Source organism: Cibotium barometz, chromosome 1 (genome assembly GCF_041138505.1).
Source record: "Cibotium barometz isolate CiBa-2024 chromosome 1, ASM4113850v1, whole genome shotgun sequence".
Lineage (NCBI taxonomy): Eukaryota > Viridiplantae > Streptophyta > Polypodiopsida > Cyatheales > Cibotiaceae > Cibotium > Cibotium barometz.
The window spans coordinates 7,070,630-7,142,718 of record NC_141046.1 but is presented as its reverse complement, the minus strand read 5'-3'; the positions used below and the strand labels follow the sequence as shown (position 1 = coordinate 7,142,718).

At 42.9% G+C, this 72,089-nt stretch overlaps 2 pseudogenes; both read left to right on the top strand.

The window, feature by feature from the left end:
• The first annotated feature begins 28,857 nt into the window (after positions 1-28,857).
• On the top strand, positions 28,858-29,430 carry LOC147641561 (uncharacterized; annotated as a pseudogene).
• Positions 29,431-33,205: 3,775 nt separating this feature from the next.
• Positions 33,206-39,445, top strand: LOC147641560 (pentatricopeptide repeat-containing protein At1g74600, chloroplastic-like; annotated as a pseudogene).
• Positions 39,446-72,089: the final 32,644 nt, after the last annotated feature.

Sequence of the window (72,089 nt, the reverse complement as noted above, 5' to 3'; positions counted from 1 at the left end):
ATGGTGGCGGCAAGCATTTAAATGGCCATCATGCACACTCACATTAATGATTTTAGGGCTGTTAATACTCACGTTTCTGGCACGAGTCTCTAACGCTTTGCGCAATACTGAGTGCTCCTTCACATCCTCTTTTGCTCTATCTGCGTGTTCATCTTCTGCTTCCCTTCCCTTCTCGCCATCTGTCCTAAGCTTGCAATCTACTGCTAACTCTTTGTCTCATCTGCGCACATCTATGGCTTCTTCTTCCATAGTGGCTGCCACTAAGATGAAAATAGCAGAACTTAACAGCAGTGAAAGGGCTGAGTTTGAGGCGGCAGGTCTTTCTAATTTGTACAGAATCATGCAAGCGAGGATAGACGATGCCATAGCCGAGGAAGCTGTGCAGAACTATGATAAAAATACAAATCAAACGCAGGTGAAAGGTGTTGTGCTTCAAAGCGACTAAGGATTCACTTCATCGATATCTGGGACTTTCAGACCAAACCAAGGGGTCAGCCTGGACACCTACAATGGTCGCTCAGCATTTGGGAGAGTCAGAGGAAGAAGTGGCTACTAAGAGGAAGAAAGGAGCCCAAGGTGTTCCTACAATGAATCTACGAGAGCACAAGTAGTTAATGAAATTTGTGGCTCAGGCTGTGTGTTTGAAGAAAGATGACAGGTATGTGTCAGAACAAGTGTTCATGGACGTAGCCAGAGTGTTTGCTGGGGGCCAATGTGACTGGGCCAAGATGTTGGAAAAGGCAATGAGCACTCAGATGACCAACATCACAGAAAAGGGGCAAAAGCTGTATACCTGTGCTCCGATTTGGCAGGAATTATACAAGCAGATGTCGAAAGAGTCAGGTAAACAGCCGCAAGAAAGTACAGCCAAAAGACCCAGGACAGACACAGGGGCTCTAGTAGCCAGCATGCTCTGCAGCAGCAGAAGAAGCCAAGGGCAAGTGCAAAAGAACCTGTGCCCAAAGTAATCCATGAGGAGGGCACCACTTCTCAGACCAGCTCTCAAAAAACCACCCCTTCTCAAACCAGTTCTCAAAAAGAGGCCTTGGCGTTATTACAAAGTTTGAAAAGTAGGGGTTCTGGTCAACGGCAAGGTCAAGATCAGGGATCAGCACAAGAAAGATTGAAAGGGTGCCTCACAAGACACCAGTGTCTGTGCCCATTACTGATACTGGAAAAAGGGAGGAGCTTACTAAGAAACTGGCAAAGGGTGTAAGGAAAAGGAACTGATTGAAGATTCACTATAAACAATGAGGGGAAAGAGCTGATGGAAAGGCCAGAAGATTCAGAATTAATGTTAATGAAAATGTGGGAGGAGCTTCATGATAGCCTGAAGGAGCCTCGAGGAGTACTTCGAATGAAGGATTTAGAAGAATCCCCAAAAGTGGTCCCTTTCCAAAGAGTGCCAATTCTCACCTTAAAAGAGGAGGTAGATCCAGCAATTCAGCTGGTAGCCAGAACAAGAGCAACGATGATAGCCCTGAATATGCTAACTCTCCAGACACAACATCTCTTAATGTTTGCACAAGGAGGGGAGGAATTAGCAGTATTAAAAAAGGAAAAAGCTGAACTAACAAGGGCTAATCAACAGTTGGCAGAAAAGGTTGAAGGTTAGGAGAGAATGGTAGAAGACCAGCAGAAGCAGCTGAAGCAATGGGACAACAAGAAAAAGAGTTGGGCGAAAAAGAAAAGGAAAATGAAATCACAAGTATCCAAAGCCCAGGAGGAGGCAAACCAGGCTAAGCAGGAAACCTGCCAGGAAAAATCCAAGGTCAAAGAATATTTGGATATTTTCAATATGGTGGTATTAATAAGAATCCTGGGAGACATGGTAGTGGAATCAGAGAAGGGAATCTGGCTAGAACCAGAGCAACTGAGAGACTTCATGCAGGACTCCCTAATTATTATTGATCAGCATAGTAGGGAGCTGTTGAAGCAGATGGCTGGAACCACAAAGGAATCACTTCCTAGTGACTAGGAAGAGAAAGAGCTTGAGGAGGAGCCTGAGGATACAAAGGAGGATGACGATGAGGACTCTGACTCTGGCTTGGATGATGATGACAATGCAGGAGGTCATGCAGGCACAAGCGGTCAGCCAGCTGACAAGGAAACATCTGGCCCAGATGAAGATGACAATGCGGGAGGCCAGGGAGGCACAAGCGGTCAGCCAGTTGACCAGGCAACACAGTCAGACAAGGCAGAAGGCCATCAAGAGGAAGGATCCCAGGCATTAGGACTTGTTTGGGGTCTTTTTGGGCCCTTTAATTTGCCCCAAGCCTAATGACAGTCATTAAAAGGAGTGGTGCAATGGGAGAAGGCCATGTGGAGAAAAATGTTGGGTTTCCCTGTCCCTAATATGTAGGGGTTAAACTTGAATCATACCATTTTCTTTTAAGAAATTGGACTGAAAAATGTAAAATCTTTCAATAAAATCAAAATTCACCTTTTTTTTATAAAGACAGCTCAAACTGGTATAAATGACCCCACCTCAAAAAGTGGGCTAGGGCCAAAAACGCCTCCCCATCATTATTCCTCATTTAAAGCTACTTTTTCCTCTCCCCACTCTCTTCCACTCTCTAAAACTAGCAAGCTCGGTTTTGAGTCTCTCTCTAACTAAAAGAGTCATTTTTTGGTCTCCTCCCTTTCCATTCAGCCTTCCCCTTCCTTCCTAAAGTTAGATCTATCTTTCTGTGCCTTCTTGGCTATGGAAAGCTTGGAAAACAGTCCACTTTTTTTCCCATCAAGTCCATCCTCTCTTGCTTGCACACATTCTTCACTCTCCTCTTGTTAGCTTATACACATTCGTGACTCCTCTTGTCAGCTTATATGCTCTGCTAGCATTAGGTTGCAGAGATTTTCTTACACACCTACAACTTCATAGCATTTAGCTTAATCGGTTAGCCAAGCACAATGAGTCGTCGACCTCGTTCAAGGGTGGAGTCCTTTAGCAGCAGCAACGAATAAGACGACACTGGCTTGTGGGTTACAAGCACCTTTGCAAAAGGAATGTGGGTGACGATGCGTCCAAGCACAAGGAGAGCCCACAAAGTCTCTCGCAGATACATAGGGTTAAATCGCACCATTGGAAGGGTCGCATAGTGGATCTCAAGCAGGGAGCTGACGAAAGCAAGCAGGTGATGATCCAACACGTCTACAAGGCATCGCAACTCCGTGTTGACAATGTCAATCACAAACGCTTTCTTATAAATTGTAAGTTTTATTTGTGCTTCTTGTTTTATGGGCTGCACTGAGAAATGCTAATATCATTTCATGTTACGGAAGCTTGATTTTTTCAAGTGTGTTCTTGTAATGTTCTGTGCAGACATCTTTCCGTCGACATTTGTGGAATGGGAGCCTTTAGAGGCCCTTTCTGGAACCTTTGAGGCGCACCACTTTGAAATCGGCAAGCTACTATATATTGATTGTTCGGCATCAGAGCTTTTAGAGCGCTTAGTTTTCTTCTTTCATGCAGAGTATATTGTACCCACGTCAAGAGATGGTTCTGGGACTCTATGGAGGCTCCCTACACCAAGTCTCACGGATCATGATTGGCCAAAGCCCGACAATACTTTGGTTGCACTAACCAGACGTCGGATTGAGATTGATGTGTGCAATGCAATGAAGTGCATCTATGGGTCACATCGTGCGACTCTCACGTTCTTCATGCCTTTACATTTGTTTGTGTTTTTGTTCAAGGAGGTTGATGTTTATCGGACTCCTACAATGTGGATTGCAAAGGGAGGCACAGCAATGAGTGCCTTTCTGTCACCTTCGTGGGATTTGAAGGTTATTCAACATCAGGGTGACAAGATAAAGTGCATGGTGGTGTCGGAGAAGATGGTCGTTCGGTACCAGCATGGAAAGCAACAACTCTCTATTATCTTTCCTTACAGACATTGGAAGCTGACTGGAGGCGAATGGCAAGCACTCGATTCGGACATCAACGATGCAGAACAGCTTGATGTACATGTTAGCACGCAAGCTGATGTGTGGGATATCGTAGTAAATGCTGATTGGAATATGGCGAACCTAAGGGAGTACTTAGGAGTTAGGTTTGCACTGAAAGGTGACTTTTCATTTGTGATTGATAACACACCTCTACGTAAGAGGAAAGAGGCATCTTACTTTTGTAAAAGCATTCCCTTCCCTAGATGTATCCATATCAAGCAAGCTATGTAACAGATTTTGAGAGATTAATTCAAAACAATTTTGGCTACTCGCAATTTGCGTTCAATTTTGTGCACTTTTAAGTTATGTCGCGTGTTTTTATTTTTTTGGAGGTTTTAAGTGAATTTTTAAACATAAAAAAAGTTTTAAAGATCTCTTTATAAGTCACTTTTGGCCACTGAGTTTATCTCCTCACTCTGCATCTTTGCGGTCCCCTCGCCTTCTTCGCTACTCAAGCATGGCCACCCCCGCCCAAGCTCTCCTATCTCAATTGCACAAGCTTGACCTCGATCACTTGATCAAGAAGCTTGCACCCATCTTTCAGACATCTATTGACATGGAAGGCACTGCCGAACTCCATAATGACGTGTTTGGGGCGTTCACTAGCTACATGGACACAGACAGGGCTGAATATTGTGTTAACTTTGAAGACGAGGAGGGGACTTGGGTGCCTGTGGATCTTATCAAGCATACCTACAAAGCGGACAAAAATTTCAGGTTCAGGCTTGCAAGATTTCTCAAACTTTAAGGCCTTAGTAGCATATATCTAAGGGAGGAGGAAGAAGATAACCTGGTAGATCTTGGAATGAGCAACATCGGCACAAGTTTTTTGAGGTGCGACATGACTCTTGCCCTCCTGATCTTGGAGGGAACAGAGAAAAGCAAGGGAAAGAGGAAGGCCACTCCTCCAAAGAAAGCCACACCTCATCTCTTGATCAAGGAAGCTGACCCAAAGGAGGAGATTGTCACCCCAGTGCAAGAAGCATCTCTTGCACTTGTGCCTCTGGCGGAAGAGTCGTAAGCTGAGGCTGTGAAACGGGACATCGAAGGGGACGATGTCATGGATGAAGTTCCAGAGCTCGAAGTGCGAACTCTACACCCCATCATAGTAGAAGGTGTAGAGTTCTTATTTTTGGATGACATCGCCCATGTCCTCGGGCTGCACCAGGATGAAACTCTCTCAGTCATTGCTATGTACGCGGGCATGTGAGACACACAACAGCCATCCAAAGATGATGACATCCGCATTGACTTCAGTTCCGCAGATGTCACAAAGGTGCTTGCGCTCCCGAAAAATCATGCCTCAATAGAGTCCCTTGTGGCAGAGACTCTTGTACAAATATCCCAGTGCAAGGATTTCTACGAGAGTGTGCCAGAAACTAGCTTTGCCCCTCACAAGCCGCTTGCCATTTCGGATTTCGTCAGCCTCGGGAGCATCAATATTAGTGATGCAGACCTTGCGGATCATGATGATGCCACTGAGATAGTACACCCAATTTCTTCCCTCTTAATTTGTAATTTTTTGAAGTCAACTCATTCTTCTATCTACTTTGTAGACCGCAAGAGAAATGGACTGGTTCGCAAGCCGAAAGGGTGGAGCACGAAAGGAGGTGGAGGGAAAAAATGCTGCGCTATGGCACTACATCCCGAGCTTCAATGCCGAGATGCTTCGCGTGATTCATAATGACTTTTCAAATGACGCGTAAGCTGAATTTTTGAAGTGCAGAGCCCTAAGCGCCATTCTGTCTGAAGTCCCTATAGCCCAAAATGCCCATAAATGTATTCTTGTAAATAGGGAAGCAGCCATCTATAGCTTTGGTGATAAAAGTGCGCGGTCTTTCCTAGGATTTTGTGGCCTTAGCCTTGGACAAGGCATCACTGATGCCAAAGAGATAGCCGAACGCATTGGTGACAAACCATCGGTAAAGACTCTCACCTACGAGGCTTTCACCAAGCTCATCAAGCGAGTTGGCTAGATCCAATGTACTCATTTGCCTTTTGTGAAAATCAAACAATTAATGACATCAAGATGTTTGTCGAGCTGATTTTAAGTTTTAATTATCTTCTTGATGTGTTTATATGTTGTTATCATGTCGTGTCATGATGTTTCAATCAATTTTTGTGATCGCTCGTCTGTCACCACCCATCCGACTTTGGCTCGACTCGACGGGCCGATTTCTCCTGCGTCGTATGGCCCCAAAAGGGTAGATCTGATGTGCGGGGTGCGCCGGGGCCGGTGGTCACGCCGTGGAGCTTGTGCGCCACGGAGCGACTGTAGCCTGTTTGACCAGGTCTGATGTGCGGGGTGCGCCGGGGCCGGAGGAGGGGGGCGGTGGTCGCGCCGTGGACCCTGTGCGCCACGGAGCGACTGTCGCCTGTTTGACCCGGGGTCGCGCCGTGGACCCTGTGCGCCACGGAGCGACTGTCGCCTGTTTGACCCGGGTCAAACAGGCGACAGTCGCTCCGTGGCGCACAGGGTCCACGGCGCGACCACCGCCCCCCCCCCCCCCCCCGGCCCCGATGCACCCCGCACATCAGATCTACCTTTTTGGGGCCATACGCAGGAGAAATCGACCCGTCGAGTCGAGCCAAAGTCGGACGGGTGGTGGCAGACGAGCGTTCACATGAGGTCGAATGTACGTAGCGACAACAATTACATGCAAAAGACTACAATTACCTTGACAAGACGACAATCACTTGCAATAGAAAACATAACTTTTTTAAATAGACATGGTTTTTCATTAATCAAATTGAGATTACAAAACACGGATTTGTTGCATTACAAAGGCTTCTTCTATCTAGTGAAAGAGAGCGTCGTCTCCACGGATACGCCTAGCTAGACGAAGATCAGATGGCTTCATTAGTGACATGTTTTGCATGCACCATGCACAAAACCGCGTCTTGAAAAAGCGAAACCAAAATATCCTCAGTACCTTGTTGCAGAGCGCCTAGTGCCGCCGCTTGCACACGATTGACATCCAGGTGCGCTGGTCGAGGATAATCTCTTTGACGAGACGTGCAAAAGGTGCCTTTGGAATAATTGGTGTGGAGCTCTTCTGATATTTGCGAATTTTTGATATTTGCCTTTGGAATAATTGGTGTGGAGCTCTTTTGATATTTGCGAATTTCTCTAAGGGCAACCGTCCCTGGTCTCCACCTTTGCTTCTTCTGCGTTGTCGGGGGCGGTGGTGCTTGCACGTGGCAAGTCCAAGCTGACGTGTCATTTTTGAACTTTTGTCGCCGCTCTTGGAAGTTATCGGAAGGGGGTTCTGTGCGTTTAGGAATGGTTTTTCCCTTCTTAGCCTTTGCAGGTGTTGGAGTTATTCTTTGCCTTTGCAGATGGAGTCTTCTGAGCTACTCTCTGCTCTACCTCCTTCCTTACTCGCTCCTCTTCATCTTTCCTTTCTTTTTCCTCTCACGAAGCCTCCGTGCGTTTGCTGCCCTGGCTTCTCGTTCAAGCTTCTGTCTCTTATTTTCTACTTCTTGAGCTGAGAGTTTTCTTTCCTTTACCAAGTGCACGAGCCAAGACTCTGTCTAACATTGCATTGAGAATCCTACTACTCGGCAGGTACTCCCTTTCTACTGTGTCTTCATTTCTCCTCTTTGTATATTCTGCTCGAAGACCTTGTATAGCCGCTTCCAAAATCGTGTCATCTTTGTATCCGGCCATTCGCAGGTCAGCAACAAAGAGCTTGTCTGTTAAGCCAATCCTCCTCCGCAGCAAAGAATGCAAATCTTCTCTCGTTGCTTGCCACGGCCTGAGCTTCTTCTGCAGCCTTCTTATCTGTCTCCGCCTTCCTAACTGCCTCGTCTTCTTCCGCCTTCTTGGCAGCCTCATCCTCCTGTGCTTTCTTTGGTGCCTCATCCTCCTGTGCTTTCTTTGCTGCCTCATCCTCCTTGTTGAGATATCGAGCTCGTCTAGTAAGGCGGTGGACACTGATGACCCGCCTGGGGGATAGGCCCCACACTTACACCACTGGCATGGTTGGTGAGATCATGGGTGATATGAGGCCAGTGGGATGACAGGCTGTGTGACAGCCATTCTAGAGACTGGCATAGTTATAGCGCCAGCTTATTTAGTTGGGTTCACACTATAGAGAACCCGTGTATGTATTGGTTGAGTACCTTTCATATTATGTGTACTCTTATCTTGTATATGGAGTGTTGAGTGTTGAGTGAAGAAGAAGAAGATTTTCAGCCTCTCACCTTGTGTGTTCTCTATTAGGGTTTTGTGAGTGTGTGTGTGCTTGCAATAGCTTAAGCTCTCTTCCCCCTTGCATCTTTTCATGGTATCAGAGCCTGGTTCGTGCTAAGGGCTGAGCTGCAAGCAAGAGAACCACAGGAAGCGGTACGAGGGTAAGAGCTTCAACTACTCTTCCCTATTTGTGTTGGTGACTACACCCTTGTCGGGAGCTCTACGGGAGGCACCGGCAAACGATCTCTGATTGAGGAGCTTTCTTCGTGGGAGTAAAGCTATAGGGCAACTATACTGTCCTATCGGACATCATTTTACTGGGCCGAAAACGCGTTACGGGCTCGTCTGGACCTCCATTTTTCAAAAAGCAGGCGATTTCGAGCACTGTGGGTAAGTCATCGATTCTCTGTAGCACTGTGGGTAAGTCATCGATTCTCTGCAGAACTCTGTTTTAAGAACTGCAGGAAAACAGATTGGCTGTGCAGACACTGTGGGTGCTGCAAAGAGGTCAACAGTTGCCATTGGGTGTATGTATGCATATTGAAGTCACTGGTTGTGACATTTGAGAGTACTACAATACCGCTGCAGAAAATACAGCAGTTTGTGCAGGACAAACCAGAGTGCTGTTTCTGGTAAAATTGTGTGTTTAGCAAGATGTCAAATGATGGGATAGCCCAGATTGTGGCTGAGAAGCTTGATAAGAATAACTTCCATGCTTGGAGATTCAGGTTGACGAATTTTCTGATGGGAAAGGGCTATTGGGACTACATAGAAGGTGAGCATGAAGAGGCACTAGAGATACCGGACGTAAATCCAACTGCTGCAGATGTGAAAGAGTTTAAAGACTGGAACCAAGGAGCCAGGAAAGTTATGTATTGGCTTTCCATTAGTATACAGGACACCATGATTGGGCACATTCAGGATGCCAAGTCTCCCAAGGAGGCGTGGGACACCTTGGTAAAGCTCTATGAAACAAATACCAAGGCACGTAAGATACAGTTGAAGAATGAACTTCATACTGTGGAGAAAAAGAGCATGTCTGTGAATGACTATGCACTGAAGATAAAGGGCATTGTGGAATTCCTTGCATCTATTGCTGTGTCAGTAGATGATGATGACAAGGTGAAAGTCTGTCTACGCGGTCTCGGGCCACAATACAAGGCGTTCAAGACGTCTATTCAGACTCGGGAAAACATTTCCAACTTTACAGATTTGGTGTCTATGCTAATTATAGAAGAGAAGAGCTTGGGTGAAGACCAACAGTCTTCACAAACCAAAAACAGTTCGGAGCAACAGGCCTTCTACACAAGTTCAAGAAGAGGACGAGGTAGAGGAGGCTGTGGACACGGTCAAGGAGGTGGCCGAACAGGTAATCAGAATTATGGTCAGCAGCAACAACAACAACAGTCCCAAAATACACAACAACAACAACAACACGCAAGTGGAAGAGGCAGATTCAGAGGCAGGGGGAGTCAAAGAGGCCGTGGAAATTGGCAAAGGCAGTATAATGATGCACGTGAATGCTATTACTGTGGTAAGCCTGGACATGTGCAGGCAGAATGTTATAAGAAGCAGGCTGACATGCAAAATGGAAAAGTGCAGCAAAACAACTATGCATCCTCAAGCAGAAATAATGAGGACAATGAAAGGTTGTTTGTTATGCAGCATGTCATGAATGCCATGTCTGAAAATGTAGAAGCAGCACAAAAAGATGATGTGTGGTATGTGGATTCAGGTGCTTCGAACCACATGACAAGTCATGGGGAGTGGTTCAAGGAGATGAAAAACCCGGAAAGACCAGGTTTTGTGGAAACAGGGGGGATGACACTGCTCATCCAATTGCTCATGTTGGAGATGTGCCATTGTCTATGCAGGATGGCAAAGTGAAGTACCTTGCAGATGTACTTCACGTTCCAAACATAACAAAGAATCTGGTTTCAGTTGGCCAGATGATTGAGCAGGGTTTGCAGGTTAGGTTTAACCCTGATGGTTGTTATATTGAAGACTTTAAAGATAAGTGCAGGTTGGTTGCAAAAGGCAACGAAGTGGGCAAAATGTTTACGTTGAATGTAGACATGCCTGAGATGAGTGCTGCGATGTTTGCAAATGGTTCAGGAATTGTTGCAGACATAGACATTTGGCATAAAAGGATTGGACATGTGAATGTGCAGAGATTGGAGTCTATGCAGACTAAAGGAATTATGACAGGGCTGCCAAAATTTAAAGTGGAAGGTATGCAGAAAATATGTGAAGCATGCCAATTTGGGAAGCAAACAAAGCATGTGTTTCCACGTAACAGATATGTGAGCAGAAATGCACTAGATGTTGTGCATTCAGATATATGGGGTCCTACGAAGACCATGTCTATGGGAAGCTGTAGATATTATGTGACATTTATTGATGACCACACAAGGAAAGTGTGGGTATATTTCATGAAGAAGAAGAGTGAGGTGTTCACTCACTTTCAGAATTTCAAAGTTTTGGTTGAAAAGCAAACAGGGAAATATGTAAAGTACCTAAGGTCAGATGGAGGGGGAGAGTACTTCTCCAATGAGTTTTCTGAATTTTTGTAAAAGAATGGCATTCGGAGACAGTTTACATGCAGATACACTCCGCAGCAAAATGGACTTGCTGAGCGGAAAAACAGGCACATTGCTGAGATTGCGCGAGCATTGATGGAAGAGAAGAATATGCCACATAGCTATTGGGCTGAGGCTGTTTCTGTCAGAATATGCAGCGGAGATGATGACCAAATCTGGGAACACAAGAGCAAAAACACAGGCAGAAAAAACAGCACAAAAAGAGAGAGATGTAGGCGTGTAACTCTGCTCTGATATACACAAGAAGATCCCGAATATGATACAAATGAGGTATGGGGGCTAAGGACCTATATATACTCCCCTAGAGGGCAGTCGGCCAGCATCAGGAAAGCCCACGACTGAGGAATATGTCCACGACTGCTGAAAATAGCAGTCGGCCAGCTACAGATGCCTCCGCCTAGACAGAACAAGTCGGCCAGCACTCTGATAGACCACGACTGATGTAGATCCAGTCGGCCAGCTTCAGAGTGCTCCTGGCATCACCTGGCAGCCCTCCCAAGCCTCAGAAAAATGGGAAAAAATAGGGGAAAAATGCGGAGAGTGGGGAAAAATGGGAAAACACCTCATAAGGGCGGGCACACCCACAACAAAGGCCCTGGTGTATAAAACTAGACAGGAGATGACTTCTAACACCCCCTCTCAGCTCCTGGCTGTGTAACCAACCACTGGGAGCTGGGGTGCCGCCTGAGCAAATCCTGAGAGCGACTTCGTGAAGAGGTCCACCGTACTGTCCTCCGTCGAACAGAACTCCAGCAAGATGTCATCAGCAACAATCTGTTCACGAACAAAGTGCCTCTGGATGACCAAGGGTTCCTCCAGTGGAAGCCCAAACCTGCAATGTAACCTCCTCATGCTCCGTAAAACTGCTCCTGGGCCTAGATCCCCTCGTGTCCGGATCTCCTCCCCAAACCGAGTCACTCCAACCATGGAGTCGAACTCCATCCAACAATCCCCCTCCTGTGTACAAGAGTCCATGATCCTTCGCATGCCGCAGAAACCACAGGAAACGCGATCCTGCCTCACAAAGAGACATCTGCAACCAAGAGCTCAACTGCCTCATCAGGAAGCTCCCGTCCAATCCGTCGGTGTCCATCAACCAGATCAATGAACCATACAGCTTCTAAGTCACAGAGACATCACACTGCTCACAAGGATCAACACCTGTTTACGGTGCACAAGCAAGTCCTGGAAACCTTTGTGAAGACCACGCAAGGCCTTCTGAAACCTGTCAACCACCCCCTCTGAATCCGGAACCACAAAGCCTGGAGAAACCACCTCCTTCTGCAAGTAAGCACCTGTCACCTGCCTGGCTTTCCGAAAGGTCCCCGTGGAAAGAACATCCTCAACTACTGGAAGTTCTATGTCCCGAACACGACGAGACATCAGAGCATAAGTGACCTGTTCAGCTTCCTCTGACTTACGAACACAAGAACTACCAACCTCAGTACTGGAAAGTTCCTGCCAACTGCTGCCATCTACTGGTAAGCTATCCACCACCTGGTCTCGGAAAGCCTGTACCTGCAGCGTATCCACACCTGAGTAGCTATTACCACACTGCCACTCATCACAATCTTGAGGACCTGGGAGAGAGAGTGCTGAAAGCCTGTAGACTCCATTCTCCACTCCACCTTCCCAAACCACTTGGCCTGTTGCTTTGTCCCGGAGAGCAACAAAATGCTCATCAAACTCCACCCGTACGCCAGTCTTGCAAACCTGATGCACCGACAAACAGATGAAAACCAAGTGCCAGAACATACAACACCTGGGAGGAATGCTTCCCCCCTCTGCCATCGGGAACTATCTCCATCCTGCCCTCACTGTGAACTGGGATAGTGGACGTATCCCCAGTAAGAATATGACCAGAACACCTGCAGAGATCCTGTAAACCGGAACGGGAAGGAGTCATGTGCCTGGAAGCACCACTATCGAGAATCCACTCCCGAGTATCCGTTGCGGAGAGTCCTCCAATCTCCTCCCTGCCTGAAGAAAATGAAGCATCGGTGTCCATCACCTCCAGGTGCACAAAAGCCGGAGTCTTCATGATTGCTGAGGAGTCTTCACCCTTCTCGGTCTTCCGCTTGGGACACTGCCTCCAGTAGTGGCCTTTCTCGCCACAATCATTACAGGTCCTCTCTGCCTTCAGTTTCTCGCGGTCAGCGTCGGACTTCTTCTCAGAAGACTTCTCCGATGAAGCCTTCCCTTTGCCCGAGTTACGGCCTTTCGACCGTTGGCCAGTAAAGGCATCCGAACCTCCACCCTGAGGAGGGTTCGTAAATCGTTCCTCCTGGTCCAAGACCATGGGCACAAGCTCCTCCCACGTGATGGTGCTGAGCCTGCCACTGGTAATCAAAGAGGAGTAAAATGCTGAGTATGAAGAGGGCAAATGTGACAGCAACGTTATGGCCATGTCCTCTGACGATATCTCCTTCCCAGCCTGAAGCCTGCTGAAGAGCCTGCAGCTTGTTAATATGCTCCCGCATCGTCGACGACTTTACAGGGCTCATAACCCGCATCTGTACTTCCAAGGAAATCCTCTTCATGGGCGATACCCTGTTATAGGCCAAATGCTGCCATATACCTCTGGCCAGCGTCATGTGCTTTACATGATTGATTACCTGTGGTGTGCAGTTGAGGAAAATAAACGAACGGACCCTGGCGTTGACGCGATCCCACATCTGCGTCTGGGTCTCCCGGTCCTTTCGGGTTGACGGTAACTCCCCTTCCTCTACTTCCGGCCGTGGAACACCAACAACGACGAAATCGGCGAGATCGTAGGACTCCAGAACGGATTCCATCATCACCTTCCATATGGCGTAGTTGCTCCCGTCCAACTGACGGTCCACCGGGAACGTGGGGAGTGTCGGGATCTTCACATGTCTCTCGGCCATCTCAAACAGATCTGCCATAGCGGGGATGTCCTTTGAAAAGGGTGGGTGGGTGGGAACAAAGAAGAATTGATACCTGCAAGTGGCTGTCCAGCAAATCAGCCCGCCTTCCTCTTGCTTCTCCTCTTCCCGATCAGCCCAAAACAGTCCACCAATCAGCCACAAAACAGCCCCCTCTTGCTCACACAAATCCCAAGACCTATCTAGAGCCTAGGCTCTGATACCATGTCAGAATATGCAGCGGAGATGATGACCAAATCTGGGAACACAAGAGCAAAAACGCAGGTAGAAAAAACAGCACAAAAAGAGAGAGATGTAGGCGTGTAACTCTGCTCTGATATACACAAGAAGATCCCGAATATGATACAAATGAGGTATGGGGGCTAAGGACCTATATATACTCCCCTAGAGGGCAGTCGGCCAGCATCAGGAAAGCCCACGACTGAGGAATATGTCCACGACTGCTGAAAATAGCAGTCGGCCAGCTACAGATGCCTCCGCCTAGACAGAACAAGTCGGCCAGCACTCTGATAGCCCACGACTGATGTAGATCCAGTCGGCCAGCTTCAGAGTGCTCCTGGCATCACCTGGCAGCCCTCCCAAGCCTCAGAAAAATGGAAAAAAATAGGGGAAAAATGCGGAGAGTGGGAAAAAATGGGAAAACACCTCATAAGGGCGGGCACACCCACAACAAAGGCCCTGGTGTATAAAACTAGACAGGAGATGACTTCTAACAGTTTCTACAGCAGTATACATCATGAATAGGACTCCAACTGCAGCCATACATGATGTAACTCCAGAGGAGAGGTTTGCTGGCAGAAAACCAGATTTGTCTCATTTGAAAGTCTTTGGATGCATTGCATATGTGCATGTGCCAGATGAGCTGAGAACTAAGCTGGATCCGAAAGCTGAAAAATGTGTGTTTATTGGATATTCCCTTGAGCAAAAGGGATACAGGTGTTATAACCCTGCTACACGTGAGTTGAGGGTAAGCAGGGATGTTGTCTTTGATGAGATGAGCAGCTGGTATGCTGCTGAAAAAGAAGCTGTTGGGACTGATGTGAGTGGAAGTGTGGTTGCACAGAATGCAGGTCAGCAATCACAGTCTTTGAGTGGACCAGGAGAGTCCTCATCTAGTGGGTCTGTTGATAGACCATGGAGTGGCAGGCTGCGTCGTAATACCAGTCCTGCAAATGTGATTGGTACATCACGTAAAGGAAAAGAGAAAGTGGTTGAGCCCCTTGGTATGCCTGACATTTCTGCAGGGCATTCTCATGTTGATGGAGAGTCTAGTGGTTCAGATATGAGCCTTGATGAGGAGCTTGGGATCCCAGCTATGAGAACACCGGGTGTAAAGAAGGCTATGGAAGCCATGAATGAAAAGCTGCGAAGATCTGGGAGAGTGAAAAATCCTGTGTAGAGATTTACCTATGATGGTTATGTGGCACATCACTATGCATATAGGGCAAAGGTTGTGTAGGTTGTTGAGGCTGTTGGAAATGTGTGTTGGGAGAAAGCTATGGATGAGGAGATGAATGCACTATATGGAAATGAAACTTGGGACTTAGTGCAATTGCCTGAAGGCAAGAAAGCCATTGGATGCAAGTGGGTGTACAAAGTAAAACATAACAGTGATGGAAGCATAAACAAGTATAAGGCTAGGTTGGTAGCCAAAGGGTATGCGCAGACATATGGCATTGATTATGAGGAAACTTTCAGCCCAGTTGCCAAGATGGCAACAGTGAGAGTTGTGATAGCAGTGGCTGCGTCAAAGCAATGGTCTTTACATCAGATGGATGTAAAGAATGCATTCTTGCATGGGGATTTGCAAGAAGAGGTGCATATGTTGCAGCCACCTGGTTATGAGGATGTGGGTCACCCCGAGCATGTTTGCAGGTCGAAGAAAGCCTTGTATGGCTTAAAACAAGCACCAAGAGCATGGTCTGACAAGATTTTTGAATATCTTGTCACTATTGGCTTTCATGTAGCCAATGCAGATTTCTCGCTGTATGTGAGACATGGTGATAGAGGGGTTGTGCTTGTTGTCATCTATGTAGATGACTTGATCATTACGGGGGACCATGATGCAGAGATCTTTGATGTAAAGATCTTGCTTAGACAGAAGTTCGAGATGGAGGATCTGGGGGAGCTCAGATATTTCTTAGGCATTGAGATGATTAGGTCACCACATGGTATTGGATTACTGCAGAGACAGTATGGCTTGGACATGTTGTCCAAGTATGGTATGACAGGCTGTAAGCCTATCTCAGTGCCATTGGATCAGAATGGCAAATTGAGTGCAGATTCTGGAGAGATCTTGGAGGATCCTACTATGTATAGGCGCATAGTAGGAAGCTTGATCTACATGACAATCACCAGACCAGATTTGAGCTATGCTGTTGGGTTGGTGAGTCAGTTTATGCAGGTTCCACGGAAACCGCATTTGGATGCATTGAGACGCATACTGAGGTATGTGAGGTCTACTTTGCATTGTAGACTATTCTATGAGACTGGGACAGGGATATGTGTACATGGGTACACAGATGCTGATTGGGCTGGTAGTATCTCATATAGAAGATCTACCAGTGGATTCATGTTTTCTTTGGGGAGTGCTGCTGTGACTTGGAGCAGCAAGAAGCAGCCTACGGTTGCTCTATCCAGTACAGAGGCCGAGTACAGAGGAGCTGCTATGGCAGCATGTGAGGTAGCTTGGTTGAGGAAGCTACTTGGATATTTGGGTCTATCAGTTGGATAGACAAGTTGTCATTTTCTGTGACAACATTAGCAGTATACAGTTGGCTAGGAACCCAGTCTTTCATGCTCGCACGAAGCATATAGAGGTCCACTACCACTTCGTCAGAGAGAAGGTCTTGGCAGGAGACCTTGACCTTGTTTATGTCAGCACAGAGGATCAGGTAGCTGACATCTTCACCAAAGCATTGGGTACAGAGAAGCTCCACAGATTCAGGGCTTTACTTGGTGTACATGAGATGGAGTTGAGCTCGAGGGGGAGTGTTGAGATATCGAGCTCGTCTAGTGAGGCGGTGGACACTGATGACCCGCCTGGGGGATAGGCCCCACACTTACACCACTAGCATGGTTGGTGAGATCATGGGTGATATGCGGCCAGTGGGATGACAGGCTGTGTGACAGCCATTCTAGAGACTGGCATAGTTATAGCGTCAGCTCATTTAGTTGGGTTCACACTATAGAGAACCCGTGTATGTATTGGTTGAGTACCTTTCATATTATGTGTACTCTTATCTTGTATATGGAGTGTTGAGTGTTAAGTGAAGAAGAAGAAGATTTTTAGCCTCTCACCTTGTGTGTTCTCTATTAGGGTTTTGTGAGTGTGTGTGTGCTTGCAATAGCTCAAGCTCTCTTCCCCCTTGCATCTTTTCACTCCTCCTGTGTTCTGACGGTCTCTTCGGCTTCTTTTCTTGCTCTCTCAGCTGCCTCCATGTCCTCTGCTTCTTTCTGTAATCTCTCCGCTTCTTGGCGTTCTTGGGCTTCTTGGGCCTCTCGCTCAAGCCTCACACGCTCAGCTTCCAGATCCATTTGGGCTTGTGGGTAAATGTTTGGGATTTCAGTTCTATGTGCGGTGGGTAGTAAGGGCCCAAGGTCTTTGAAAATGTCATCCTGCGTATTGGAGGGAGGATCATTTGGGGGCTCCATGTGCGTGAGATATTAGTGCACGAGCAAGAGAAAGAGAGAGAGAGAGAGAGAGAGAGAGAGAGAGAGCGCGAGAGGGAGAGTCAAGGGGAGAGGAAGAGAGAGAGAGAGCTCACAAGTCAAGACTTTAAAAAATGACAATAAAACTCACTTTGATATTTATAGGGGGCCAAAATTACAAAAAAGTCAATTTACAATGAACGCGCCAAAAAGTGGCGAACAAGAATTATTGGGTGGGTAACCACACGGAGATGGAGAGCTTCAGCTTGCAAGGATGTGTAGATCTGTACCTTCACAGGAGGGGATGGTGAGCTCTTCCATGAGAGCTGGTGGAGAGGATGATGGAGTAGGAGGTCCAGATCTGCAGGCCATGGCTCCTAGAGAGAGAAAAAGAAGCCCTTACCCAAGTAAAACACCCTAAACTCATTTTAGAGAGAGAGTGTAGAGAGAGTGGGATCTGCAGCACCTCCAAAAAGGGAGGGAACAAAGTGACGAAAATTTTCAAACATTCTTCGTGAAAGGTACTTCACTACAAGACAAAAAGGCAGTTAGGTCCATATTCCTTCCCAAGGACAGAAGATCTAATGATTAGATCACCTTTTGGCCTATTTTCTTTTTTGTAGAAAAGGAAAAATGCATTTCAGGCCTAGGCCACTAGCTTGGTCAAAGCTTGATTAGCATTTTAAGCATTTCACTAAGTGTCCAAATAAAAGGGTCGAAGAAGACCCCAAACAAGTCCTAATGATAAGGAACACACTGAAATGGAAAAAGAGGGAAGTGCTGATCACTTGGAAGGCAAAGAAAAACTGAAAGTGTTGATGGACTAGTACGAAAAGAAACCATTTGTGGTGAATCTAATCAGCAAGTTAGCATCCAAGTACCAAGAGTTAAAATACCTCAAGACGAACTTGAAGCACTTCAAGACAAACGGGAAGCTTAATCAAGGAGTTGCCATATGAAAATCGGCTAAGGGAATTAAAGATGATGCTCAAGAAATTTTTCAAGAAATGGCCAGGGCAATACCCTCATAATGCAAAAAAATGCCAGCTACCAGCACATCCTGCATGTATACAAGTTTTGGAGGGCCCGCCTAAAGTAGTGCCAACTCCAGAGATGGGGTGAGAAGCAAGAGCAAGGGCCAACATATACAGTCTGGAAAGTCTGAAGCTGGACGTGGAGCTGCTTTTGGGGAACAAACCAAAGTATGAGTGGATGGCGGATTGTCGGCGGGCCATAAGGGAATGTATGAGGTTAGCAAATATGAGGAGGAATGAGCTGGAGCAATAGTTACAAGAATTGAAGGTACCTCCAGAAACTGGGAATCCTGAATACTGGGAAGCAGTGTTCGAAAAAAACCCGGGTATAGTGTAATTTGCACTTGTAGATTTTTAAAATTACCTTCAAATTTGAAACTTACGGGTACAAAAACCTGCAGATTTTGAGGGGTTGTAGAACAAAAACCTTCAAAATTTGAAAATTTTCTTTATAAATAATTTCACAATTTTTAGATGAAGGTTTTGTACTTTTTGAGAAAATAGTTTTTTTCGAACACTGCTGGGAAGAGTGTCTGATGAACATTGTCAAGATGTTAAGACACTGGTACCAAATGGCCAGGGAAGAGGTGCGATTTATGGAAACATGCATAGAAGAGCTTCCGGATAGCCCAGTATTGTTGTACGTCATAGCCCCACCTCCTGAGGCTCTGCCTAAGTTTTACCCAGTGGTATAACCCGGAGGTGTTAGAGCCAGCAGATGCAGAGGAATACATAGCCTTGGTAGAAAGATTCATGCAACGGAGGGTCCAGATGGAGGAAAATTACAAGTTCATGGAAGAGATGTTGCAAGGAAACCCTGATAAGGAGGTGTTTAAGGATCTGTTTGCACAATGGGCTGACCACCAGAAAAGTCTGATAACACTGTGTAACAACTTGCTGCTCTGCAGCACTATATTGTGACTCAAAAATTCCCCCCAGAGAAGCAGGAAATAGTCAGCATGGATCAGGATATTCAGTGGTGGCTGGCTGAGCGGCTGTTGAAAGCAAGGATTGAAGTCAACCGGCTAGCCTATGGTTCCTGGCTAGCAATCGCTTACTGGTGTACACAATTGGCTAAGGCCAGAATCAGATCTGAAGCTGGAGTAATGGAATACAGAGTGAAAGGGAAGCGACGAAGTAAAAGGCTTCACTTGTTTGAAAGGACACATGCCTCAATGGTATGCAATCAGGCTGGGGGTAGTTCTGTTGAAGTGTGGGAACAAGCTGTGCTTGAAAAAGGGGAGCCATTTGATTTGCAAGTAAAACAAGGCCTTCATTCCAGAGTATGAGCAGGACCTTCTTAAGGTCATTTCTAGGCATCAGGAAAAGCTGGATCAGGAGGAAAAGAAAAGAAAAGCCAAAGCTGTAGCCAAGTGGGGGGATTAGGAATGCCTGTCTTCTACAGAGGAAGATTAAACAAATCAAATCTTCAGTTCAGGAGGAGAATCAGAGAGTATCCTGAAAAGCTGAGGAGCAGTTCTGGTGCCATATCAGCACTAGAGACTGAAGATCACATGGAGAGCTGAAGACTCAGTTCAGAAAAAGGGAGGAGAATGTTAAGGCCTAAGGTTGAATTGCTCGGATACCAGAAATGGTTACAAGCCAAGAATGAGATTCAAGAAACGACCAACGGCGGCGGGCAAAAGGCACGAGAGTATTTAAAGTCAGAGATAGCCGTGTAGCGGAGGAGTTTTTGGAAGCTGACAGGCTAAGAACATGAGTGGGTATTGTGTGGGTGAGTTCAGAGATTGCGTGTGTGCATACATGGCTGCAGCTCGTGCCATTGTAAGGTGAAAACAACAATTGCTATCATACACTGTATCACTTCATCATGATTATTACATATATGTTGTTATGGGTCCACGTCTATGGTTTATTTCTGGTATCTTTTATGTATCCTGTGTGTCAGGTAATGGCAAAGTCATGGACTTTAGCCAAGGTTGACTAACCCAGCATCTTAGTTGTAACTATTTAAAGAGAATTTAAGCATCCAACATGGCTCTAGGGCCATTCTTCCTTCTTTTTTGGAGTGTCTTTATGAGGTGGAAGGAAGAATGGCCCTAGGGCCATTCTTGGTTTCTAGAGAGTCTCCATGTAGGTGCAAGCAAGAATGTCCCTAGGGCCATTCTTGGTTTCTAGAGAGTCTCCATGTAGGTGCAAGCAAGAATGTCCCTAGGGCCATTCCTCCATGTCCACACACACACACCAAGACACTCTGAGAAAAATTGGTCTTGATTTAAGGCTTGTGTGAAGGCAATTCTAGTGTGATAGGAAGAATTCTCAGTTTTTTGAAGAGTCTTTCTGTTTGTGCAAGCAAGAATGGCCCTAGGGCCATTGTTCGGAGCAAGGAAGAATGAGTCCATAGAGATTTTTAGTTTTTGGTGAGTCTTTATGTACGTCCAAGCAATAATGGCCATTCCTTTTTTTTACAAGAGTCTATGTTTAGGACCTAGGCCCATTCTTCGAAGCAAGGAAGAATGGACCTAGGGCCAAGGAAGAATGGCCCTAGGGCCATTCTTCAGTGCAAAGGAAGAATGGCCATAGGGCCATTCTTAGTTTCTAGAGAGTCTCCGTGTAGGTACAAGCAAGAATGGCCCTAGGGCCATTCCTCCAGGCCCACACACACACCAAGACACTGTGAAAGAAATTGGTCTTGATTTAATGCTTGTGTGAAGGCAATTTGGTGTGCTAGAAAGAATTCTTAGTTTTTGGAGAGTCTTTGTATATGTGCAAGAAAGAATGACCCTAGGGCCATTCTTCCAAGCAAGGAAGAATAATTCTAGGAAGATTCTTAGTTTTTGGTTAGTCTTTATGTACGTCCAAGCAAGAATGGCCATTCTTTTTTAAAAAGGAGATTCTATGTTTATGAGCAAGCAAGAATGGCCCTAGGACCATTCTTGAGTGCAAAGGAAGAATGTCCATAGGGCCATTCTTCGTTTCTAGAGAGTCTACATGTGGGTGCAAGCAAGAATGTCCCTAGGAATGTCCCTAGGTCCATTCCTCCATGCCCGCACACACACCAAGACACTGTGAAAAAAATTGGTCTTGATTTAATGCTTGTGTGAAGGCAATTTTGGTGTGCTAGGAAGAATTCTTAGTTTTTGGAGTCTTTGTATATGTGCAAGAAAGAATGGTCCTAGGGCCATTCTTCGCACCAAGAGGAATGATTCTAGGGAGATTATAAGTTTTTTGTGAGCTTTTATGTACGTCCAAGCAAGAATGGCCATTCCTTTTTTTTAGGAGAGTCTATGTTTATATGCAAGCAAGAATGGCCTTAGGGCCATTCTTCGGAGCAAGGAAGAATGGCCCTAGGGCCATTCTTCGATTTTTCTAGAGTGTCTCTATGTAGGTGCAAGGAAGAATGGCCCTAGGGCCATTCTTCAATGCAAAGAAAGAATGGCCCTATGGCCATTCTTAGTTTTTGGAGAGTCTCCAACAAGAAAGAATGTCCCTAGGGCCATTCCTCCATGCCCACACACACACCAAGACACTGTGAAAAAATTTGGTCTTGATTTAATGCTTGTGTGAAGGCAATTCTTCGGTGCTAGGAAGAATTCTTAGTTTTTGGAGAGTCTTTGTGTACGTGCAAGCAGGAATCACCCTAGGGCTATTCTTCAAAGCAAGGAAGAATGGCTCTAGGGAGATTCTTTGTTTTTGGTGACTCTTTATGTATGCCCAAGTAAGAATGGCCTTTCTTCTTTTTAGGAGAGTCTATGTTTATGTGTAAGCAAGAATGGCCCATGGAGTGTCTCTACGTAGGTGCAAGGTAGGATGGCCCTAGGACCATTCTGCAATGCAAAGGAAGAATGGCCCTCGGGCCATTCTTAGTTTCTGTGGAGAGTCTCCATGTAGGTGCAAGCAAAATGTCCCTAGGGCCATTCCTCCATGCCCACACACACACCAAGACACTGTGAAAAAAATTGGTCTTGATTTAATTCTGGTGTGCTAGGAAGAATTCTGGTGTGCTAGGAAGAATTCTGGTGTGCTAGGAAGAATTCTTAGTTTTTGGAGAGTCTTTGTGTACATGCAAGCAAGAATGGCCCTAGGACATACATAAAGACTCGCCAAAAACTAAGGATCTCCCTAGGGCCATTCTTCGGAGAGCAAGGAAGAATGACTCTAGGGAGATTCTTAGTTTTGGGTGAGTCTTTATGTATGTCCAAGTAAGAATGGCGATTTCTTTTTTTTAGGAGAGTTTATGTTTATGTGCAAGCAAGAATGGACCTACTCTGAAGAATGGCCCTAGGGCCATTCTTCCATTTTTTTTGGAGTGTCTCTATGAAGGTACAAGGAAGAATAGACCTAGGGCCATTCTTCAGTGCTGCAAAGGAAGAATGGCCATAGGGCCATTCTTAGTTTCTAGAGAGTCTCCGTGTGTAGGTGCAAGCAAGAATGTTCCTAGGGCCATTCCTCCATGCCCACACACACCAAGACTCTGTGAAAAAAATTGGTCTTGATTTAATGCTTGTGTGAAGGAAATTTTGGTGTGCTAGGAAGAATTCTTAGTTTTTAGAGAGTCTTTGTATATATGCAAGTAAGAATGCCCCTAGGGCCATTCTTCAGAGCAAGGAAGAATGACTCTAGGGAGATTCTTAGTTTTTGGTGAGTCTTTATGTACATCCAAGAAAGAATGGCCATTCTTTTTTTTTAAGAAGAGTCTATGTTTATGTTCAAGCAAGAATGACCCTAAGGCCATTGTTCGAAGCAAGGAGGAATGGCCCTAGGGCCATTCTTCCATTTTTTTGGAGTGTCTCTATGTAGATGCATGGAAGAATGGCCCTAGGGCTATGTAGATGCATGGAAGAATGGCCCTAGGGCCATTCTTCCATTTTTTTGGAGTGTCTCTATGTAGATGCATGGAAGAATGGCCCTAGGGCCATTCTTAGTTTCTGGAGAGTGTCCGTGTAGGTGCAAGCAAGAATGTCCCTAGGGCGATTCCTCCATACCCACACACACACCAAGACACTGTGAAAAAAATTGGTCTTGATTTAATACTTGTGTGAAGGCAATTCTAGTGTGCTAGTAGGAAGAATTCTTAGTTTTTAGAGAGTCTTTGTGTACATGCAAGCAAGAATGGCCCTAGGGACATTCTTTGGAGCAAATACGAATGACTCTAGGGAGATTCTTTGTTTTTTGGTGAGTCTTTATGTACACCCAAGCAAGAATGGCCTTTCTTTTTTCTATTCTTGCATGTTGTAGAAATTACCCTTAGCAACAAGGAAGAATGACCTTAGTGCCATTGTTGTGTACTACAATAATGGCCCTAGGGACATTTTAAATCGATAAGTAAACTTTTGAATTTGTTTGACATCTTTCCACCACTGATGACAAAATGATTTTTTTTGTTTTTTAAAAGGGCTTTATTTCAATAGAGCAGAGACAGTAATGGGTGTGCATTTTGCTCAAAAGCAATCACACATGGTAGCATGTGATGATGATATATTTAAAAAATGGATTTTTATTGTCAAAGCTACTAAGAATGGAAAACTAGAGGGAAAACATCCTATTCTCTCACATTTTAGATGCTTGTGTGGATTAGAGTTTTAGATGCTTGTGTGGATTAGAGTTTTCAGAGCCTTTAGGTTGATTCAAGACCAAATTTTAAGTGATCATATTCTTATTTCAAAGAGTTCTACAGACAAGGTGGATATGTCCGAGTATATATTACAAAAAAAAAGGACGATCATTACAGAGACATTAGTTCAAGAATTTTCTAAAGCGAATCCTTTGAACTTGGAGTTCAAGGAATGGGAGGACATATCCACCTTCTATAACATTAATAAGAGGATATATGCAATGATACGAAAAAAATGCGCCATTTGGGTGAGTTCCAAGTTGTTGTAGGTTGGTAAGCCCAATGTGGAAATTTTCAAAAGATGTTCAAGCATATATACAATAAGTTGTTGATGGTAAAGCATTGGAGGACATTACAAAAGATCATCCTTGGAAACTAGAGATAGTTAGCTTAGAGATGGAAGGCGAGCATTTTTTAGCTTATTTCTTCCAAAATCCAATGCCGATATCATTATGTGTCATGGATAGCATAGAAGGTAGTGCAAGATATATGCAGTGGAGTGTTGAAAGATTTGCTCAGTTACTAAATGGGATTATGCATATGACTGGTGGCACGTCATTCACAATTTGTATTCCTAGCTTTTTGAAGATTGCAGATGTTGTGCGATTGCAAGATGATGCAATGCAAATCTTATCTTGTTGGAACAAGATTTTCATAAGGGCAATATATTTTGTGACAAAAGCACCTTGTATGGGTGCAATTCAACTGCTTTGTGTAGATAGTTTCATGTAGATAGTTTCGAAGGGTATAATAGACTTCTTACATCCGAGAGGCCTATCTTAGATTGTGCTCTTATGGACTTTGATTATGAAGCTGTGAAAAATTTGGAGCCCAAGGATTATTTACATGCAAAAAAGGATATCATAATCAACAAATGTATCAATATTTATTGTTAGCAAGATCAGATGCATTTAGCAATGGTTATGTATCAAAGAGTGTACTAAGACAGAGAAGGGAAGTAATTTGTTTTGTTGAGCATCCCAAGGAGCGTGATGATGCACATGTAGATCTTGTTTCATTTGCCAAAGCTGATAAAGATATTAGAGTGTGCGCAAAGATTCCTGAAGATGCTCAACCATCTATTGAGGGATCATAACCAAATGTTGAAGACCCAGTGTTGTCTACTCAAGCTGCTTCTACATCCCAATAACCTAGCGATCTACATTTAGGAAAAGAAAGTGCTAAAGGTGTGATCTCTAAGTTTTTTCTAATTGATAAAAAGAGTAAATAAATGTTTTGAGATATTTTTTATGTAATAAGATGGTCACATAGTCAAATTTTTTATGTCAATATTGTAGTGTTTTTGTTTCTTTGTAAATTGTATGTTTTTAAGTACTTTTCCTATTAATAGTTTACTCTAAAATCAAATTTGGACAATTATGGATGCTTGCAAGTATGGCCCCAGGGCCACTCATACCTTGCTTGAGTATAAAAGCAAGACTTATTGTGTATTCAAGAATTTTCTAGGGCCATTGTTAGTGCTTTTAGTATGGCACTCGGTATTTCTTGCAAGCATATATAACTTTTAAATTCATGTGTTGTACAATATGTTATAATGGTTCCTCCTTATTGGGACTATGATATATTAGAATTAACTTAGTGCTTGTGTGCAAGAGAGAATGGCTCTTAAATATCATTCATTACATTGACTTTGATATATATGTGTTAAAGAATTGGAAGGTGAAATGAATGAGGATGGACAACATATTCCTAATGAATTGGAAGGCAACCAAAATGACAAAGAACACCCCTCTCAAGATTCTACATATAATCAAGAAACACTACCTACATGTGATGTTGAACTTGCTACTAAATACCAGTCACATCAAAAGGATTATTAAATGATGACACACAAGTACAAGATAATACTGTTGCACATCAACCAACACCAATATTACAAGGTACATGTTCTTGATAATACTAATACTAAGGTACATGTTCTTGATAATACTAATTTACAAAGCATTAAGGCCACTTAAAGTTATGTTAATTGTTGTTATAAATAACAATATTTTGCATCTTCAAACAAGAACGGTAGGGCGGCCTAGGGCGGCCCTAGGGCCATTCTTCCATAATTGCACATACATTGAAAATGAAAAAGAAATAAAAGAATAGTCCTAGAGAAATGAAAATAACACCCATATGTGTGTGTGTGTATCTTCAAGTAAGAATGGCCTTAGGGCTATTCTTCCACTTTTGCTTATACAAACATATTATGAAAAAAATAATAGAAAATTGGACCAAGGTCCATTCTTACATGCTAATCTGTATGTAAGAATGTCCCTAGGGCCATTATTTTTTTTCAAGTATCTTGGTGTGTAGAGATCTCCAAGCAAGAATGGCCCTAGGGCCATTCATCGATGCTTGCACACACTTTAGTAGGGAAAAAGTCACAAAAGTATGGCCCTAAGGCCATTTGCCCATGCTTTTATGCATTCAAGAATGACCATTATTGGATTCTTTAGTGCATGCAAGAATGGACCTAGGGCCATTCTTAATTTTCAGAACAAAGTGTATATGCATGTGTGTGTATTTGCAAGTAAGAATGGTCAAAGGGCCATGCAAGAATGGCCATAGCGATATATGCATGTGTGTGTATTTGCAAGTAAGAATGGTCAAAGGGCCATGCCAGAATGGCCATAGCGATATATGAGTGGTCTATCATACACAAAACCATGTGAGAATGGCCCTAGGACAATGTTTGAACATAAAAAGAGGCTATGAGGAAAAAAACCTTGATTCCTAAGGGCCGTTCATTCTGTTTTAGCAAGTGTGTGTGTATGGGTCGATCTTGCTATCTTGCATATTGAGAAGGTCCAAGAATGGCCCTAGGGCCATTCTTGCCTTCACACAAGCACTAAACCAAGATCATTCTCAATTCTCAATGGGTACATGTGTGCAAGCAATAATGGCCATTTCTTGTATATGAAAAGAATAGCCATAAAATTATTTTTTCTTATATATCAACATATGCAATAATGGCCCTTGTATTATGCAAGTACAAAGGCAAATTCAAAATAATATACTTTATTTTTAGATTTGAGGAGTTTTATGATATTAAAAGTGCTAAAGTTTTTAATTGAGCGGGCACATTTGATAAGAGCTACACCCATAGTCTTCCAAGACAATTGGCAAATGAAAATCAGAAGGAGGCTATTAGAGATGATAATGAGAAAGTGCTAAGTCACGTCATATTTAAGCAAGAAATTGTATGAGAGTTCAACAACTCAAGTCAAATCACAGAAGTCAATGTTTACTATGGTGTTGGACTTGAATGGATTATGTGTAATGCATTCCCAAAAGCCTTCACAAGTTTATCCCTCTTTTTAGGTATCTAAAATATCCATTATATATTGTGACCAAGATGTTCAGAATTCTTAAAGATGGTACTCGAAAGATTTAATGTTGGAATATGGTCAACTGCAATGGAGAAAATTCTTTTGCAAATGGTGGAATGTTTGCAAGAGAAGGTTGGGCAAGTTTTACCTTTTTTTGCTATTTGGGGCCAAGAAGGTTGTCTTATTTATAGTAAGCATAAGATTTTTAGGCCAAATAAACCAAATGTTGAGGCAATGTTCAAGCCACTAGAAAAAATGGAAAGATGTTTCAATCTAGATCCTATGAGGACAATCCTTATAGATGACTCTCCATATAAAGGTTGTGTGTCTACATCTAGTAATTGTATATTCCCTACTTCTTTTGATTTAAGTAATAAGGAGGACCACATTCTATTAGGGTACCTATTACCTTAACTCGCCTTGATGAAGCTAATGATGTACAAAATGTCATAGAGCTAGATTGCTTTAGGAGGAAAACTTCCAGATGCACATGACCATGAGATTTTTAGCAAATTTTATGATGTTATTGAAACCTGTAAGGAGAAGAACATGATTTGGTCACAAACAAGGATCACCACAGGTAGGCTACCTATAGCCACTCAATTATCAAAAAGTACTTCTACAACTACCACCAAAGCATTCAGGAGTACAGAAGGCCAAGAAGGTGATAAAGAAGCTTCAAGTAGCAAAAAGGGATATAAGCTCACAGATCATGAGATGCGCAATATATTGACAAATGCAATTCCACAAAATTCGAATATGAAAGGAAAAAAGTTGAGTGATTTGGCAAGACAATTGGGTTATGGAGCAGGCGGTTCTTTATAACCAATTCAAGTAAGGGCATTCATAAATAGATTGGGTCAAGCCCATGGTCTTCTTTGATTTAGTCCTCCAAATTTTTGATATTGGATGTAATGCCATGTCTTGAACAATGAAAGCTTCACGTACTTCATTTGTAAAGATTATTGGATGTAATGCCATGTCTTGAACAATGAAAGCTTCATGTACTTCATTTGTAAAGATTATTTGTTTTGTATAATTTTTGATAAACCATTTAGTTTAAACACAAACTTATAATGTTCAATATAATGACATCATTATTTAAGTTGTTGGAGTGCACCCTATTCCAAGGGGACTCTTGAAATGGAGTGCATCCTACTCTAAGGAGACTCCTTTGATATGGATTTTACATTTTGAAGAAGTTTAAGTCAAATTTCATCACTAACATGTCATGTTATGTGGAGTCTCTTAAAAAAGACTTGTTAAAATAGAAAAATTTATTTGATCGTACATAAAGGATTCCTTTTGGATTCAGAAGCTTTTTCCAATCTAGATGATCACAATAGGTATTTATTGCAATAGTAGATTTATAATGATCATTTTTGTCTTTTTTTTATATTACAGATCCAAACGAAGAAAAAGTTTTGCATATAATTAAGTGGATTTCCTCTTTTGAATATGAATGACCTCCCCCACAACCTCATAAATGGCCACATCATAGGAAACCACAATTTCCACCACCACCTTCAATACAAAAAGAAAGGAAAGTACTTATGTTGGATATAGAGGGTTTACTACTAAAGACAATTGAAGTGTAGCATGGCTATCTTATGCCATCATGGGCTGAATGGATGAGAATTGTACATTGTCAAGATAAAGATCAAGTCTATTACTTGGTGCGCCCATACATAGAGAATTTCTTGGAGTTTTGTTTGGAATACTTTGAGCTATGGATATGGAGTTATTACAACCTAAGAAAAGCTCAAAATATAATGAAGACGTGCTTTCCTAGACATTGGAGAAAAATTAAGGTAATTTTGAGCAATAAGGAATGTCAAAATACAGATATCATGATAGGGTACAATCGAGTTTATCACAAAAATTTGTCAGTGGTTTGGAAGGTGTTTGAGGACTTAGATGCAAGCAACACTTTGATATTTGATGACACTCCATATAGAGTTATGTGGAATATGCCAAGGACTTATCTCATTTTTTAAAAGATATGGAGACAATCACAAGAACATGTTCAACGCTTCTTGGAAGAAACAGTCCTTCCATGGCTTTGTGGGTGGTTGTATGCAAAAAGTAAGAGGACTAATACATGTAATACAATTGTGAACCAACAATACGATTCTGAGACAAAGTATATAATGGAAGTTTACTTGTTGAGACGAAAATATTGACTCGACTATAGACTTTGAAACTTAACATCATATTTACGCTATCATTTAATAGATTTTTTTTTAGTGTCTCTATGAGTCAATCATGTAAATTTTTTTTTTTTGCATTATTGAAAATCAGTACGGATTGTAATTGTTTCATAATATGGATATCTTAGAGATTAGTATATTGTTGGAGTGCATCCTAATCTAAGGGGACTCCTAGAATTAACTTTATCAATGTAGAAAATGTCCAATATTGCTTTTGTATGCCATGCTAGATTAGCCTTACGACCAAATTTCTTTGTACATTTGAATGTGTACGTGTGTGTGTGTGTGTGTGTGTGTGTGTGTACATCAAGAGAGGTCATTCCAAAGAATGATATTGTTATTCATATTGTCTCATTATATGGATGTCTAAAAGATTGGTATATTGTTGGAGTGCATCCTAATCTAAGGGGACTCCTATAATTATCTTTGCCAATGTAGTAATGTCCAATACTCAAATTGCTTTTGTGCATGCAAATTGGTCTTAGTACGTTTGTTCTTTGCATGTAATAGTTTGAATGTGACTCTGTGTGTGTGCGAGTGTGTGTGTACATGAAAAAATGTCCATTCCAAAGAAATTATGGTCTTTCTATTGTCTCATTTATAATAATGGGTGATGTCTTAGAGATAATCATTGACAAGTTGTTAGAGTGCATGCTAATCTAAGGGGACTCCTAGAATTATCTTTAGCAATGTAGTAATGCCCGATATAGCTTCCATGTATGAAAGATTGGCCTTACAGCCATTCTTTGCATGTAAGTGTGTGTGTGTGTGTGTGACATGTACATGAATAGACCGAATGGTCTTTGTATTGTCTCATAATATGGATATCCTAGATATTGGTACATTGTTGGAGTGCATCCTATTAATCTAAGGGCACTCCTAGAATTATCTTTGCCAATGGAGTAATGTCCAATATTAAATTGGACATATTGATTTTGTGCATGCAAGATTGACCTTACTACCATTCTTTGCATGTTTGTGTGTGTGTGTGTGTGTGTGTGTGTGTGTACACCTAGAAAGGGTCATTCCAAAGAATGGTCTTACAATTGTCTCATTATATGTATGTCTTAGAGATTGGTATAATACTTTTGTGATTCATGAGAGATTGGCCTTGCGACCATTTATGAAAGATTGGCCTTACGACCGAGGTGGGAATGAGATTTTTCCCACTTTACCTAATATGGTGTTACTTCCTCCCAAAATTGGCTGAGCCCAAATAGCGTGTTGTACCACTCCATTGCCACCAACCATGGGCTAATTTTGTCCTTCTCTTCTATTGCCTTATTTGGAGAATGGTTACTCAAATATGGACAGTTGTAGCAAACCTGCGTCTACCCAAAATTGATTGGACAACAACATGCTTCATACTTTTTCTTGCATTGTACGATTCATCCTCTCAACCACACAATTTTGTGGAGCGTTATATGGAGTAGTCAACTCTCTTATAATACCTTTAGAATCACAAAATTCTTGAAAGGCTTTGAGACATACTCCCCAAACCTTCTTGCTAGGTCTATTGATTCTCCACTAGTGCCACAAATTTCTAAACACAGAAAGAATATCATCCTTTCTCTTGAGAGGATACACCCACACTTTCCATGAGTGGTCATCTATGAAAGTCACAAAATAGCTAGCACCACCCAAAGACAATGTAGGCATAGCCCCACACACATCACTATGTAATAGTCAAAGTGGCTCACTTTTATGATAAGTACAGCATGAGCATAATTGTAGACCTGGCAAGTTCTCATCCATCTCCATCCATTCAAGATCAATCATACCCTCTAGCTTAACACCTTGTCGCTTTATAGGTCTGACCTGCTTTTTCTGCACCAACACATTGAAGATCACCTCCTTCTAAAAGGGAAAGTTAGTACCATCTAACTTCTCGTCGATATTGAATGTTCTCTCTGGTAAAGACGCCATGCTTCACAGATCGCAGAAAACAACAACTTTGACTACCTGGTAGAGTCTCCCCTGTAACAGGAGTAATCTGTGAAAACCAAAAAACTGATCTCAACACAAAAAATTGCTCACTCTGAATGGCTAACTCTATCACCATCTGTCAACCAATGTGTTAAACTTTGACTATGGCATAAAATGGCATGTGCATATGGAGAAGAAACAATGGTACAGTATCTAGAAAGCAATATGCAATCCAATCATCATCACTAATCTAGCCACATAACCATACATCCTATTATTGATGTAGACAATGGGGATGTCAAGGAATCGCTCCACCACACTGATGTGCACCTCGACAACCAGGCAGCTTCAAAAAACCTCACAAAACAACCCTCACAAAAAGGCTAAGCAACTGCCAAATACATCCACTATATTCAATATACATCCACAATAAAAGTCTCTCAAACTGCTGTTGCTGCTGCAGTTTATCCGAACTAAGAGGACCCGCACTATCTCATACATACACTGTGAATACGCATAAGATAACATTGCCTACACATCAAAAGGCTATCTCTAACAGCAAATGTCTGCAATACGTAGAGCATCTATGAGCACTGAGAAGCTCACAATAATCGGTACCTTCATCAATCACAACCTACAAATACGCTTGAATATTGAAAAGTGCACCACGAACTCTACAATTTGTAAGAATGTTGATCTAAAGCTGTAGATCTACCACTTGCAGACCGTTTAGATATGCCCTTGGCACAGTGGGTAAAGACCACCAAATGCCAAAAATGTAAAAAAATTCAAAACTCGGCCTATTGTAGAAAATGACGAAAATGCCTGCATAGGCCTTGAGGAGCCCAAACAGAGGACTCCTTGACACAATGTTATGGCTAGGGTTTGTGAGTCATTATTATATAGTACAAAGAATAAATCGGTGTTAGCGTCCGCTTTACACCCCAATGGCAAATACCTTAAACTTGCTCAATGCCTCCTTTTTTAGGTTGGTTTTTCCTCCTTGTTTAACAGATATGTCATTATGGCCATCATTTGCAACGGGGGTTGAGGACTTTGGCATTTCCTTTCTTAGAGTAACTACCTGCCATTCACCACCACCTCCTTTATTAATTTGATGAGCCACTATTGGAAGCTTCAAGATCTTTATTAGAGTCCAACTTATCTAGAATTCTTGTGGCTTCAATGCTTCCCTTACTCTTGTCTTTAATTTTAACATGATCTCCCTCTTTGGCTAGACTATTCTCTCTTTGTATCTTACCTTCGACATTCTTATTCTCCTACATATATGCTAGACAATCTTTGGCAAAGTGTCCCAAACCCTTACACTTATAGCAAGAGTTAGGGAAGGAATGAAAGTGCACTTCCAAATCCACAGTACAACCTACCATCTCAAATTGTATAAAATTAGGAATGTCATTTCTTCTATCCTATACTTGCCTTTCTTGCAACTCTTCCCTTGTGTACTCCAACTCTAGGAGCATAAAGTAGTCTCCTAAAAAAAGCTCCTAGAATCTCCCAAAGTTGAACCTAGAAGCCATAGGGTAAACCTCAAACCCCCCCCCCCCCCCTACTCGACATTGATGCAGAAGGACTTCTTTTGGTTTAAACGTGGGAGACCAAGGAAAGGCATAAAGAACATTCCATTTGAGCCTCATTATCTTTTGGTAGAATCCTTTTCCTACAAAATGGTATCTACACAACCTAGCAGCCAGGTTTTTTTTTGAAATGCAGCGGCACTATCATACACTGCTTGGGAGTCTGTCGTCGCTTTGAGAAACAGGCGATACTACGCCACATATTCACCCATGCTAACCGTTTGCTCCACCACCCAGTCGTTACTCATTCCCCCGTCTCACTGTGGGGCAAGTCTTGCTCTAACGTGAACACGCCCAGATATAATGTAAAGAACAGGGTATTCGCTCATAATGTTTTTTGGAATAATGGATTTTAGTAGGACATGAAAGCAGAGGATACTGCCATTGTGGCCTTACTCAGAGCTTATGCTAAGAAGAAGAATTTGCACAGAGGCGGCGCTAGAGTGCATGCTGATATTTTGAAAAGGGGGCTGCTCGAGAAAAGCTCTCATATAGCGGAGTCTTAGTCACCTTGTATGCAAAATGTGGTGTGCTTGCAAAAGCACAAGAACTGCTTGATGGGTTCCATGTTAGAGATGTTTTCTCTTGGACTATATTGATCTCTGCATATGCCCAACATGGGCAGGGTCATGATGCTCTAAAATGCTATGCACTCATGCAGCACCATGGCATCTCTGCAGATGTCATCACCTTCACTTGCATCTTGAAAGCCTGTGGCAACATAGGAGCTCTTGCAAAGGGAGAAAAAATTCATGATGAGATCGCCAAACAGGGTCTTCTCGGATACGATGTTGTGCTTGGCACTGCTTTGGTGGATATGTATGCAAAATGTGGTGCTCTTGCAAAAGCGCAGCAAGCTAGATCATAGTAGCAGGGGAACCCCGTTTCCCCCCATTGGGAACGGTGGAACGCGTTCCCCCATCGCGTGGACCAGTGGAACGCTGGAAACGAATGGTGGAACGTTGAGGTGGTCGAAATGAGGTGGAGCGGCAGGGAACGGCGGTCGAACGGGAGATGGAACGGGCGAGGGAACGTGAGCCCGCCGTTCCTCCACGTGGGAACGTGCTGATGACGTGGATTTTTTTTAAAAAAAATAGAAGCCCGTAAGCCTTGCGCCAGGCACTTTTCAGAAATTCGCACCGGTCCCGTACGCCTTTCGCCCATCGCTTTTCGGAGTTCACGCCTGTACCAGTGTAGTCGCCGTTACTGTCCACGACTCCACGAGTTCACTGCCCGTACTGTCCTGCCCGTACGGCAGCTGTTCTGACATTCTGTACTACATAGTACAGTCGCCCCAGCCACTGGCAACCAGGCCCCCAGCCCTTGCACTGTGCAGACTTGCAGTGTACACTGTACACTGTAAACACAGCGACTACATTCATCTAAAAGGCAAGGCAGCAAGAAGCTTTTCTCTTTCTTCTCTCTCTCTTTTTTTGTTTGAACTTTGAACTTTTGGTGTTTTAAAAATTACGTATGGTGAATCATAATCTGGACTGCACACTGCACAGTGCACAGTCTCTTCCCATTAAACAGAAGAAAAAAAAAGGACTCATTTCTTTGTAATGGTTAACTTTGAAAGCCTATTCAACTTTTTGCCCGAATTTACAGACATCATGGCTTACTCGGGTTCAAAGCGATCGGCTTCGAATGCTACTTGGTGGGACGAGGTTGAAAGGCTAGAAAGGTATTCATCTAAGGGAGGTGCAACACGATGGAAATGCAAGCAATGTAACAAAGAGAAGTCAGGAGGAGCAAACCGTGTGAGAGCACATCTATGCCATGTGAACAATGAAAAAGCACAAGTGAACAAATGCCCAGGGACAACACCTGAAATGCGTAGAGAGCTTTTGGCAAAGTACCCAAGTGAAGAGGAGAAAGCATGTGCACGAAAGAAACCGGCAATTGATGTATCTTACTTCAGTAGACAAGGGGAAGATGTACACTTGGGAGATGGACAACAGTATGGAGGACTTGGGAGCTTTGCATTTTCCCAAGATTCGCAGTCTATGGGTGCAAGTTCCAGTAAGCAGCAAACCTTGGGAGCAGCTTGGGATCCCCGCAAGAAAGAGAGGGTAGATGCAGCTGTTGCAAGGTTCTTTTATCATGATCATGTAGCATTCAATGTTGCCAGGTCTCCATATTTCATTGAAATGGTCCAGGAGATTGCACGGTATGGCCCAACATACAAGCCTCCTTCATATGAGACACTACGCACCACCTTGTTGCAAAAGGAGAAAGCTGCAATTGAATGTGCTTTAGAGTCTGTGCATGAAAGTTGGGCAAAGAATGGTGTGTCACTTATTGCAGATGGTTGGAGTGGCACTCGAAAAAGGTCCATTCATGGCATGGTTGCTTATTCTCGAGGAAGAATGCAATTCATTTCCTCACATGATGCTTCTGGGACTGGAAAAACTGCAGATCAGCTTGTGGAAGAGTGGACCGAAGGTATTGAGAAAGTTGGACCAGAGAATGTTATTCAGCTGATGGTGAGGCAACAAATAGAGCAGTTGGTCTTAAGCTTGAAGACAGGTATCCGCATATCACATTCAGTCCATGCTTTGCTCATTGTTTGAGCAACTTATTGAAGGATGTTGGCAGCTTGCCATGGGTTGATCCACACATTCAAAAAGGCAAGGAGATAATAAGCTTCATTCAAAACCATCAGTTTATTTTGAATGAATTCCACAAGAGATCGGCCAAAAAGGATCTCTTGAAGTACTCAGAGACACGCTTTGGTTATAACTTTCTCATGATGAAGAGGTTATCCAAAGTGCAATTGCCTTTGAAGCAGTTGGTTGTATGCAATGAGTGGATGGGATGGGCACTTTCTCGCTCAAGAGCCGGCATAGAGGTTGCAAGAACCATACAAGACTTCACATTTTGGGATGAAGTCAATACTATCAATGCTATGATGAAGCCGATCATGCGCTTGATGTGGATTGCAGATGGACGGGAGCCATGCATTGGCAAGGTTTATGAGGGGGATGACCGAATGATCGAGAAAATAGGAGAAATGGGCTTGTCTGATGAGAAATATGCAGAGGTTCGAGAATTATGTGAAGCACGATGGAATGGTTATCATTCTCCTATGCATGCTGCAGCGTATGTCTTGGATCCCGAGTTCCAAGGATGTGGACAAGAGGTCGATGATGAGGTGATGGATGGTTGGGAGACAGTGCTTTCTAGGCAGGTTCGTGATGCAGATAAACGAAGGTTGGTGAAAGACCAACTTGGATTTTATCGCAGCAAGTTGGGAAGGTTTGGATCGGCTGATGCACAGAGAGATAGGTTTAAGATAGGGGTTGCTTTATGGTGGGAGGATTATGGGGCTCGTACACCACAGCTTCAATCATTGGCAGTAAGGATCTTGTCTCAAGGTGCAAGCTCCTCTCCGATTGAGCAGCTATGGAGTGTGTTCGGCCATGTTGCATCCAAGAAGAGGAACAAATTTGGGACAAAACAAGTCAATGACTTGATTTTTGTAAGTGCTAATTTGCGCTTGCTTGGTGATATGGCATCTCCCAAACCAGAGAAGTTTATATTGCTTGATGAGGAGTCCTCGGATGATGAGGAGACACATGGACTTGCAGATCCTGGTCAGGATGGGATTGAAGATTTGGATGCTGCAGATGTTGGTCTTGATGATATGGCTTTCTTGGATGACATAGATGATAGTCTCCTTGATGGCATCACTGGCAGTAGCCATGCATGATATCTCCTTACTATTTGCATGTCACCTTGAGGCTTGGACTTTGGACTTGGATTGTTTCTTTTGCCATGTGGGCCACATTTTGTACTTTTTGTCACTTATGTCATGTATGATGTGGGCTAATTTATTTTGACTTGTGAGATCTATTCAGTGTTAGTATCTAGCCATGCAAATTATGGTGCACTAGACTTTAGTGTGTCTCTGATTTGGTTATATAAATGAGCATTGTATGTTAAGATTTATCGTCATTTCTAGGAATTATCTAGGTCGTTCCCTGTTTCCGTTCCCCCTCGTTCCCGTTCCCCCTTTTTCTCGTTCCCGTTCCCCTGGTGGTGCTTTCGTTCCGTTCCCGTTCCCGTTCCCGTTCCGTTGCTACTATGAGCTAGATTGTTTCGTACGTATGCAGCATGAAGGTCTCTCCCCAAATGCAGTGAGCAGTGTAGGAGCAGTTGAAAGGGGGGGTGAAATTCACGATGAAATTGCTAAGGAGGGCTTGCTGAAGAAGGAAATTGTGCTTGGCAATGCTTTGCTGGATATGTATATTAAGTGTGGTGCACTTGCAAGAGCACGGCAAGTGCTAGAGGAGCTTCCGATTCGGGATGTTGTCTCATGGTCTGCACTAATCGCAGGATATGCCCAACAGGGCCAAGGTCAAGATGCTTTGAATTGTTTCCAACAGATGCAGTTCGAGGGCCTCTCACCAAATGCGGTGACATTAACATGCATTTTGAAGGCCTGTAGCAGCCTAGGAGCAGCTGACACTTGGCAATGCTTTGGTAGATATGTATGTCAAATGCGGTGCACTTGGAAAAGCACGCCAAGTTCTCGATGAACTTCCCATGCGAAATGTTGTGTCGTGGTCCGCATTGATCGCAGGGTATGCCAAGCAGGGGCTGGGTCAAGATGCCTTGAGTTGTTTGGAAAAGATGCAGCAGGAGGGCCTTTCTCCGAATGCCGTGACTTTTACTTGCATCTTGAAAGTGTGGCAGTATAGGAGCAGCTAAGAAGGGGCAACAAATTCATGACGACATTGCAAGGCAGGGGTTGCTGAAAAATAACTTTGTGCTTGGCACGGCTTTGGTGGATATGTATGCGAAATGTGGTGAACTTGCAAAAGCACAGAGAGTACGTTGTCTCTTGGTCTGCACTAATTGCAGGATATGCCGAACAGGGCCACGGTGAAAAAGCCATGAACTGCTTCAAATTGATGCAACGCAAAGGCATATCTCCAGATAGAATCACATTTTCTAGCTTGCTCAATGCATGCAGTCATGCAGGTTTGGTAGATGAGGGAGAAATGTTCTTTGAGAGAATGAGCACAAAATTTGGCATTGAGCCAGACTTGGAGCACTACACTTCCATGGTTGCTCTTCTTGGGCAAGCAGGGCATCTTGACAAGGCCCTCTCCGTGATCGAAAGGATGCCATCTTCTGACCATTCTGCAGTTTGGTTTGCCCTCTTGGGTGCTTGTAAAAATTGGGGTGACGTATATGTTGCGAAATGGGCCTGGACATGCAATAGAGGTAGGCAAGAGCATTGCCGCACCTCATGCTCATAGGGATGATATTTACACAGCTGGCATGCAAAAGGATGCAAATAATCGAGAAGCCATGAGAGTAGAGAGGCTAGTTTACGGAAACCCATCAATGCCTTGTAAAATATTAGGGGACAGATAGCCCCTCAGCGTTGTTTGGGGCTCACAAAATTACAGGATGATCCAAACAAAGAGGTGTTCTTTGGTCCCTCTTTCATAAACCACACGGAGAAAGGGCATAAATGATATTCATGATACATCATGTGTATGATTATGTGGGAAGCATCGAGTAGTTGGCAGTGGTGTGCAGTTGCAACATATTATAAGGTAGAAAGCCTGAAGTGGTACCCATGCTTCATTCAAAAGAGGCATCACCATCGCTTAAATGTTGGAGGATGAAGCTTGTGCCACTGCTCTGTGGACAAGCAAGGTTGAAAGATGTTGCATCACATGACAAACATGAGCATCAAGAGGACAGGGCCAGAATATGGAGCATCTTACAAACACGGCCATATCGATGTTAACACATTGGTGGAATGTAGAACAAGATGTGAGTCATCTTCATCAAAAATTAATCTAGAATGTGCCATAGTTGCAAGTTACAATGCTTTTACGCTCATCAAATATGACTCGTGTGTTGTTTCATGAGGTAAGAAAGACTCTCTAAGTATTATGATTCATGAAAATGGGGTTGATATAACTGTTAAAGCATTTGAGGGGTTTGGGATAAGCTTTAGCGGTGCATTTGCCCTATCAAGTATTTATTTGTTCTATCTGCTACTTCCCTTAGTGCTAGGCTTCATTATGGCTGAGTCTGCCCTGCACCTTCGGAGGTTTGACAGAAACTCAGTACAAAGGCCTTTGTGTGAACATATGCTCTCATGTGTGTGTGTGTGCACGCACGTGCATGTGCGCGCGCACGCCATAGAACGTGCCATCAAAAATTAACCTAGAATGTGCCATAGCTGCAAGATACAACGCTCTTACATTCATCAAATATGACTCGTGTGTTGTTTTGTGAGGTAAGAAAGACTCTCCAAGGATGGCCTAAACAGTGGTAGCTTGTGTCAAGATATTGAGGAGCAACAATTCTTTTTTCTTTGTAGCCAAATAATAAATTTGAGATGTATTATGATTCATGAAAATGGGGTTGATATAAGTGTTGAAGCAATTGAGGGGTTTGGGATAAGCTTAAGCGGTGCATTTTCCCTATCAACTACTTATTTGTTCTATCTTCTACTTCCCTTAGTGCTAGGCCTGATTATGGCTGAGCGGCCCTGCATCTCCGGAGGTTTGATAGAAACGGCATGAAGGTCTCTGTGTGAATATATGCTCTTATGTGTGTGTGTGTGTGTGTGTGTGTGTGTGTGGGGTGCATGTGTGAGAGCATATCTTGATGCAGAGTTCTACACCCACTATTGGGCACTCATGACGTGTTATTGGGGATGGCGAAGTATCTAGTCCATGCTACGCATAATGGAGTTCATAGTTATATAGTCTTGTGGTTGACTACCATGAGTATATAACACGCACATTCCTAAAAGTTGAATTTGGGCTTGTTCTTGGATTCATCTAGGTATACATAAGCTTTAGATGAGAAGTCTGATACAATGATAGTAGAGGTGGAGAATTTATAGTGATGATGCAGTTGTTGGTGAGGTGCAGAAAGTACTCCTTTGCAAAAGCTCACGCGAGGTTGAATCCTATCAAGGTAAAATGTCCAAACTATTAGGGCAATTGATGGGAAATGGTCTCTTTCCCTTGAGGAAATTTCCAAAAGTTCTTGTGTATATATATGTTAGAAGCTCCATTCTAGAAACGCTCTTAAAATGTGTAAGGGATTACATTTAGCTCATTATTCATGTGTGTAATGCTAACAATAAAAGATGGAAATCTTGAATGTCATAAAAGATGTGAGGGGTGATTTCAAGGGTTGTTGCCCTAAATTTTTCTTTTCTTGAAAAAGATTCTATCATCAGTTATTAAAAAACTACATGTAGGCTACAAGCATGTCATGCTTGGGATAGAATAAAAGGAGGGGAAGAAATGCCCCATACACTCTCTAGGCTATCTCAAATAATAGGAGAGGGGAGAAGATAGACGCATTAATCTCTTGACTGCTCGCACCCCCTTGCGCACGCTTGCACCCTCCTCGCCCTCCCCTCCAACTCCCCTTCGCGCGCCTTGCCCCCCTCAGCTCGCCCTCCCCCCCCCCCCCCCAGCCTCCGTCTCTCCCCCGTGTCGGCCCACCCCCCCCCCCCCCCCACCCCGATTTCGCTCCTTGCCCCCTATCCCCCCCCCCCCCCCCCATCAGCTTTCCCCCTTTGCCTCCGGCTCGGATTTTCTGCACGTGTGTAGTGTTTCATCTCCGACCCTGCTTGGCTTTTGACTTCAGACACGGATGGAGGATTCTCCCACTTTGCCTCAGAGGGACTCCAGTGCCGCCCTCTCGCCCGATCCCGAGGTCCCACCCATCCGACTTTCTCGTTTGCCAGAAGAGGAAGCGAGCCTTGCAGTAGAGGTAGTGTACTTGCAGGGTATCTCCACCATATGCAGGATTGTTGGCACCTGCTCTAGTAGAGGCCAGATTCGGGACATGTTATAGGCCCTCCTCCTTGCTGATGTGGATAAGATTCAAGATGTTTTTGGGCCATGGATTCTAACAGATCGAGTTTGAGGCAGCCGAGAGCACTACACGCATCATTGCCATGAGCCCTCTGGATATTAGGGGAGCTCGGGCATACTTCGGACTGTGGACACACGACTTCGACCCAGCTGCAGCAGCAGAGACGGGAGCATTTTGGGGGAGCATTTATTCACTATCACATTGTGCTTTCTCGGGTTCCATCGAGAGTACTATCACCTTCTTTCCACGATCGGCTGTTTATTGTGAGAGGTTACGGAGTTTGGGCCTACAACACCGGTAGTAGCTCGGGCCACTGGCATGCCCTCAGTTCAGATTGTCAGTTCTTGCTGAAGGAGGCAGTTTAGCTCTGCCCAAGGTAGGCGAGGACTTTATCACACAGTGGGTAGAGTATTCAGGGCTCCCGAACCAGTGCTTCCTTTGTAGACAAACTGGCCACTTGGCCACAAAACCTGTCCTTGTCGTCGTCAGCAGCAGCAGCCCGCTCTAGTGGCCGATGCTGGTCAGAGGACTACAGTTGGCGAGGGCTCCCCCCAGGCACAGAAGGCAACCACTGAGGATGCCCCACCAGCTGGTGCCCCACTCTAGGATGATGCAGAGATCACCGGTGCCCCCCCAGGGGTAGTAGCAGCCCCACAACAGCAGTGGGTTCTGCTGTGGAACCAGTTTTCACCTCTACAGGAGGAGTCTTCTACTCTCGTTGACCATGAGATGGATGCACGGCCTCCACCCCCCCCCCTCCCCCTCCGGTAACCCAGCAGTAGCAGCAGCCCCCCTCACTTGCGGAGGAGGTGGTTGCTTCACCACCAGCTCACACCACTTTCTCTCCCCCCTCTGTCGCCTCCTCCCCTCCCCTCCTCCTCCGCCTCGCCCTGCTCCTCCCCCTCCACCTTCTTCCACCACCATCCCCTCTCCTCCCCGTTTGGTGGTGTAGCCTCCCTTTTGGCGCTCACCTGCTAGGCGCTCTCGCTGAGTAGTGCGCTGGGCAAAGGGACTCCCTCCAAGGCAGGGATCCCCATTAGGGCTTCTCGCTTCTCCTCAATCCCCAGGAGGATTGTCAACTTTGAATCTAGGGAGGAGAATTGAGGCCTTTGATTACTCGTTCCCGAGGCTTTTGGACATTATGAACCAGCACGATCCAGCGACGACGGATCAGGGTTCATGTAGTCCTAATCCTAGCAAGAGGAGAGGAGGCTCTGGATGCAGCCTTGGGCTTCTCCTTTCCATTGTGTGGCTCCAATGACTGGGAGTGGACCATGGACTGGACCATGGACTTGGCAATGGAGTTCTCTCACCACATGGGGAATCTACGAGTGATAGATGTTTTGGCTAGATTCTGGGACCTCGCTCACTATTTTGTCACGGATGCTGTGGATGAGCAAGGGGTTCAAAACCTAGTGGTGCATATTGTGGCGAACCTCTCAGCTCTATAGCTAATTATGTATGCATTCATGAGGATTCTTTGTTAGAGAGCTCGATAGTGGAGATGGCACAACGCCACTGGGTGTTGATCAGGAGCTTTGTGGTAGTGTAGGAGGTGGGCTGACCTCTCAGCTCTATAGCTACTTATATATGCATTCATGAGGATTCTTTGTCGAAGAGCTCGACAGTGGAGATGCCAAAATGCCACTGGGTGTTGATCATGAGCTTTGTGGTAGTGTGGGAGGTGGGCCGACTGACTCATAGTCGCTCCTCGGATGTGGACTATTCCCCATCCAAGCCACTTGCGAAGGCTCGTTGGACGGCTGAGGGCTTAGCCTCACTATATATATTCCATGAAGATAATCTCGTGGAATGTGCAGGGCTTGGGGGGGCTACAATTCCTTTACTATAGAGGATGCCTACGAAGACAGGAGCTGCATAGACATCTGGTTGGAGGTATTGATCTGCTCGTGCTTCATGAGCATCACTTGAGTGCGAGTAGGATATGCTGCATTGGGCACTTGCTATCACAGCAGGCAGCTATGAGACCTTATGTTCAGCTGGTTTTGGCCCCATGGGGGGTAGGGAGGTGTGTATGCTGATTGCAGAGGCCTGGTGGTAGGCTATTATGGATCATGCTGTGATTGTGCCAGGCACGGTTCAATATGTTATCTTGAGGATGTATGGTGAGCATGTTGGGGTGCTCAATGTCTATGTGCCAAATCAGGCAAGTGCGAGAGCTAAGTTGTGGGCTCAGTTTGTGGATGGTTTGCCTACTATTGACCACTAGTGTGTTGGAGGAGACTTCAACATGTTTGAGGATCCCTCTGATAGGACGAGAGGTAGCCATATGACGATTCATGGTAGGGAGCTTGCGGCTTGGGAGAGGCTATGTATGTCTTTGAGGATTGTTGATGTATGGCAGCATGAGACTTATACTCGTCTACCTAGCAGATTGAGTTTCTCTCGGTCAGACCACCGGTATGGAGGAACTAACCGAGGATTGATCGATTTTATGTCGGCGGAGACCTGCTTGGAGAGCGAGGTGGCTTGACTAGGATTCTTGACCCGTCATACTTGTGCTTAAGGAGCAGGTCAAGGAGACTAGACATCAGCTTAGGATTCCGAAGAGTGTGCTTTTGGTTGCCACTTTGAGTGAGACAGTGGCGCATACATGGAGCGTAGCCATGGCAAGAGAGGGGGATGCAGCAGAGCAGTGTGCTCGTGGGATTTCAGAGGTCAACACCTTTTTCCATGAGATTGCGCTTGCTCGGTTGTGTGAGGTATGGGAGAGAGAGTGCAGACTGCATCAAGGACTGTATTGTAGCACTTGCAAGAGCAATAGCCTGGATTGAGGCATAGATGGGAAAGGCTCGTCAAATGATTCACGATGTTGAGGAGCACAGACATGAGTTTTTTTTTCATCTCACAGACATGCCTCTCAAAGGACTCAGGTCGGAGACTGAGTGACAAGAGAGTTTTTCGAGGTCACTAGACTGCGGCATTTGTGTGCAAGCATGCGACAAGAGTTGATGGGTGCCACTGATTTTTACAGAGAGTTTCTTTCTGTTGAGGCCCCTTTAGAGGCTAGGGATGCCTGCAGATAGATAGTTTGGGCTCATGTTCAGAGGTGGCTCACGGATGGTATGCACAATGCCCTGGTGAGGCCTCTTACAGAGCTGGAGCTGCATGAGGTGCTACTGGTCTTGCCTCGCAACAGCTGTCCACCAGGAGAGGATGGTCTTACTTAGTCTTACTCCCAATTTCTTTATGTACTATTGGGATGTCCTTGGGCTTTACCTCTGCGGGCTGTCAGCATGTGCTTGACACCACTAGAGTTATGCCATAGTGTTTTTCATAGAGGGAACGATTTTTCTTATCCCCAAGGGGAAAGGAGTGTGATGATATTCGGTAGTGGAGGCCTATCACAATCCTCAACACTATGTACAAAGTCTTAGCAAAGGCTTTGAGTTTGAGGATTTAGCCTTTCCTTAGAGATCTGATTCATGCCACATAGACACGGTTTGTCAAGGAGCGAAGCATCCTTGACAACATCTTCACCTTTTGGGAGGCAACGCCACTAGCACGCCTACTAGGGGTGGATCTGGTGATTTTGCTTCTTGATTTCGAGAAGGCATATGATTGGGTTGATTGGGGCTTTCTTGAGGGCACAGTGCTTCGGTTAGGCTTGGAGATACTTCCTATCATCCATTTGCATGGCTTCTTTATAGCAGGAGGGCTCTCCAACAATCTGTCAACATTAAGAGACATCTGGTTTGCTACCAAAATAGCCTTCAAACGGAGTCTACCAAAAATAGCTATTGTAGGAGACTGATTGAGAATATGCAGCACTACCATCAGGGATTAAGTTTACATAATGAAAAAATAGTATAAACACATGAATAGAATACAATTTCCACTCCTGTGGTGAACATTAATAACATTAAAATTCATGATGACCTAGAGAAATTGGTCATCCTGGAGGGACCCTGTTAGGGCCTGATGAGTATCAAAATAAACCTCAATGGGGACCTGCAAGGAAAAGATGATGCTTGGGGGGGGATTCTCTACATATAGAAAAGATGATGCTTGGGGGGGGATTCTCTACATATAGAAAGGGGAAATGTTTTCCTAAGTGCCAGGTCCAGCATATGTGCACCATGCCACAACACCTTAATTGAAGGTCGTTGGCTCTGCCCCTATAGTCATCAGCTGCAACAATCTACCCTAGATCTATCGTATCGCTATTAAATCTCATATGCAGTTTTGTTATATCTCTCGTGCATGTCCACAACTTGTGCAAGGGTCAATGGTAATCCATTGTATCCTAGTCACACACCCACTGCCACTTGTTGGTGTATAAGGGGCCACATGTTGAGGTGGTAAAGCCCATTGTGCTAGCCCTAAGTATGTGGGCGGTAGACCATAGAACACCATTCTTTGTAGTCTAGCTAATAAGGACTCTCTCAAACCCTAGTCACTCATTGTGATAAGGATTCCACATCTTGTGTCTTCTTCTTCTCCATCTCTGTGCTACTACACACACACGCACACATGCTCCCGCATGCACTCTTCAACTAGTATCAACAACTAGTATCAGAGTGGATTCGAGCTCTAGGGTACTGTTGGGGTAAAGGCATTATGCCCACCCTTATAGTGTGTACTAGCCCATAAGTTATAGTACATAGTACACTTAGTACTTTTAATGTACTAAGTGCACTATGTGTACTAGTGCAATATACATGTGTGATAGGGGAGTCACACACTCAATCTTTTTGAGTTGACTTATCCCCACAACTCTCTCTCTCTCTTCTTTCTCTCTGTGTATGTCTCCCACATGAAACCCTAATTATCTCTCCCATTCAACTGGTATCAGAGCATTGTGTATGGTCTTGAGACAGCATGGTCTGGCACAGGCAAGTAGCTTGCAGGTGTGTGTCCAAGCAAGCATGGCTGAAGGCCGATAGCCTGTGCGTGTGAGCATTGGTATGCGCAGCGCTGGACTTGGGCGTGAGAAAATCACAGGGCAGATGTGCGCATGTAGGCAGAGCCGATAGCAAGGAGTAGAAGCGCAAGGAGTAGGCGTGTGCTGTCTGTGTGAGCGTTGAGACGCCTGGCCACAAGGCGTAAAGCCACTAAGCGGAGGCCTTTAGGTGGACTCCGTGGGGAAGCGTGTAGCGCTACTAGGCGAAGGCGAGCGGCGCTCAGCAACGAGCGAACACAGGCGAACACGCCTACGAGCGAGCTGTCAAAGCCTCTATAGCCGCCAGCTTCGGTGAAGAGCAGGGTCCCCGCGCGTGGTGGTGGTGCGCGTGAGTAGGCGAGGTGGAGAAAGACAACATCTTCAACTGCCCGTCGCCTGTCATTCGCCTGTTATTCGCCAGCAACACGTGTCCCTGGCGTCGTCTACTGTGTTGCACACAACGAGGGCTGCCCAGCCAGCAGCGTAGGCTGCTCAGCTGCTGCCCAGCAGCAGCCACGCTGCCCAACCAGGCAGCGCAGCCATCCGTACCTGCACAGCAGCAGGCATATCCATACAACTGCAGCAGCGAGCATCAGCATCAGCATCAGCATCAGACGTGCCCCCCTCCCCCCTTTCTCCTGCAACAACAAAATTCAATCTGCAATTTTCAGAGAAATTTAAAAATTAAGAGGTATTTGCTTCAATTCTTTGGGAATTTCTTATCAATTCAATCAATTGAGCAGGTACAGGTCCTAAAATTGCTCAAATTTTGAGCAAAATTGGCAAAATTGGGTGACATTGGTCACAATTAGGATCAATTTGCAGGAAATTGGATGTCAAAATTTGGGGCTTTTGATGTAATTGTGTAATTAAGCATTCATACATGCTGTATGATGTGAGAAATCGCACATTTGGGCAAAATTGCAGCAAATTGCAGTGCAAATCAAGGGGCTTTTGTGCCGATTGGATTGATTTGCATGCAGGTACTCGCATTTGATGCTTTGGGCAACGTGTTGATGCCTGTCAAGCACTCAATGTGCCTGTAAATCAAGGGGCTTTCATGTATTGGATGTATATGTGGCCAGGGGAAAGCATTGCGAAGACTCTGGATGCCTTCATGTGCGTTAATGTACCATGTACGATCAGAAATTGATCTTAAATCAAGGGGCTTTTCAAGATTTTATGCTTGTTGAGCTTGGCAAAGCAGCAGGCAAGACTTTTATGCTTTGAATCCTCAAAAATCCACTTGTAGTCAAGGGGCTTTTGCTCAATTTCAGTCCGGGACTGTTGTATGCAGTGGTGGGGATTGTAAAAGTCTGATTTTCACTCATTTGGACAGCTAGGAGAGCATTTATTGCTACTGTACCTGTTGGTACAGATTTGGTACAACTTTGTACAAGTTTTGGCATGGCTGCACATTGATTTGAGTGAGGAAAAGGTTCATTTTCAGCTGCTGTACTTGCCGGTACAGGTTTGGTACATCATTGGTGAGCACTTGGTACTGTTGTACAATACTTTGGAAGGGGAAGATAGCACATTTAAGGTGCTGTCCTAAATCTGCAGCAACCAGATTTTGGTGATTTCATCACATACAGTGGGAGTAGAGTTGCATTTGTGCTTCCGTAGTGGGAGATAAACTTTGGGAGAACAACTGTGAGCACTCTGTGTGCTTTTGGTGCAGTGTTTGCACATTTTGCAGGGAGTCAGGCATTGACAGGTTGCATATTGCTATGGCAACCACAGATGAGAGCTCTTCATTGCTTCACATCAAGAAGCTTGAAGGCTCACATAACTATGATATTTGGCAAACCCAGTGCTATAATGTGTTGCTCCAGAAGAAGCAGCACAAGCCTATCAAAGAAAGGGGTGTAATGCCCGCTTCTCTTACTGCTGAAGAGTGGGAAGATATGGATGAGCTGGCAAGATCCACCATCATGTTGTCTGTGTTAGACACTTTACTTTTCAGCATTCGTGAAGAGAAGACAGCTTGGGAAATGTGGCAGAGATTGCAGGACTTGTATGCCCAGCAAAGTGCCTCAAGCAAAGTGTATTGGTTGAAGAAACTCATAGGTCTTCAGATGAAGGAAGGGGCGTCTATGGCAGCCCATCTAAATGAGTTTAATGGTATTGTCAGCCAAGTTATAAATCAATGGACGATGAGTTCAAAGCCACTTTTCTCTTATGCACTTTGCCAGAGAGTTGGGACACATTCAGGACAGCCACTAGCAATTCGAATGCTATGCTGTCATATGCAGATGTTGAGGGTGCTTTTCTTCAAGAAGAGATGAACAGGAAGAACAATTCTGTTGGAAAGTCCAATGCAATGAATGTACGTGGGAGATCCCAGCAAAGGGGAAAAAGCCAAGAACGGGGAAGGAGCAAGTCTCGCTCCAAAAAGGACTTGGAATGCCATTATTGTGGCAAGAAGGGACACATCAAAAAAGCAATGCTACAAATGGAAAAATGATCAAAAGGAAAAGGGAAAAGGCAAAGACAAAGACAAAGATGTAAAGCCAAAGGGCAAAAGTGGAGTCAAGATTGAAGAAATCAATGTGTCACATGCAAGTGACAGTGAGGATGAGGTCCTATTCACGTCTTCACTTGATGCCCATTCACTTCTTACAGGAGATGGTCATGGTATGCACTCATGGATCATTGATTCAGGTGCCTCCTTTCATGTCACAGGTTGCAGAGACTTGTTTGTCAGGTATACTGCTGGCAATGAAGGAGTGGTTTATTTGGGTGACAACCATGCATGCAAGATTCTTGGCAGAGGTGATGTGAGGCTTGTGTTTTCAGATGGCTCACAGCTTATGCTCCATGATGTCAGGCATGTGCCTGAGATCAAGAAGAACCTGCTTTCTACTGGACAGCTTGATGATGCTGATTATGTTACCACATTTGGTCGTGGAAAGTGGAAGATTAGTAAGGGCTCACTGGTTGTTGCCAGAGGCTCTAAGGTGGACACTCTTTACTTCATGCATGCAGGTGTTTGTCACCATGCTAATGTAAATGCAACTGAGCTGCCGGAAATCTCTATGTGGCATAGCCGGTTGGGACACATGAGTGTCAAAGGAATGGAGCAATTGTCTCGTTTTGGTTACTTGCCTTCTCTAAAGTTTTCAAGTTTTCAGTTTTGTGAGCATTGTATATATGGCAGGCAACTCCAGTGCCCCCACAAGAAAGCTCTTGGACAGAAAGATGCTCAGTTAGAGCTTGTGCATACAGATGTATGTGAGATGCCTCAGCTTTCTTTGGGAGGGGCAAAATATTTTGTGTCTTTTATAGATGATGCCACACGCAAGGTGTGGGTTTATCCTCTGCGTTTGAAGAGTGATACATTCTCAGTGTTTGAGAAGTTTGTTGCTCTTGTTGAGAACCAAACAGGCAAAACACTGAAGGTTTTGCGTTCCGACAATGGTGGAGAGTATATGTCCAAACAGTTTCAGGACTTTTGTGATGCTAAAGGTATCAAGAGGGAGCTCTCTACTCCTTATGATCCTCCACAAAACGGGACAGCAGAGAGGATGAACAGGACCATTCAGGAGAAGGTCCGTTCTATGTTGTCACATGCTGCATTACCTCATGGTTTTTGGGCTGAAGCTGTTATGACAGCCGTTCATCTTATAAACAGGTCACCTAACACGAGGCTTGGTGGAAAAGTGCCAGAGAAAGTATGGACAGGGAAGCCTCCGTCATACAAGCACTTGAAAGTGTTTGGTTGCGTTGCGTACGTGCACATACGCAGGGAAATGCGCACCAAACTTGATCCTAAGTCTCACAAATGCATATTCCTAGGATATGGTGACAGAGGTGAAATGGGATATAGACTTTGGGATCCCGTGAATAGAAAGATTATACGCAGCACTGATATCATTTTTGATGAAACATGCATGTATAAGGAGCCTGCAAGGCAACAGGAGCCTGGCAGAGTCATCTTTGATGATGATGGACATCATGGACAACAACCAAGGGCTGTAAATCAGCCATTACAGCAGCAAAACCAGCCCTTAAATGGTGCTGAAAATGGTCCAAATGGACAGCCAGAGATGGCAGAAGATATCCCTATGGATATCCCACAGTTAGAGGAGATACCGGGCATGATATTTCAGCCTTATGGCATGGAACAGGAGCCACCAATAGGTGATATGCAGGCTAGATAGCAACCTGCAAATGATGGTCATTGGGTACGGAGGTCTACAAGACCCTCCAGAGCCCCTAACAGGTTTGTTCCAGGGGTTGACTACTTGATGCTCACTGACTGTGGGGAGCCCTCATGTTATAAGGAGGCTTTACAGAGGGCAGACAAGGCTCTTTGGGAGCGTGCCATGAAGTCAGAGATGGATTCTCTGCACAAAAATGGAACATGGAAGTTGGTGCATTTACCTAGAGGCAAGAAGGTTTTGCCATGCAAGTGGGTTTACAGGCTCAAAGGTGCACCAGATGCAAAGCCAAGATACAAAGCCAGGTTAGTGGCTAAGGACTTCAAGTAGGAATATGGTGTGGACTTTGATGAGATCTTCTCTCCAGTGGTCAAAATAACCACACTTAGAGCTGTATTAGCTTTGGTTGCTCATGAATGATCTGGATTTGATTCAGATGGATGTGAAGACTGCTTTTCTTCACGGTGATCTCCATGAGGAGATATATATGCAACAGCCAGAGGGTTATGCAGTGAGTGGAAAGGAGAAGCTTGTATGCAAGCTGAAAAAGAGTCTTTATGGGCTCAAACAGGCACCAAGAGAATGGTATCATAAATTTGATACATTCATGAAATCCCAGAAATTCAGGAGAAGTGACATAGATCACTGCTTATACACCAAGAAAGCTTTGGATAACAGTCTATTGATCCTCATCTTGTATGTTGATGATATGTTGATTGCCGGGAAATCTCGTAAGGAGATGGATACCTTGAAGCAGAGGCTGCATCAAACCTTTGATATGAAGGATTTAGGTGATGCAAATCACATTTTGGGTATGCGGATACTTCGGGACAGAAATCAGCATGTGTTGTATTTGTCTCAGAAGGAATACATTGGCAAAGTTTTGCAGAGGTTCAATATGGATGGGGGGAAGAAGACTAGTACTCCTTTGCCTCCATATGTGAAACTCAGTGCTATGGACAACCCACAGTCACATAGTGGCAGGGCTGATATGGCCAAGATTCCGTATGCTTCAGCTTGTGGCAGTCTCATGTATGCCATGGTTGCTACTAGGCCGGACATTGCATTTGCAGTGGGAGTGGTTTCTAGATACATGGCCAACCCTGGCAAGAAGCATTGGGAAGCAGTGAAAGGTGTCATGAGATACCTGAAGGGCACACAGGATATGTGCATATGCTTTGGCAAACAGATGCATTAGTGCATGGTTACATGGATTCGGATTATGCCGGTCATCCAGATAACCGGATGTCTACTACCGGTTATGTGTTTACATTCACAGGAGGTGCTGTGTCATGGATATCCAGGATGCAGAAGTGCACTGCCTTATCTACTACAGAGGCCGAGTATGTTGCAGCCATAGAGGCTTGCAAGGAGGCATTATGGCTATCTCGGTTAGTGGTTGATTTGGGTTATACAGGGGATGTTCCATTGTTGCATTGTGACAGTCAGAGTGCCATCCAGTTGGCAAAGAACCCTGTCTTTCATGTAAAGACGAAGCATGTGGATGTGAAGTATCACTTCATCAGAGAGGTGATAGAGAACAAGCAAATTCAGCTTGTTAAGATTCATACGGATGACAACCCGGCTGATCTGTTGACAAAGAGTTTGCCTCCGGAGCGGTTTGCTCATTGCAGACACTTGATGGGCATTGGATGAGGCTAGTTTCAGCCTTGATATGGCCTTGTATATGGCCTTGTATATTATCATGTACATGCTGATTTTTCTTTTCCTTTACTTAAGGGCACTTTGCCTTTAAGTGGGAGGTTGTTGGGGTAAAGGCATTATGCCCACCCTTATAGTGTGTACTAGCCCATAAGTTATAGTACATAGTACACTTAGTACTTTTAATGTACTAAGTGCACTATGTGTACTAGTGCAATATACATGTGTGATAGAGGAGTCACACACTCAATCTTTTTGAGTTGACTTATCCCCACAACTCTCTCTCTCTCTCTTCTTTCTCTCTGTGTATGTCTCCCACATGAAACCCTAATTATCTCTCCCATTCAGGTACCACCACCAGTACATAGGGTTGCATTCTCAAATCAAGATACCCTTCAATAAGCACAAAGAGATCAACATATGCTTCGGGTCATGTTCTCTACTCCAAAATTTCATCTGAGGTCATTTCGCGCCCCATTTCAACACTGTAAGTGCTACATAGGCTTTTTCGTCATTTTTTGCATCAAGTCAATTTTCTGCAATGTCCTTATTTTCAATTTTGTTGATTTTTCACTTTGTGAGCACTATCTTTATGGTGGTAAACAAACATAGTCACCACATAAAAGGGGAAGCACTCGAAAAATGAGCCATTAGCACTTATTCATAGTCATGTGTATGGGCCTATGCCTACATTGTCATTGGGTGGAGCTTCATATTTTGTTACCTTTATTGATGATTATTCATGTAAGGTGTGGTTATATCTTCTCACGCAAAAAGATGATGTCTTGTTAGTGTTTCAAAAGTTTGTAACACTAGTGGAGAACCAGTGTGGCAAAAAGATCTGTTTGCAAATAGACAATAATGGGGAGTATATCTCTAAAGTCTTTCAGGATTTTTGTGATTCTAAAGGCATAAAGAGAGAGTTGAATGCTCCATATAACCCTCCACAAAATGGTGTTATTGAGAGGATGAACCATACAACTCAAGAGAAAGTACGAAGTATGCTATCAAACGTTGGGTTGCCTAATGTATTTTGGGCAGCAACAGTTGCTACAGCTGTTCATCTTATCAACAGACCTCCAAATAGGGCTATAGATCAGAAGGTTCCTGAAGAGCTTTGGTCAGGAAAGCCACCTTCTTATAAGCATCTTAGGGTCTTTGGCCTGTGAAGCATTCTGCCATGTACCTAAGGAGTTTAGGGACAAGTTAGCACCAAAGTCTCGAAAATGCATATTTGTTGGATATGGTGATTCTAGTGAGATGGGATATCGTCTATGGGATCCCTAGGCTAGAAACATTATCTGCAGCAATGATATGAAGATAAGATACATAAGAAGCCTATACCTACAGTGGAGATCAGGAGAGTTGTGTTCCAAGAAGATGGACAAATAGTAAGACAGCCAACACCTATTGCTGATGCAGCTCCTGAAGTGCAAGGTGATTGTGGAACAGTAGGTAGTTTAGGCTCAGCGTGTGTTAAGGAGGTCTACATGTGTTTCACATCCTCCTGATTGTTATGTTCCATCTCTTGACTATGTCATGTTGACAAATTGTGGAGAGCCCTCCTGCTATAAAGAGGCCATGCAAATGGATGATAGGAAGAAGTGGAACAGAGCTATGAAATAGGAAATGGACTCGGTGCTTAAGAATGAGACCTGGGATTTGGTGAAGTTTCCTAAGGGCAAGTAGGCATTATCATGCAAATGGGTCTACCAAATGAAGGTTACGCCTAATGACGACGACAAGCCAAAGTATAAGGCAAGGCTTATTGCTGCTAAGGGCTTTAAGCAACAGTAGGGTATTGACTTTGATGAGATCTTTTCTCCAATTGTCAAGATGACTACTCTGTGGTGTGTTCTTGGGTTGGTTGCCAGAGAGGACATGGAACTTGTCCATGGATGTTAAGACAGTGTTCTTGCATGGTTACCTTCATGAAGATATCTATATGCAATAGCCAAAAGGGTTTGTTGAGAAGGGCAAGGAGAACTTGGTGTGTAAGTTAAAGAAGAGCCTCTATGGTTTGAATCAGGCACCAAGGGAGTGGCATCATAAGTTCCACTCATTTATGCTCTCTCAGGCTTACAAAAGGAGTGACACGAAGCGTGATAAAGCAAGATCATTGTCTCTATACAAAGCAAGCTCAAGATGGTAGTTTGGTGATCTTAATCCTTTATGTGGATGATATGCTAATTATGGAGAAGAATAGTGATGAAATTTCAGCCCTGAAGTCAAAATTACATGTACATTTTAACATGAAATTCTTAGGTGAGGCAAGCCATATACTTGGTATGTGCATTCTGTGAGATGGAGATACGAGATTTCTTTATTTGTCTCAGGCTGAGTACATCTCCAACGTGCTCAAGCATTTCAATATGGAGAGGGGGAAGGCATTGCCTCCATTTGTGAAACTAAGTTAGAACGATTGCCCAAAGTCTGATGAGGAGAAGGGTGAAATGGCAAAGGTGTCTTATTCGTCTGCTGCTGTCGTGTGCTGCTGTTGGGAGTTTGATGTATGCTATGATTGCCACATGTCTAGACATTGCCTTTGCAGTGGGAGTGGTTAGCAGATACATGTCAAACCCTCGCAAGAAACATTGGGAGTCAGGAAAGGGGTCATGAGATATTTGAATGGTACAAAGGACATGTGTATTTGCTTTGGAAGTCAAGGAACATGTGTAAGTGGTTGCATGGATGTGGATTATGCAGGAGATTTGGACAAGAGAAGGTCCTCTTCGGGCTATGTTTTCACATTCACTGGAGGTGTTTCATGGTGATCTCGGTTACAAGATTATAATACCATGTCTACTACTAAGGCGGAGTATGTTGCAACATCAGAGGCTTGCAAGGAAGCTTTATGGCTTGCTCGTCTATTGGGAGACTTGGGCATAATTGTTGAGATGCCAATGCTACATTATGATAGTCAAAGTGCTATACAACTAGCAAAGAATCTAGTGCTTCATATGCAAAGACAAAGCATGTGGCTGTGAAGTATCACTTCATTCGTGAGGTGTTGGAGGATAAGTGGATGCAGCTTGCCAAGGTTCACACCAGTGAAAACCCTATAGATCTTTTTACAAAGGGGCTTCCTTCAAAGCGGTTTGTATATTGTCAAACTTTGATGGGCATTCGGTAGATAATCATTTCTACCATTTTTGTATGTATATGTAGATATATATAGGCACCCCATTACTTAAAGGCACATTGGCCTTTACGTGGGGGAGGTTGTTGGGGTGGTAAAGCCCATTGTGCCAGCCCTAAGTATGTGGGCGGTCGGACACCATTCTTTGTAGTCTAACTAATAAGGACTCTCTCAAGCCCTAGTCACTCATTGACAAGGAGTCCACATCTTGTGTCTTCTTCTCCATCTTTGTGCTACTCCACACACATGCACACACGCTCCCGTACAGTCTTCACCACATGAATATGAAATCGGATCCCAAAAGTTCGAGAGGAATTCTCTAGAGACACCCTAGGTCACTGCTGGCAGGTTGAGATTGAAGCCCAAGAGTCCTAGTAGATGAATTCCCTATTTATGCTAATGCTCTGATGCACCTAGAATTCCCCCCATTTGTCTAGCTGTGTTGTGTATTAGAACAAGGGAATCCTTGAACTATCTTTTGTTGCAAAAGGATCCCACCAAAACCACTCGTCAAGGTCCCATTATAATCTAGATAACAACCACTTGCCCATAGTCTCCAAGAATCCCCCCAAAACCATTTGCCTTGGTCCCAATGTAATCAAGCTAATGACCAATGCTTGGAAGCCCATAGTCTTGCCCCTGAAATGACTACAAGATCGGGATCAATATATCGCTATCTGCTACAAGTAGCCACTATCTTTGCCTCCATTTTGTGACACTCAGGTAACCTGCCATCCTTAGCAACAATATACAACCAAAGTAGTGCCCTAGTGCATGAGGACATTCACGCAATACAAAGGGTAGTGCAAGGATCCTCTGAGGAGGCTCACCTATCAAAATTTACTCTCTAGCTGGCAATCTCTATCTCATCCCTATACACATCTGTTATGCCCTCCCGTCCCCCCATAGTGTCTTCCTCACAAAACTAAACTCTCCAAGGCTCCAGCCTGGTCCTAAATCTATTGCACCCCCAAAAGACATGCGGTCCATCTCCCCCAATTTGTGCTTTTGATGTGTACTAGAGGGCTTCAATTCAAAGGGCTTTGGGTGGAGGAATGAATAGGTGGCCCAATTTTTACCTAGTTGAAAGTTGCTCTTAAAGACTTAAAATTTAGGTGGTATAAAACCAGTGTTATGGGTGGGATTTCAAAAAGGAAAGGTCTAAAAGTTTGAAATTTGGATGGTCTGTGGCATAATTACTTGACATGTTGGGCTAGTCCATCATTTATAAATATTCTCAAATAATTCAAATTATTTTGAAACGTGTGGAGCCCGCATCTCTCTAGTACAATCACACATTTGCATGCATCCTCCTTCATAACTTTATGTTGTGCAATGCACCAACTTTATTTGTTCCCTCCCTTTACTTTCCCCTCCTTTAAAACTCTAGAGCTCCTTCTGCTCCTCCTCCAAAATCCTTAAGCTCCCTGTGTGCCAAATTTCTTCTTTACTATAGATTACAACACAAGAATGAAGGCTTGACAGTCCCCCAAGGTATATTACTCAGCTTCGGAATGCAGCAACCATTATCTTTCATCTTTGAATCTTTATATGCATTCTGCTGCCAAAGAAAGTTGTAGAGAGGGACATTGAAATGGTGGATTGTGCTTGCAAATCTAAGTAACTTACTTGTCTCCAATGGGCTCTAAAGAGGCTTTATAACTTGTTTATGTGTGAAACAAGTGGGCACATTGCTATGGTTTTGTCTTGGTTAAAGATCTCAATTGTATTAGGGTTGCTTGTTGTATTTATTGTGCTTCTACCTTGTAGGGCTTTATGTGCTACTTACATGATAAACAAGTGGTTATATTGCTATGACTTTAAACTTGTCAAAGAGACCAATTGTATTGGGGTTGCTTGTATTGATTGTGCTTATGCCATGAAGGGCTTTATCTATTGCCTCCATATTAAACAAGGAAGAGAGGCAAAGGGTGAACTGCATGCTCAAAGTTTTGTTCAAGGTCAATTTGGAATTCTTTTACGCAAGCACAAAAGAAATAGCTTCCCCAAATCAACCACTTTGTTCACCCTGAGGATGTGGAGCTACCATTGATGAAGGCATTCTACACAACAAGGGTAGAATTTCACTGGGAATATGGGTAATGTCTCAAGGAGAAATATGTAAGGAAATTAACGGATGCATACATGCCACAACACCCTAGATGAAAGTTTTCACCACTCTTCCTATGCAGAACCCCTAAATTATTCAATGGGTTTTAAGTTTTGCATCTGAGGTGGTGAAGAATGCAACCAATGCAGGTCACTTAGAATAGAAAACAGAGCAATTAAAGATCTGCCCATAAAGATCTACCAAAGATCTGCCAAAGTATCTAAAGGCAGGGTGGTTCTGCCATCCTAATGATACATACCCCATCTAGCATTATTGGCTCTTTTGTGCCTGCCTAGTTTTCAGTTAGTGGGGGTGAAGTGGCCACCTCTTTGTAAGAATTGCTATAGAGGTTACAAGAACCCATGACAATGTATCAGTCGAGTGTCAGAAGGATGCTATGGACGATGCTAGTGTTGATGTGCACCATAGGGAGGGTGCCCTTTTTGGGCCTCCCAGATGTGCTTCGAGGACATGTATCAAGCTTTCTTGAAAACCTCCTAGACAACACAAAATTCACCCTACAAGAGGCACAAGTATGCTTTGAACTCCATGTGATTTAATCTAGTCTCATACATGTATGCTTTAAACTCCATGATTAGATCATAATACCTGCAAAGTTCTAGCATGGTTATAATATCGGTATTATACTATGATGAAAATACTGGTGTGATTATTGTAATACATTTAAAGTTGTATGATCACAGAAAAAGTAGTATGATTACAGTACAATACTCACAAAGTATCGGTATGGTTACAATACTAGTATTATACTATGATGAAAATATTGGTATGACATAGTAATACCTGTAAAGTAGTATGATTAGTGTAAGTATTGGTATGATTATAGTAATACATACAAAGTAGTATGATTACAGAAAAAACAAAAATGATACATGTAAAGTAGTATAAGCATACCTGTAAAGTAGTATAAAAATGATTATAGTAATACATACCTGTAAAGTAGTATAAAAATGATTATAGTAATACATACCTGTAAAGTAGTATAAGCATAAAGAAATTGGTATGATCACACTATAATACATGCAAAGTAACAAAATTGTTACAATACTAGTATTATACTATGATGAAAATACTTTTATGACTATAGTAATGTCTGTAAAGTATTGGTATTATACTAGTATGAAATTGATGTACACATTATTATGCATTTAATCACATTGGTATTATGATTGTTTAATATCATGAAAATAACAGTATTATAGTGGTATTATACCAAAACTGTATTGAGAAAATAAAGGCATGGGTACAATGAGATACCAAACATGATTATATCAATATGAGATAGCAATGACAATACAGAATGATAGCATCAAAATACCAACCTTGAATTCCTTCGTTATTTTGTACTCCTTCCCTGATAGTAACTCCCTAATCTACATGTGAGATAGCAATGACAATACAGAATGATAGCATCAAAATACCAACCTTGAATTCCTTCGTTATTTTGTACTCCTTCCCTAATAGTAACTCCCTAATCTACATGTGCTTATATGTGGTCATAGTTTAATCATATGTTTGATACTATTTTCCTATGTTGTTATGTGGTCTCATAGCGGTTCCATGAAACTGGATATTTGAAGCTCATGTGCTTCATATCGGATTCTTGACTATAGGAGGAGTTATTCAAATGCTTGAAGCACAAGGAAACCACAAGTCTCTATGTCACATTTGTGACCATCAACATGATTAGTCAACCAACACCACCTAAAATCATAGTACTACCAGAGCTCCAGCTGCTAGCCATAACGTACTTCTCATAGATGTGTGCAATGCTTGTGGGGCAAAGATTCATGAGCACAATCATGCAACCCATGCTATCATACTACTCTTGTACTCATGCTCTAATGTTTATGGGTTGTGGCTCTACTTCAGTGTGGTGTTCTCTTTTGGGTGCTTGTAGAATTTAGAGTACTTGCTTGTTATACATATTTTCTACTCTACCACAATCTTATTCCTATCTTTTGGGGGTTATGTATGCTTTTGTTCTCATTTTCTTTCCTCTTATGCCTTGCTCTACAAACATAACAAGATAGTTCTTCCAAGGTGCATGGTTCATAAGGGCCCATGTCATTTTCTATCTCCATTGCTTCTTCCTACTTATTTGCTTCTATTCTCTCTTATTCTACTTTTTAAGTGATTTCCTCAACTTGCACCATGTTCATTCCAAATTTTTCCATGGAGCCAAGTAAGTCCAATGGTGAAGCACTTGTGTGTACTTTGGCCAAGTCTCCATCACATGGTATGCTAGGAGAATTTTTGATGGCTTCAAGGGTCTTCGCTTCATTTGTTAGTTTTGCAATTTTTTAATCCTCTCTCCCTCCCTCTCTCCCTCTCCCTCTCTCTCTCCCTCTCTCTCTCTCTCACCCCTTGTCTGTGCGATTCGCACGATTGCCTCCATTCACCTCAGCTCTCATTCTCTACGATGCAAGATGAGGCATTGGGGTAGTGGCAAGAATTCTCATCGACTCTACACTTTATGTCCATAGCAAGATCGTGAGTTTGAGTATCACACTCTACTTGAATGCTCAGCTTTTGATCACATTAGAGCTTGCTTTCCCCACATTTTCAACAATGATCTATACCTATACACATTTGTCTCCCAAGCATGATGGGGACTCTCAATTGCAATGCTCATTTCTACAATTCTTGTGCATCAAGAGTCACTTATGAGCTCCACAAAAACTACATGATATGTTTCTTTTGGTCCCATAGGTCATATTTGATCTCTGAGCATGATAATGAAATCTCTCTCTCTCTCTCTCTCTCTCTCAATTTTTATTGAGGGCTCTTATAGCCCATTGTTTGAACATGAGCTTGCCAAGGTCATTCAAGAGTCTTGAATGACCTTGTGTCCATCACTCCTATGTGATCAGCTCTACTACTATATTGTTTCACTTTGCAACATCTCTGGGCTATGGATTTCTTATTATGTTATAAAGATTCCCAAGCCACCGACAGTATTAAGGAATGCCTCCCTTAATTGCTCCTAAGTGGTAAATTTATTGTCTTGGTGTTGGTTGTACCACTTCCCTTCATTCATGTCGTGTGGAATTAAAAAAAATCAAGTAAGCATCTCCCTTGACCTCTAATCCAATAGGCATTTAAGAACTATCTATTGTGATCATCTACATCCTCTAGTAAATTTTTATTAAAGTTGGGAGTTTCACATCGGCCTTGCTCAAAACTTTAGCCAAAGATTTCTCTGCTATAGTGGTGGAGCTACCCCTCCTTAGTGGGCCATGTTTAGAGAAATTTCTTGGGATTGTGGGCCTATTTGGGCACCTGTAGCGATGCTAGTATTTGGAGATGGTGTTGATCTTAATTGTTTGAGAACTTGTGGGCCTTCTCCTCCTTCAAATCTAGGTAAGTGGTTGTATGGGTGGGGAGGTACTTCTTGTAGAGCACATTCTTGGGTCCATTCACCAATCTTTCTAATCTAAGCCTAAGATCATGTTTTCTTTAACCCATTGTCTTTCTTCCTCTTATTTTTCTTCTTTTTTTGTTTCCTTGCTCCCACTTACTATCTAGTAAGCCTTCAATCATGTGTACTACTAGTACTTGCCATGATTTTCTCTAAGATGGGATTGAAATTAAATGGTGGAGAACTTGTGGATCTTTTCTTTCTTATACCATGGGTAAGTAGTTGTATGGGTGGTATTAAGGTCCTCAATATCCCAAATCAAATTGTTCTCCTTTGACCTAGCTAACCTCCTTTCCCCAAAAGTTCCTTTGTAACAAGTGTAGTCTTCCTCACTAGATTCTTCTTCCTCACCTAAGAAAATTTTAGATGACCATACTTGCCCCAAAATCTAGTAATAGGTATTATTAGTAACTCCTTCAAAATGACTCTACCTGCCCCAAAATCTTAGACATGTATAGTGGCATTTCCAACAAGTTTACCACTAGTACTTGCCATGATTTTCTCTAGAATGGGATTAAGAAAGGTAAAATTTTGGATTTTCTCTCACTCCTACTATGAGTAAGTGGTTTTCTGGTGGGGCACGTACTTCTTGTGTAGAGCTTGTTCTTGGGGGCATTCACAATCTTCCTAATCTAAGAGCATGTGTCCCTGTCCCTATGTTCCACCATTCACTCTTTTTCTTCCTCTTCTTTCTCTTTGTTCTTGATTTCCTTTCTAATCTAAGAGCATGTGTCCCTGTCCCTATGTTCCACCATTCACTCTTTTTCTTCCTCTTCTTTCTCTTGGTTCTTGATTTCCTTTCTCACTCACTCACTCTAAAGTGCTAACTCCTCCCTTGGTTCAAGTTTCTCACTATCCCAACTGTCATTTAATTTATATTCCCGTCACCTATAGTGGCATTTCCAACAAGTTTACCACTAGTACTTGCCATGATTTTCTCTAGAATGGGATTAAGAAAGGTAAAATTTTGGATTTTCTCTTACTTCTACTATGACTAAGTGGTTTTCTGGTGGGGCACGTACTTCTTGTGTAGAGCTTGTTCTTGGGGACATTCACAATCTTCCTAATCTAAGAGCATGTGTCCCTGTCCCTATGTTCCACCATTCACTCTTTTTCTTCCTCTTCTTTCTCTTTGTTCTTGATTTCCTTTCTCTCACTCACTCTAAAGTGCTAACTCCTCCCTTGGTTCAAGTTTCTCACTATCCCAACTGTCATTTAATTTATATTCCCGTCACCTAACTAACCTCCTTACCCAAAAAATCCTTCAAAAGAGTGTCCTGTTCCTCCGCAAATTCTTATTTCTCACATGAGCCAATTTTAGATGATAATACCTCCCTCCAAATATGGTTGAGGCTAGTGCTTCCTCAACAAAACTTTTTATCCCAATTATCTATTGATTGTTGTCCTTTAATCTAACTAATTTTCTTTCCCCAAAAAATTCTTCAAAATGGGTGTCCTCTTCGTCCTTGTATTCTTCTCTCTCACTTAAGGTGATTTCAAATGATTGTACCTCCCCCCAAATATGGTGGAGACATGTGTACCTTGTCAAGGATTCTTGTTCTCGTGAAAACTTCAACCAGAGGCATGTAATCCTCTATCAAACCTAAATGGTAGCCTATGAATGATGTGTAAGAAGGGTATAAACTCTCAAAATTGGGTGGTTTGTAAATCTCCAAAGAAGGGACTAAATCTAAATATAGTGAGTTAAAACCTGATTGCTAATCTTCTATATAGAAGAAATTAATTGAATGTTCAATAAATGTTCCCTCTTTAAATATTTAATTTTAGGAATCACAAAGATTCATGTGCAAAAATAATACTTGGAATAGAATGCAAAATGATCTAGTCAAGAAGCCTAAAATGTGGAATTGAAATACTTGAATGCAATTAACAAATTCATGCAAATACAGGGTCATTGGACATTAACCTCATTAGACTATGAAAACTAGACTCTTTGTCTTACTAATTGAGTTCCCATTATGATTGACAATATACTATAGGTGGTGGGCGCAAGATGAGAAAACACAAAACAAGAAAAAGGAATGGAATTAGAACAAAACTGAAAAGAACTAAACAAAACAAGATAAAACAATAATAAGATAGGTTGAAATAGCTAGGAGTGACAATAGCAAAGAACCCATCATGAAGAGTGAGAAGGAGGGAAGAGGCTAGTGTGCATGTGCACGTGTACACACACACACACACACACACACACACACACACACACACATTTATTGTGTATCTCACAAGCTTAACCACTCTATTCCCTCAAGCCTCACATAGCACTAGCTTACTTCCAATCCCTTCTTAATCCTTTTGCAAAAGTGCAAGAGTGCATGCTTTAGACAATGAATTCTATGGTTATGCCTTATTATTCATGGTTTTGATATGTGCTAATGGCCCTTGATTATTACAAGAAAAACTTTTTATTCAGGCTCTAGAGTCCACTCCAAGAACTACTAGAACTAAGAACCACTTTGAACCCATGACTCACTTGTGGTTTTAAAGAGGTTGGAGAGTTGGTTAGTGATAGTTGCTCCTTCTCTCTTTTGTAACTCATTAGTAATTTTTTATCTCTTTTTCCTTTTTCCCTTTTTGTCCAAAATTCACCTTTGCTTTAGTCAATGTGAAACCATTGAAATGTTTTCCCCTTTAGTGCTTTGGGACCACTTTCTTCCTTTTATAATCCCATTTATAGGTTTGCTTTTAGGTTATTCCTTGCTCTTATATGCACCCTTTATGTGTCCAAGTGACCCACACATCTATACCTCCTACATTATCCATACAGCATTGCTCTCCAATGTCTAACCAAATAACCATAACCCGGCTACTAACACTCAAATATTTTCTCTAATGGGAGAGTTATTTTGTGAAGATTTATCTACACTTTTCTACCTAATTTCTCTACACACACACCTTCATGATCTCAAGGCAACAATGGTGTCTTATTAAATACAAAATAGAAACCATATGGCCCTATTTTGTGACTAAATGTTAAAATTCCATGGTAGTTTAGTATTGGGTTAGTACAAAGCTAACGTGGATGACCTAAGCTACCATTCATCATTAGAGATGCTAATTAGGGATTAAGGGGGAGAGAGAGAGAGAGAGAGAGAGAGAGAGAGAGAGAGAGAGAGAGAGAGAGAGAATATGGCAAAGATTCTATGCTTGTGTTATGTTGATGTGTGTTTCAAATGAGAGTACATGGGCTGATTATATAGCTTTGGGAGATTCATCTAAAGTGACTAGATATATTGAGCTTGCATAAGCGCTTAGGTCACTTGGTAAAAGCTTGGGGGTAGAGATAGTTCTCACATATCAATGGATATGAATGATTTATATCCAACACCCTCCTTCATTCATATTCATTTTCTAGCTACTGATGTCACGTATCCTTTGAAGACTATACCTAGCATGCACTTTGGGTCTTATAGTCTAGTGTTGGTCCTTGAGAGTAGAGGTGATTGCACAAGGTGCCATAATCATGTTTCTGGAGTAGAAGGGTAAAGGATTTTTACATTTTAAGTGCTTGAATAATGTGGGTAATTCTTACCTCTGGCAGCATATTCAGGGTAGTATCTAAACTCGTACATGTGGTAAGATATTTCTTTGTGCCAAACATGGATATATGGCATGCTTTTTTTTAGTTATTTGAATTTTGCTAGTTTGATGTGTTTGCAAAAATCTAATGTGGTACTTCATTGCCCTCTCTTGAGGTACCATTGAAACATGTTTATGAAGGCTATATTTTGGGCAAAATGTAGCATTCTTCATTTCCGAAGGATGGTTCTATATAAAGGCCACTCGCAAATTGCAACTTGTACATAGTGATGTATGTGTGGTCCTATCCAAACTCCATTGTTTGTGACTTTCATGTGTAAGGGCCATGCTGGGTATCCAGCTTCACTGAACCCTCGACATCCCTTCCACTTGGGACTGACACCAAAGACAGGAATCTTCCTGCTTTATTCAATGCCAACCCAAGGGGATCTCAAAAACTTTCTTGGATCCCTTGAATTCCAAATTCTTGAACTTCCTTTTTGATACAGAAACTTCCCGTAAGTTGAAGTCATCAAACTAGGGGCATACTCAACCTCTAGGGCCAACTGGAGGGAGTACTCAACTTCTTACTTCAGTACTTGAATGTCAGCCCATGTTACCGGTCATCACTCGAGTGCTGCATTCTTTCCCAAAGAAGAAGATAGTGACTTATCTATACGTAACCCTTGTTCCCAATTTTTCCTGCTTTGTATTGTAATTCTAATTCTTGTAATTCTACACTTAAGAGAAAAAGAAAATATTGGTTCAACTTCCGGCCATCGTCCCTCCAGAAGCCTCCCGCCCATCAAACCCTTCCATGAATGTCCTTCTGAAGTTAGTACTAACTACTACAAACTGAGCCAAACAAGGGGAGACAATCTCAAACAAGGGAAAGTAGCAGGTAGGTTGTTTAATAACCTTGTTAAAGGACATTCATTTGATCATTCTTGCCAGTTAATTCATAGATTTTAATTCCTTTTTCTCTATATTTATACTATTTATTGGTATCTAGTTCTTCTCACTAGGCATGCGGTCACATTTACTTCTCCTGTGGTTATCCTACCTCATCAGGTCTCAAATAACCAGACTCCTCTACCCTTAGATTCTACCCTTAGATGGTAGTGACTTTATATGATTTCCAAAATTACTTAATTTGGGAAAGGCTTTTAAGTCTACTTTAGGTTCTTTTTAGTTTACTTGAGAAGTTGGAGCAACAGTCTGGTGATTTGACGTGCAGGATAGCCCATAGTTTCCTAGCCTTTCCAATGTTCCTTTTTCCCAAACAATTGAAAGGGTTCCTTCATTATTCACATCTTCCTCCCTTATCCTTCCAATCCCCTTGGATCATTTAACCTTCTACATCCGACGGCATCAAGCCTACCCGAACTAGGCCATTTTCCATCGACGTTTCCGTGGGTACTTCACCCAGTCGAGACTTACTACCATTCATCCCAATCCAGGGCATGAACAAATACCAAGCTCGAAAACAAAACCCTACGGCTATCAGCCCTAGCTAGAAAGGGAATCCCCCCTTGAGTTCCCTAGGTAATAAAACAAACGTGGACTGGCCTTTCCAAACATTTAAGACAAATTTACTTCAAATCATATGTTATGCATGGGTTTTCCTCGTCGGATCTTCTCATTCGTTTTAATCCTAGTTGAAGACTTTAGATTCCTTGAGTTATGATCCATTTGTTCCTACTTCCTTTCTATATAACTCAATCAATTCCTTAAATAAAACAAGGTGATTTTATGAGAGTTTAGAGTTTTGTCTCATTTTAGATTTTTGGTTAAACCTGGATTTAGATGTATCCCAATTTTTGTTGCATCCTTCACCATCCATGGGACATCTCCATGGAAGTGTTTGGGAGTTCTCAGTTCAAGTGATCATAAGAGCATAACTTCCATGAAGCCATTCCCTTGCTCCCCCCCCACCCCCCCCCCCAAACCCAAGTAATTACAAAACAAAATTGAAGTAGACAAACTTGAAAAAAAAATGCATAAATGCTTGTAGTAGTGGGAGCAAGAGTGTTATGGTTCTCCTTCCCACTTATCGTCATGCTTCATGAATGCAACTTATTAGACTTCCTTCATTACATTCGCTACTTCTTTTTGCAAGTGCAATGGATTTTTCGACATCCTATCTACCATTCATGAGATGCATTATTTTCATGGATTGAGTCATGGCTCTTCCTCTTCATTGTGGAAGAGGTTTGGCTAAAAACTTTGAGTGAGTGAGTTATGCATCCTCTTTGTGCGAGCGGATGTGAAGTGTAAATTCAACTAGAATGCATCAACTGAAGCTTTAGTGTAGAAAAATTGTGAAACTTTCTATAATAAGTGATTATGCAAGAGAATTCCTTTTTAATTAAACAACATTTCCATGAAGTTGTATTAAGGACATGCCTTTATTGCCATGAAGAGGATTGTTGGAGCATCATAACAAAGCGTAGTAGCTACACCTAGCCATCCAACGGATTGTCAATCTAAGGATTAAACCCGGTTAGCACATGGAGGCTATCTTGAATGGGAGATCGACTTAATACACACCTTCAATGACCAATAAATCTCTCTCAATCCCACACACTCAATACTCTCTCTCTGTTAACCATTCCTAATCATACACACAAACTAAGAGCAAACAAACTTGCATCTCAAACTCAATCTTAATCATGTCACGCAATTAACTCAAAACAGATTAATGCAAGCACACACATAAACTCAATCTCAAGCACACATTAATCAAAATGTGATTACCCAATCAGCCCACAACATTAAAACACAAACACATTAGATTAACAAAGACAAGAGAGAGTTTAGCATGATAGAGAGTTGATTATGCTCGATTAGTAAGCAAAAAGTGGAGATTAATATATCTCATAGAATTAGAGAATGATTTATAGAGAACGAGAGTAGAGTAAGGCATTTCGAGAGACAGCTCACAAAAACTATGGACGAGTTTCTCTAGAGCTCTCTTTCTCAAAATGAGGTAAAAAGGTGCCATCTCTAACCTAGAATGTCTTTTTATAGCCATTTGGGGGTGCCCATTTACATTTTGCCACCCAACCCTAATATGGCCAAAAAACCCTAAGCACCTTATTAATACAAATGGGAACTCTCATGAGCCCATAAAAATATATGCGTGATACAACATAAAGGTCCTGTGAGCCCAATCCATGATCATAAGAGTATGCACTACAAACACTTCCCCCTTCCTAGTTTGCACACGTCCTCGAGTGCGGCAATGTCAAGTCTGCAAAACAAGAGATGATAGTGAAGAAAAATGACAAGAAGAAAAAAACCCCATGACATAACAACAATGATTGCAAGAAAGGGTGAACATACAAGTGCAAGGCTGGTTTGAATTTTAATAATGTGCGAAAAGAATGGAGCAATAATCCTAGTTGCAATGAAACACAACTTAAGACCTTTCTCAGCAAATTCTTTGTATGTATAATGTTTAAGGTTATTACCAGAGTCTCATGTTCTTGTGAATGGTGGGTGAGTCACTAAGTTGCATTCTATCTTCTAAGAAAAGAAGATGATGATAGGAATCATGTTCCATGACAACCCTTTAGTTTTGGTCATTTTAGAGTATAGTTGTGTTGTGTGTGTTGAGTGCATATGTAACCAGAATATACATCCCATTAAAGTGAAAGCATCGACCCCTCCTAACCAAGGGTTCTACCAACACAAGTCATGATGAGATAACCCTAATAGTCACATGTAACTAGAATGTACATGAAACCAATGATTACTTTAAGCTCCTTTATGGCAAACAACAAGTATTTACTTTAAGCTCCTTTATGGCAAACAACAAGTATTTACTTTAAGCTCCTTTATGGCAAACAACAAGTATTTACTCAAGCTCTTTTCAAAATGATTTCCTTTTAATTCCCTCTCTTAGCAGTGATAGCACATGTGATAGAAATAACATAGTAGCTCATGCATTCACAAAATTGATTCACATATGCATTCATTTGGCTACTCACACACACATCCAATAAGTAACATATGCAAAACAAGCATGCAATTAAAGAACCTGACACAAACAACAAGATTGAGGGCCGGATTTCTTGAGACCGACCCCCCCTCGAAAGGCTTTTGTATTAATTCTTTGCTCTTGAACTCTTACAAAGAGAAAGCTTAGATTAATACATCTCTTGGACCATGGAGGCTAGGATCTCCATAACCCTTGAGCTCTTGGACTTGCTTGGGACCTTAAGCTACGTTGTCCTCTTCTCAAAGACTCAATGGCTACTCAAGCCAAGATTACTTGTGGAGAAAAGGAGAGTCTTGATGAGGATTTGGTTGGGAGCATGAGCTGGAAGTGCTCCATAGTCTATGTACTTATCTACCAAGGTATTACACTAGCATAAGCTTGTAAATTAGCATAAGAGTGCTTGAGCTTGAAGAGCTTGTTAAGAGCTTTCACTTGTGCTTTTCCACACTCTAATTGCCTTTAAAATGAGCTAGATAATCCCTTTTAAAGAACTCGAGTTGAGGAGGTTAAGCTTTGATGCCAAATATAGCATCCATGTGGCCTAGAGAGAGGTGGAGGATGGGTAACATGTGGGGAAGGTTGGGCGCCTATTTCCACCCTTCCTATTGGTGGAAATGTGTCCTTATTGGACCAAATAAAGCCCTCTTTCCCATTTTATTAATTCCTAATTGGACCAAATAAAGCCCTCTTTCCCATTTTATTAATTCCTTGCCCATGTGCCCACTCTGGACACCTCCCGTCCTCGTAAGCCGTATTTTTGAGTATAACTCACTTTCCCTGGACTAGATGGCTAGTCTAGCAAGTGCTTAGGAGATGGTCATCGCTAAGCTAAGATTTGGTTACTCTTTATCACTCTGCATGCACATTTGAGTGATATTGACATTCCTGAACTAGATAGTAAGTCTAGTAGGTGTTTAGGAGATAAGTCTCGCTAAACCATTTCTTAAAAACATTAGTGTACACTCATTAAAACATTTTAATGCACATTTAGAAAGAGAAGAATCTTTGCATTAAATCTTTTGTACCTTTTTATACATCGATGTCTTGATTATCATCCAAAGTGTGAAGGAGCTTATAGTCTTACAATAAGGCAAGAAAATCCTTCAGTTGGGGTTCCTGCATCCATTTAGCATCTTCTAGAGGATAATTCTTAAATTTAATTAAATACTTACGTATTACCTTACCACTTTGAAGAATGTTGTTCGCATGCCTTAGGATGAGCTCAGGTTATAGGATCTCCTCTTGGTCCTCAATCTCAGGAGGATCCTCTTCTATTAGGTCCATGTGCCTTTAAACGGCTTTAATAGACTCACATGGAAGGCATCATGTATATGCCAATGCTCTTGTAGCTTGAGTCTAAAAGACATTTCATTGATTCTGTCAAGAATCTAAAATGGACCATAATACCTCTTGGAGAGCTTAGGATAAATCTTTTGATGACCTGTGCGTCTTCCTTGCCTTTCCTTGCCTGTCTTTTTACATAAATAGGCCTTGGGGAACTTGAGCAAAACCCATTCATCCTCTTTTAGCTCTAAAGGCCTTTGATGCTTATTCGCAGCTCGTTTTTGCTTTCTTGTGACACTTGAATAGTTTCTTTTATCCTTTGAAAAGCTATCTTGATGTCATGCACATACTCATTAGCCGTGAATATACTTGAATGCATCCTTAAGATTGGTGGAAGCTTTAGACGTCCTTCCACAATCTTAAATGGAGACTTCCCTGAAGAGGAATGTTTCTCCCATTGTTTGCTTTGCTCTCTCTCTCCAATATAGCTTTTGATAAGATGAAGAATGATAGAGTTCAAAATTTTTGATTGCCCATCCATTTGAGAATGATAGGCCGAGGAGAAATTGAGCTTAGTGCCCAAATTTTCAAATAGTCTTCTCAAAAGAGACTTGTCATCCTTGGGTCTCTATCGAAGATTATTGAACTTGGTATTCCATGGTACTTGAAAATATGGGATATGAATATGGTAGCCATGTGGTGTAACTTAAAATACTTTTTAATAGGTATGAGCTTGTTTACTAAATCAGTCTACCATTGTGCATATGCCCATATTTCCATGTATGGACTTCAGTAATCCAAAGATGAAGTCCATAAAAATACTCTCCCATGGAGCTTCTGGAATTGGCACTGGTTGTTGGTTGTTGCAACAATCCAGGGGCTCTTCCTCTATCATATTTGACCTTTTTGACATAGCATGCATTGCTCTACATAATCATGGATGTCCTTGTGCATGGAGGGCCAATAGAAATAGATTTCTATTGCTGGAGTAGTGGCTTGAATGCCACGATGCCCTACATATGGAGGAGCATGAGACTCATACTTTACTTTCTCATGAAGTTCCTTGGTTACACATAATCATGAACCATATAAAAGGAATCCTTCCTTTAATGAGAAAGATTCATGGATCTTTTCACTCTAATTCTACCATAGTAGAGATATAGTCTTCATCTTGTGCATACTTGTCAATCATGCTTGTAAAATCATGATTATATGCTATGGAGACCACTTTTACTCTAGACCTTTGCGAGAGTGCATCCGCAACCACATTTTTCTTTCCAAAAACATGGGCTATGAAATTAAAAGAGAAAATTAGCCCATCTCATTTGCTTGACTGAAAGCTTGGTTTGCGTAAGAAAATACTTAATGCTTTGGTGATCTATATGCATTACAAAGGGTGCACTTAACAAGTAATGCTTCTAAGAATCTAGAGCTTGGATAACTGCAAGTAGTTCTTTCTCATAGATTCTCAATACTTGTTCTTGTGAGCTCAACCTTCTACTTTCATAAGCAATAGGATGTCCTTCTAAAGAACAGCCCCAATGCTATCATCACAAGCATCACAATGAACTTCGAAAGGCTTATCAAAATCCAGGAGTATTAAGAGTGGTTTCATCTCATAAGCCTTTCCTTAAGCTCTTTGAAGACATTGTCTTCTCTTATGGTCCACTGAAATTTGACTTTTTTTCTTTGTCAAATCATGGAGTGGACCCACTATTATAGAGAACTTTGAAATAAAGGCTCTATAATAGGAACACATGCCAATAAAGCTTCTTACCTCATGGAGGTTCTTTGATCATGGCCACTCCTTTATTATCTTAAGCTTCTCGGGATCCAATTGGATACCCTCCTTAGAGATAATGTTGAAAAGATGCAGGGGGAAGAGAGCTTGAGCTCTTGCAAGCACACACACACACTCACAAAACCCTAATAGAGAACACACAAGGTGAGAGGCTGAAAATCTTCTTCTTCTTCACTCAACACTCAACACACCATATATAAGATAAGAGTACACACAATATGAAAGGTACTCAACCAAATACTTACAAGGGTTCTATATAGTGTGAACCCAACTAAATGAGCTGGCGCTATAACTATGCCAGTCTCTAGAATGGCTGTCACACAGCCTGTCATCCCACTGGCCGCATATCACCCAAGATCTCACCAACCATGCCAGTGGTGTAAGTGTGGGGCATATCCCCCAGGCAGGTCATCAGTGTCCATTGCCTCACTAGACGAGCTCGATATCTCAACAGTCCCTCTCAAGCTCAACTCCATCTCAAGTGAAGCTCTGAATCTGCGGAGCTTCTCTGTACCCAATGCTTTGGTGAAGATGTCAGCTACCTGATCCTGTGTGCTGACATAAACAAGGTCAAGGTCTCCTGCGAAGACCTTCTCTCTGACAAAATGGTAGTGGACCTCTATATGCTTCGTGCGAGCATGAAAAATTGGGTTCCTGGCCAACTGTATACTGCTAATGTTGTCACAGAAAATGACAACTTGTCTATCCACTGATAGACCCAAATCTGCAAGTAGCTTTCTCAACCAAGCTACCTCACATGCTGCCATAGTAGCTCCTCTGTATACTCGGCCTCTGTACTGGATAGAGCAACCGTAGGCTGCTTCTTGCTGCTCCAAGTCACAGCAGCACTCCCCAAAGAACACCATATTCGTGAGTTTGGGAATCTCCCAAGTCCCATTTTTGTAATACTAAAAAGGTGGGACCCGATTAACATGTCTATAAGTTTCTCAAAACCCTATCATGTGACCTATCATTGGAAAGCGCTTGAAAAGAGGGATCTATTAAGCTTTAAAGCGCACAATTTGGAGTAATGGTGTTCAAGTTATGGCAAATCCAAAGTTTTGACCACGTGTCCCAAACTTATGGGAAATTCCCATATTCCCCAATATGGTGTTAAAGAAAACATGAAGCCACTGGTAGATCTTCTATCTGCTGAGATACTACCAGCCCAATCAGTATCTGTGTACCCATG